Here is a 72,089-nt window from a genome sequence, read left to right as displayed (position 1 = left end):
AATGTGCACTTGAGAAGAACGTGTATTCTGCTGCTTTTGGATGGAATATTCTCTATATATCTAGTAAGTCCATCTGGTCTAGTGTTTCATTTAAGGTCCATGTTTTCTTGTTGACTCTCTGTCTGGATGATCTATCCATTGATGTTAGTGGGTCATTAAAGTCCCCTACTATTATTGTATTGCTGTCAATTTATCCCTTTAGGTCTGTTAACAATTGCTTTATATATTTGGGTGTTCCTATTTTAGGTGCATATATATTAAGAAATGTTTTGTCTTCTTAGTGGAATGTCCCCTTTATCATTATATAATGCCTATCTTTGTCTCTTGTTACTTTTTTTCGCTTGAAGTCTATTTTGTCTGATATAAATATGGCTATACCTGCTTTATTTTTTGGTGCCATTTGCTTGGAGTATCATCTTTCATCCCTTCACTCTGAGCCTATGTTTTTCTTTAGAGCTGAGATGTATCTCCTAGAGGCAGCATATTGTTAGGTCTTGTTTTTTAATCCATCCAGCCACTCTATGTCTTTTGATTGGTGGATTCAATCCATTTACGTTTGGGGTTATTATTGATATATGAGGGCTTAATACTGCCATTTTGTATTTTCTTCCTGGCTGTTCGATATTTCCATTGTTGTTTTTCCTTGTGGTTCTGTCTGCCATTTCAGTTTGGTAGTTTTCTATGATGTGTTTTTTAGTTTCTTTTTTAAAAATATTTTGTGACTCTGTTCTGAGTTGGGGTTTTTTTTGTGTGTGTGGTTATCATCAGATTTGTGTAAAAGTTCTCATAGATGAGATAGTCCTTTTTCTACTGATAGCATCTTATCTCCATTTGCCTTTGCAGATTCTGTCCTTTTCCTCTTCCTCTTCTATGTTTTTGTTGTCACAAATTATCGCTTTTTATATTATGAATTTGCCACCAAATTGAAGTGGTTATAGTTATTTTGATGCTCTCCTCCCTTTAGCCTTTATATTATAATTAAGTGTTTACTTACCTGTTCTGACATGGAGTTCAATTTTCTGATTCTGTCTGTCTTTTTATCACTTTGCGCAAAGCTTTGTATACCTTTGCCTTTTCGTTTCAGGTAGGAGGGCTCCTTTTAACATTTCTTGTAAGGCAGGTCTAGTGGCAGTGAACTCCCTCAGCTTTTGTTTGTCTTGGAAAGACTTTATTTCTCCATTTATAAAGGATAACTTTGCTGGATAGAGTATTCTTGGCTGACAGTTTTTATCTTTCAATATTTTGAATATATTGTTCCACGCTCTCCTAGACTGTAGAGTTTCTGCTGAGAAATCTGCTGCTAGCTTAATGGGGGTTCCTTTGTAAGTTACTTTCTTCTCTCTACCTCCCCTTAATATTCTTTCTTTGTCATTGACTTTTGACAGTTTTTTTTTAAGAATGAAGACTTTTTTTTTTTAAGATTGGTCCTGAGCAAACACCTGTTGCAAATCTTCCTTTTTTTTTTTTTTCTCCCCAAAACCCCAGTACATAGTTGTATATCCTAATTGTAAGTCATTCTAGTTCTTCTATGTGGGATGGTGTCACAGCATGGCTTGATGAGTGGTATGTAGGTCTGCACCCAGGATGCAAACCGATGGGCCCTAGGCTGCTGAAGTGGAGCACATGAACTTAACCATTTAGCCCTGACAGTTTTAATATAATGTGCCTTGGAGAAGGTCTTTTTGCTTTGAGATAAGTAGGTGCTTTATTAGCTTCATGCACTTGTATATCCAGTTCCTTCCCCTGGTTTGGAAAGTTCTCAGCTATTATTTCTTTGAATAAGCTCTCTGCTCCTTTTGCCATCTCTTCTCCTCTGGGATACTCATTATCCTTGTTTCTTTTCCTAGTTGAGTCAGATATTTATTGTAGAAGTTCTCCATTAAAAAAACCTTAATTCTCTCTTTTCTTCTACCTGAATCATTTCTAGATTTCTATCTTCGATCTCGCTAATTCTCTCTTCCATATGGTCTGCTCTATATCTAGTGCTTTCTACTTTATCTCCATCTAATTTATTGTGTATTCTTCATCTCCAGAACTTCTAGGGTTTTTTTTTTTTTTTTTTTTTTTTTTTTTAGAATTTCAATCTCTTTGGTGAAGTACTCCTTCTGTTCATTAATTTTATTCCTAAGCTCATTGAACTGTCTTTCTAGATTTCTTGTGACTCGTTGAGTTTCTTCATGTTGGCCATTTTGAATTCTCTATCAGTTAGATCACAATCTTCCATGACTTCAAGTTTGGTTTCTGGAGAGTCATAATTTTCTTTTTGTGCTACATGTTACTGTAGTTCTTCCTGGTGCTTGATGAGTTGTTCCTCTGCTGGAGCATTTGTGGTAGCAAACACTTTTCTTATTTGGGTAAGGCTTTGTTTACTTTGATTCTGAGCTGCTTCTGGTTGTATTTGAGAGCTTGCACTTTCCATCCTCCATTGCCTCTGCCAGAGGCCTTGTCAGTGCCCTCTTTGTCCTGCTTATTCCTCCAAGGTTTCTGGTGCTTTGCTGATTGTGATATTCTTGCACTTGCAGGTGCTGCTGCCTGGGTCACCTCTGCTGCTTCTGGGGTCACCTGGGTCAATTGTTCCCCTCTGTGGCAGGAGGAGGGGGAGGATGGGGTGGGAACCAGGGCCATGGATACTTCCACCACATCCAGGTTTGTTGGGTCTGCAGATGCTACAGGTGGGGGGGCTGAAGTTGTGGGTGCCTCTGCTGCTGAGGGGGACTGGTGTTGTGGTATACCTGGCTCTTTGCAGGCTCTCCATAGGCTCTTGTGTTGCTATTGTGTGCACCACCTGCACTGCTGCTCCCAGGTTATCTGGGAGTGCTGGCAACACCACTGCTGGGAGCAGTGGGTTCAAAGGTGTTGCCACCACTGCAAGGGGCCCAGGATCTTGTACATAGCTCCCACTGTTGGTAGGGCTGGTGTTGGGGGTGCCACCACTAGGGGCTGGATTGTGGGCACTGCTGTGACTCCTGAAGCTTCAGGTCACAGGTGCCACATGCCACCTGCCACTGCTGAGAGTTGGGTAGGGGCTAAGTTGTGAATGCTACTGTGCCTCCTGTAGCCTCTGGTCTTGGGTGCTGGCCCTATTCTTGGAATCTCAGGTCACAGGCACTGCTGCTGCTGCTGCTGCTGGAGGTATCAGGGTCTTGAATGCAGCCCCTGGTACTGGAAGGGCCAGTGTTTGAGGCACTGCCATTGGGAGAAGGGGAGGGGGCTGGGTCACAGGCGCTGCTGCATTTCCTGAAGCCTCAGGTGGTAGGAGCCACATGCCATTGCTGTGGGAGGGGTAGGGACTGAGGTGTAAATGCCACTGCAGCTACTGCAGCCTCTGGTCTCCAGTGCCTGTGCACTTTTTGGAACTTCAGGTCACAGGTACCGCTGCTGCCACTGGGTGTATCTGCATCTTGAAGGCAGCCCCCATTTTGAGAAGGGCTGGCATCAGAGGTGCCATCACCAGAGGAGAGAGAGGAGGCTGGGTCACAGGCATCTCATGGTTCCTGGGGTCTCCGGCTGTGGGCCTGCAGTGATTTCTTGTGCCTCTGGGAGTGTGGGTTGCCTGGATTCCTGGGGCCTTTGTTCATGCACATTTACCTCAATTCTTAGGGCCTCTGGTCTCAGGTATGGCTGCAGGTCCTGGAACCTCCAGTCTCAGGAGCTGCTGCTACTGCTCTGCTGATTCCACTGCCTGTAGGAGGTCCAGTCTACCCATCTTCAGATATATAGTTGTATGGATCTCTCAGGCCTTCTGGTGTACTGTGCAGAGAGTCCTTTGTTGGTCTATGGATATCCTACTGGTTGTAACTTAGACAGGAGAGACAAAGGGAACAACTCACTCTGCCGTGATGCCGACATCATCTCTTGTCTTTCTGATGATAGCCATTCTAACAGGTATGAGGTGACATCTCATTTTAGTTTTGATTTGAATTTTCCTGATGATTAGTGATGTTGAGCATCTTTTCATGTACGTGTTGGCCATTTGGATGCCTTCTCTGGGAAAATGTCTATTCAATTCCTCTGCCCATTTTTTAATTGGATCGTATGTTGTTTCATTATTGAGTTGTATGAGTTCTTTATACATTTTTGATATAACCCCTTATCACATATGATTGGAGAGTATTTTCTCCCATTCCATAGGTTGCCTTTACATTTTGTTGACTATTTCTTTTGCTGTGCAGAAGCTTTAAGTTTGTTGTAGTCTCACTTATTTATTTTACCCTTTGTTGCTTGGGCTTTTGGTGTCATATCAAAAAAAATTTTTGCCAAGGCCAATGTCAAGGAGCTCTTTCCCCTATGTTTTCTTCTAGTAGTTTTATGGTTTCAATTCGTATGTTGAAGTCTTTAATCCATTTCAAGTTAGTTTTTGTGAGTCGTGTAAGATAAGTGTCCAATTGCATTCTCCTACATGTGGCTATACAGTTTTCCCAACACCATTTATTGAAGAGACTGTCCATTCCTCATTGAATATTCTTGGCTCCTTTGTTAAATATTAGTTGATCTTATACACAGGGGCTTATTTCTGGGCTCTCCATTCTGTTCCATTGGTCCCTGTGCCTATTTTTAAGCCAATATCATACTTTTGATTACTATAGCTTTCTAGTGTAGTTTGAAACCAGGAAACATGATGCTTCCGTCTTTATCCTTCTTTCTCAAGATTGCTTTGGCTATTCAAGGTCTTTTTGTGGTTCCATACAAATTTTAGGATTTTTTTTCTATTTCTGTAAAACGCCATTGGAATTTTAACAGAGATTGCATTAAAGCTATAAGTGACTTTGTGTAGTTTGGACATTTTAATAATATTCATTCTTCTGATCCATGAACATGAGATATCTTTCCATTGTGTTTTCTTCAATTTCTTTGATCAAAGTCTTATAGTTTTCAGCATACAGATCTTTCTGCTTCTTGGTTAAGTTTATTCTTAAGTATTTTATTGTTTTTGATGCTATTGTGAATAGGAATATTTTCTTTATTTATTTTTCAGATATTTCATTGTTAGCTTATAGAAATGCAACTGATTTCTGTATGTTGATTTTGTATCCTGCAACTTTAGTGAATTTGTTGATTAGTTCTAAGAATTTTTTGGTTGAGTCTTTAGGATTTTCAACAAATAAGATCACATCATCTGCAAATAAGACAATTTTACTTCCTTCTTTCCATTTTTGATGTCTTTTATTTCTTTTTGTTGCCTGATGTCTCTAGCTAGGACTTTTAGTATCATGTTGAATAAGAGTGGTGAACGTGGGCATCCTTGTCTTATTTCTGATCTTAGAGAGAGAACTTTCAACCTTTCACCATTGAGTATGACGTTTACTGTGAGCTTGTTGTATAAGGCCTTTTTCTGTGTTGAGTATGTTCCTTTTTTCTTATTTTTTTTCTTTTTTTGAGGAAGATTAGCCCTGAGCTAACTACTGCCAATCCTCCTCCTTTTGCTGAGGAAGCCTGGCCCTGAGCTAACATCCATGCCCATCTTCCTCTATTTTATATGTGGGACACCTACCACAGCATAGCTTTTGCCAAGTGGTGCCATGTCCGCACCCAGGATCCGAACTGGCGAACCCCAGGCCACCGAAAACTGGAACGTGCAAACTTAACTGCTGTGCCACTGGGCCGGCCCCAAGTGTGCTCCTTCTATACCCAATTTTTTGAGAGTTTTTATCATGAAAGCCTGTTGTATATTGTCAAATGTTTTTTTCAGCATGTATTGAGACAATAATATAATTTTTATTTTTCATTCTATTAAGGTGGACTATCACGTTTATTGATTTGTGTCAACTACTTTTCCACTTTTCGTTTGTATGAATTTGACTACAGTAGATATGATTTGTTTTAGTAATTGACTATGATGTTGCTTCCAATGTGCTCTCCTCTTCTAGAAATTCTTCTCAGAGGGACTAATAGTCTTAAATAAGTTTATTTCCTTTTATTTTTACTTCAGTCAAACACAATTTAATTAACTCACTGCTGGTAAATGCTTTCTTTGCTCAGCTAACAAATGAGCCATTCAGAAACTTACCTTGGTTTCAGCCTCATTTTCAGTTTTTATTTTTGTGAAGAAATTCCACTGTGATGAGCTATTCCGTTTTACATTTTCTAATTTTTCTGAGCATTTTTTTCAAGTGGGTTGGGAATATTACATTGAGTGCTTAGTCTGGTAATTTCAATGTATTCGGTATTCTTTTAGCACAGTTATGGTGTCATTGCATAATAAACACAATGTTTTGCCATTTATTTCAATAACACAATAACCCACGCTTAAAAGCACAATGCTTGAAGCCCATTTTTCTCTTCTTTTCTTATTCTGACGTGATAGGTATGCAGTGCTAGCAAAAACAAAAACAAAACAAGTTGTGATATGTTGATATGCATGGCACTTGAAACACTGTTGAGTTATAACTGCATCATTGCAATTTGTAGTGTGCCAACCAGCAGTGCAAAGTGATGAGAGCACCACTTTCTCATGCAACTACTCAACTCTGCTGTCGTGGTGTGAAGAGAGCCGTAGACAGCAAGTCAATCCATAAATGAATGAATGTGGCTGTGTTCCAATAAGACTACACATATTTAAATGTAAAATTTCATAAGTTTTGACCTATGTATACACTTGTGAAACCATGACCACAATCAAGATAAGGAACACATCCATGACTCCCAAAAGTTTCCTCATGCCTCTTTGAAATCTCTTTCTCTTACCATTTTCTGCCTCCCCCTCACCCCTACCACCCCACTGATCTGCTTTTTGTAATTATAGACTAATTTACGTTTGCTAGGATTTTACATAAATGGAATAATATAGTATATACTCGATTTTCTCTGGTTTCTTTCACTCAGCACAATTATTGTGAGATTCATCTATGTTGTGTGTATCAACAGTTTCTTTTTATTGCTGCTTAATGCTTATTCATTTGTATAGAAATCCCACAGTTTGTTTATTAATTCACCTATTGATGGACATTGGGTTGTTTCCAGATTTTGCCTGTTACAAAGAAAACTTCTATAAACGTTCATGCACGAGTTTTTGTGTGAACGTGTTTCATTTCTATGGGATAATTATCTGCTAGTGTAATTGTTGGATTCCATATTTAGTTTTATAAGTAACTGCCAAATTGTTTTCCAGACTGGATGTACCAACTTACATTGTCACCAGCAATGTATGAGAGACCAAGTTTCTCTGCATCCTTGCTAGTATTTGACGTTACCAATATTTTACAAAAATGTTAGACACTCTGATAGATTTGTAGTGATATCTCATTGTGGTTTTAATTTGTATTACGTTGATGGATAATGACTTTTAACATTTTTTAATATGTTTATTTCTATCTGTATATCTTCTGTGGTAGTTGTTCATGTTTTTGACCGTTTTATAATTATATAATATATAATTTATAATTATATGTTGGGTTTTGGTGCACTTGATATATTTTCAATATGACATTGTCAGATATATATGTTTTCAGATATTTTCTCCCATTCTACAATTTGTCTCTTTATTCTTTTAACAAGGTATTTTGTACAGCAAAATTTTTAATTTGATGAAGTGTGATTTATCAATTTTCCTTTTATGCTTGTGCTTTTGGTGTCCTAGGTACCTAAGATTTTATGCTATGTTCTTTTCTAGAAGTTTATAGTTTTATGTTTTACATTTATGTCCATGGTTGATTTTGAGTTAATTTTTGCATACAGTGTGCAGTTCAGATTGAGGTTCACTTTTCACTGATGGACGTCCAGTTGCTCCAGCACCATTTATTGAAAGGGCCAGTTCTCTTCCACTGAATTACTTTTGCTCTTTTGTCAAAAATCAATTGGGTAGGATGTTACACAAAATGGTGCAGTAGGAAGGTGTAGGGGTCAGTCTCTCAACAAAGCAAGCATTCAGTTGGAAAGAGAGATTGGAATAAACGAATTCAGAGCTCTGAAATCAGATCCAATGCTTACAACAACCAGGGGAGTGCTGGCTAAGAGAGAGACTGAGATTATTGGGTAAGAGAGCAGCCTGTGTTTCTGAAGCAGCTGGCTGGTGCCAGGGTGGGCCGTGGAGAGCTTGTACTGCAGAAATGTGAGGTTGTGCACTTTGGTGGGTCTGGCAGTATCCTGTGAGTTAGTGCAGGCTCTTACCTTGGTTTTGACCTTCTCAGCAGCTTTCCCAGTGGCATCTCTCTGAAGATTTAAAGAGCCAGTGCACTTTTACCCTCCTCTTTTTGGAGGCAGATGTTTAAGATTTTCTTTGTTAGATCATCAGCTGACCACAGAGATAACAGACCAGAAACCTCAGTGATCACACACAATAAGGAATACACACTTTGCAAATAGTTTTTGAAAAGTCACAAAAGGATAGCTCTAGACCTCAACAAGTAGAAATAATAAATACTCGAGGAGTAGGAGATTCAGACTTCCAGAGTCACCAAATAATACTCAAAAGGTCCAGTTCTCAACAAAAATTACAAAGCATATAAAGAAACAGGAAAGTATGGTTCATTTACAGGGGAAAAAAAAGAGAATGCAACAGAAATCAATCCTGAGGAAGTCCAGCCATTGGAACTGTTAGCCAAAGGCATTAAATCAACTTGTCTCCAATATGCACAATGAGCTAGAGGAAACCACGGACAGAGAACTAAAGAAAATCAGGAAAACAATGTATGAACATAATAAGAATATCAATAAAGAGAGAGAAATTACAAAAAGGAGCCAAACAGAAATTCTGGAGTTTCAAAGTATAATGACTCAAATGAAGAGTTCAGTGGCCACACAAGGCTACACAGGGACGCACCAAGCAGAGATAAGCAGTCAGAAAGAGAGAGAGGGCCTGTGGGGGGGAACCTTTATTGTGTTTTTTGCAGGAAGGAAGGGAAAAAGCAAGATAAACAAGCTAAGCAGGTTTGGGATTGGATAATTTGAATAATTTCGGTGGGCTATGGGCTATAGGGGTAGTCCATAGTTATCCAGTACCTGGCCTTGGGGTGATTAGGGAAGGGGGACAGTGTCCTGAGCTGGTGACTGTGGGGAGCCCAGTAAAAGGAAGTGGGTAGGCGTATGGACTGGGATTGGTTGGTTTGCATATCAAAAGAGTGTGCACAGGCGAGTTGTTTACTTTCTCTCTGAATTAGCTAAGGGCCCTGATGCCAGAACTTCAAGAATATAGAAAGTGAAAAAATATAATCAGTACACTATAAGATTTAACAGGCAAAGCATGAAACAATTGTTATAAATCTATGTTAAAAAGCACACGATGTGTACAAAGGTAATCTGAACGATAACATTATAAAGGGGGAAGAGATGTAGAAGGGCAGAGTGTTTGTGTACTACTGAAAGTAAGTTATTATTAAAACTGGGTTGTTATAATGTCAAGATGTTGATTGCCATTTCCAAGGCAACCACTAAGAAAAAACTAAAAAGTATACAGAGGAGGAAATAAGAGAACCAAAATGGTATACTACAAGAATCAACTAAATACAAAAAGAGGCAGTAATGGAGGAAATGACGAACAAAAAAATATATATGTATAACACACAGAGAAAACAAATAATTAAATGGCAGAAGTAAATCCTTCCTTATGAGTAATTACTTTAAACATAAATGAATTAAACTCTCTTATTAAAAGACAAATATTGTCAAATTGGATTAAAGAAAAACATGATCCATCTATATTCTGTCTAGGAGAGATTCACTTTAGACATAAAGACTCAAAGAAGTTGACACTAGGAGGATTGAAAAGATCTCTGGTGGAAATTACAACCAACAGAGAGTTGGGGTGACGCTATCATTGTCAGACAAAATAGACTTGAAGTGAAAAAAGTTGCAAGAGACAAAGAGGGACATTATATATTGAGAAAAGATTCAATTTACCAAAAAGATATAAAAATTGTAAATATATACACACATAACAACAGAGCCCCAACATATATGAAGCAAAAATTGACAGAGCTGAAGGGAGAAATAGACAGTTCTACAACAATAGTTGGAGATTTAAACACTTCACTTTCAATAATGGATAGAATAAGATCAATAAAGAAATAGAGAATTCAAACAACACCAAACCAATTAAACCTAACAGACGTATTGAACATTTCACAATACAATTCTTCAATACAATTCTTCTCAAATGCATGTGGAACGTTCTATAGTATAGACCATATGTTAGGACACAAAACAAGTCTTAATACATTTAAAAAAGAATGAAGTCATACAAAGTATCTTTCTGATCACAAGGAAATGAAGCTACAAATCACTAAGAGAAGGAAAACTAGAAAATTCACAAATATGTAGAAGTCAAACCTATGTTTTGTATAGAGACACTCTTAAGAGACAACCTATGTATTATAGAAGAAATCATAAGGGAAATTAGAAAATACCTTGAGATGAATCATAATGGAAACACAGCATAACAAAACTTATGGGATTTAGCAAAAGCAGTACTAGCAAGGAAATTTATACCTGTACCACATATGCTAAAAAAGAAGAAATATCTAAAATCAATAACCTATTGTATACTTGAAGGAATTAGAAAAAGAGAAAATGAAACCCAAAGCCCATAGAAGGAAGGAAACAAGAAAGATTAGAGAGGAGATAAAATAGAGAATGGAAAAATAAGGAATCAACACAACCAAAAGTTGGTTCTTCAAAAAGATCAACAAAAGTGGCAAACCTTTAACTATCTTGGCTAAGAAAAGGGAGAATATTCCAATTACTTAAATCAGAAATGAAAGTCTGGATATTACCACTGATTTTACAGAAACAAAAAGGGTTATAACAGAACACCATGACTAAGAGTATGCCAATGAACTGGATAACCTAGATGATATGGACAGGTTCCTAGAAACACATAGAATGCCAAAACTGAATTGAAGAAATGGGAAATTGGAAGAGAGGTATAACAAGTAAGGTGGTTGAAGCAGTAATCAAAACCTCTTAACAAAGAAAAGCCAAGGACCAGATGACTTCTACCATCTTGTAGAATCTACAAAATATTTAAAGAAGAATTAAGACCAATCCTACTTAAACTGTTCCAAAAGAAATTGAAGAGGAGAGAAAACTTCCTAACTCATTCTGTGAGGCCAGTATTACCCTGATATCAAAGCTAGACAAAATACTACTGGCATACCTTAGCGATATTGAGGATTTGGCTCCAGATCATGGCAATAAAGTGAATATTGTAATAAAGTGAGTCACATGAATTTTTTGGTTTTCCAGTGCATATAAAAGTTATGTTTACACTATACTGTAATCTATTATGTATTTGGTAGCATTATGCCTAAAAAATGTACATACCTTAATTAAAGAATACTTTATTACTAAAAAATGCCAACCATCATCTGAGCCTTCAGCGAGTTGTAATCTTTTTGCTGGTGGAGGGTCTTGTGAAAAAAAAAACACCAACATCTGTGAAGTGCATTAAAGCTAAGTGCCATAAAACAAGGTATGTCTGTACAAAAAAAAAGAAAACTATAGGCCTATCTCTCATGAATATTGATGCAAAAATCCTCAACAAAATACTAGTAAACCATGACCAAAATGTTTAATCCCAGGAATGCAAGGGTGGTTTAAAATGTGAAAATCAACCAAGGTAATAAATTCCATTAATAGAATGAAGGAAAAAAACTTACATGATTTTCTCAATCGATGCAGAAAAAGGCATTTACAAAACCCAATACCTTTTCATGATAAAAACGCTCAATAAAGTAAAAATTGAAGGGAACTTTCTCAACATGATAAAGATCACATGTGAAAAGTCCACAGCTAACATCAAATTCAATGTTGAAAAACTTATCCATTAAGTCTTGAAAGCTTATCCATTAAGATCAGAAACTTGACAAGGATGCTCACTATTACCACTTCTATTCAACATAATACTGAAAGTTCTAGCCACAGCAATTAGGCAAGAAAAAGAAATAAAAGGCACCCAACTGGAAAGGAAGAAGTGAAATTATGTCTGTTCACAGATGATTTGATCTTATATATAGAAAACCTTAAAGAATCCACGCAAAAACTGTTGAGCTAATAAATGAATTTAGCAAAGTTTCAGGATACAAAATCAACACTCAAAATTCGGTTGTATTTCTATACACTACCAATGAATGATCTGAAAAGGAAATTAAGAAAATTCCACTAAAAGTAGCATTAAAAAGAATAAACTCTTAGGAATAAATTTAGCCAAGGAGGTGAAAATTTGTACGCTTAAAACTATAAAACATTGTTGAAAGAAATGGAAGAAAACAAATACAAACGGAAAGGCATCCTGTGTCATGGATTGCAAGACTTAATACTGTTAAGATGACAATAACATACAAAGTTATCTACAGTTCCAATGCAATCCCTATCAAAATCCCAATGGGCTTTTTTTTTTTTTCAGAAGTAGAAAACCCTTACTTAAATTCATGTGGAATCTCAAGGGACCCTGAATAACCAAAACAATCTTGAAAAGGAAGAAGAAAGTTGGAAGACTAGCACTTCCTGATTTCAAAAATCATTATAAACCTACAGTTATCAAAACAGTGTGGTTCTGGCATAAAGACAGACATATGGGCCAGTGGAATAAAGTAGAGATCTCAGAAATAAACTATTGCATATATGGTCAATTGATTTCAAGAAGAGTGCTAAGATCATTCCTTGGGAAAGGGCAATCTTTTCAACATGTGGTGCTGGGAAAAGTGGATATCCACATGGAAAAGAATGAAATTGGACCCTTACCTTACACTCCATGTAAGAATTAACTCAAAATGCTCAAAGACCTAAACATAAGAATTAAAACTATAAAGTTCTTAGAATAAAAATAGGGGAAAATCTTCATGGAACTGGATTTAGCAATATTTTCTTGGATATGATACCAGAATCACAGGCAACAAGAGAAAAAAATAGATAAATTGGACTTCATCAAAATTAAAAAGTATTGTGCATCAAAGGGCAGTCAAGAAAGTGAAAAGACAACCCATAGAATGAGAGAAAATATTTGTAAGTCATATATCTGATAAGGGATTAATATCCAGAATACATAAAGAACTCCTATAAGTAACAACAACAACAACTAAAACCCCAATTAAAAAATGAGCAAAGGACTTGAATAGACCTTTCTCCAAAGAAGATATACAAATGGCCAATAAGTACATGAAAAGGTGATCAACATCATCAGTCATTAGGAAAATGCAAACTCAAACCACAATGAGATACCACTTTATACCCATTAGTATGGCTATTATAGGGGGTAAAAAAAGAGAAAACAACAAGAGTTGTTGAAGATGTGGAGAAAGTGGAACATCTGTGCATTCCTGGTAGGAACGTAAAATGGTGCAGCCACTGCTAAAAAGTTTGGCAGTTTCTGAAAAAGCTAAACATAGAAATACCATATGACACACAAATTCCACTAATAGGTTTATACCCAGAAAGGTTGAAAACAAGGACTCGTACAGATGTTCATATGCCAATGTTTATAGCAGCATTATTTATAATAGCCAAAAGGTGAAAGCAATCCAAATGTCCTTTGATAGATAAATGAACAAAATGTGCTATATACATACAATGGAATATTATTTAGCCATAAGAAGGAATGAAGTTATAATATCTGCTATGACATATATGAACCTTGAAAACATGCTAAGTGAAATAAGCCGGACACAAAAGGAAAAGTATTGTATTATTCGACTTACACGGGGTATTTAGAATGGGCGAATTCATTGAAACAGAAAATAGAATAGAGGTTGCTAGGGGCCATGGGCAAGGGGGATGGGCAGTTATTGCTTAATGGTTACAAAGTTTCTGTTTTGGGTGATGAGAAAGTTTTTGAAATAGTGGTGCTGTTTACACAATATTGTGAATGTACTTAATGTCACTGAATTGCACACCTAAAAAGTGGTTAAAATGGTAAACTTCATGTTACATATATTTTCCCACAATTTTAGTTACTTTTTCACAATTACTACTTTTTGTTCAAGCCAGAGCCTAGTCACTTAGGCCTCATCCCTTCCTTGGGTCTTCATTTTTCCTATGGAGTCTCTCATGGACATGTAAAAATCTGTATGCTTTTCTCTTGTTAATCTGTTTTATATCAGTTTAATTCTCAGGCCTAGATGGAGACCCTAAGAAGGTAGAGGTAGAGTTTCGCGCCCCCCACCCCCATGCAATTGAGGCCCCTCAGCTCACTCACTGTGTGACCTGCACCACATCTTTCTGTCTTCCCAGGCTTCATTCCTGAGTCTGTAAAAATGCAGACTACGGGCTTGGTGTGGAAACTGAAAGGATCAATACTCAGAAGGTACTAAGAACAGCAGTTAACACTTGACTCCAGAAGTTCCTGCTATTACCATCATTATGAAAAAGAAAAAGTACAAAATCTACTACCTGAAAAAGGCCTCAGGCCCAGGAAATTTTGCAGGGATGTTCACCCCAACTTTCAAGAAGCAATGAATTCCCATGTCATAGAAATGGTTCCAGAGCACACAAAAATCTAGAATGCTCTTCAACTCATTTGCCTTTGCCAGCACTGCCCCAGTGCACAGTTGATGAGATAGACCCCACAATAAGAACCAAAGGCCAGGTTGGCTTATGAGTATAGGAGCAAAATAAGATAAAAGCAAACAATATCATCACGTATTAAAAAAATAATAGATTGTGACTTGGTAAAATTTTCCTAGAAGTACAAGGATGGTTGATTGTGAATAATCTTGTCAATGTGCTGAATTAAAATCTTAATCGATGCTGAAAAGTATTTGATATAATTCAACACAAATTTTTAATTAAAAAATCTTGGCAAGCTTGGAATGAAAGAAAATATACTAAAATACATGGAATTTTTATAAGAAATCTACGTCAACTGTGTGACTAAATGGTAAAACATTAGAACCATTTCATATAAAGATAGAAACAAGATTAGGATGCCTGCTGTTATTCTTACTAAATCATATTGTACCAGGAGAGTTAGCCAAGAAACTGAAAGAAAAATATAAAATGTCCTATTAAATTATTAAGAAACAATTCAAATTTCACATAGATAATCCAAGTATGTAAAATGATGGATTATTACACCAAAAAAAGTTCAGTAAGATAGCCAAAATATCAACATTAGAAAACTCAATACCTTTCTTCTACCCCAATAATAATATCTTGGATTATGTAATAGAAATAAAAGTCCATTTATAATAAATAAGATAAACCCAAAGATGTATAAGTCCTGTATGATATACCATGTTTATGAACAGGAAGGGTTACCCTAAAGGTCTTAAATTTCCCCAACTAATAACTAAATTAATTTTAATATAATCAAATTTAGGTGCGATTTTAAAAATAGAACTTGGCAAGCGGATTCTAGAGCTCATCTAGAAAAGAAAAGGCATGAAAATTCCCAAGCAATTTTTGAAAGATGACAATAACGTAAGACTTGACCAGCCAGATAGCAAATAAAGCTATAAAACTATAGTAATTCAAAATTGATTCTGGATCAGAAATAAAGTCTGGGAATACTCACACATTTATATGGAAATTTTGTATGTGGTCAAGGTAACATTTAATGTTAATAAGAGAGGATGGACAAATATTGTTTTTTCAATTGGAAATCCAATTAGGCTATCATTGCCTACAATATAAAAATCAATAAATGGATTTGAAAATATTTTCTCCAAGTTGGTGGGTTGTCTTTTTGTTTTGATCCTAGTTTCCTTTGCCTTGCAGAAGCTCTTTAGTCTGATGAAGTTCCACTTGTTAATTTTTTCTTTTGTTTTCCTTGTCTGAGAAGACATGGTATTTGAAAAGATCCTTTTAACTGCGATGTCAAAGAGCGTACTAGCTGTATTTGCAAATCGTGTATCCGACAAGGGGTTAATCTCCATAATATATAAAGAACTCACACAACTGAACAACAAAAAGCAAACAGCCCAATCAAAAAATGGGCAGAGGATATGAGCAGACATTTTTCCAAAGAAGATATACAGATGGCCAATAAACACATGAAAAGATGTTCAACATCACTAATCATCAGGGGAATGCAAATCAAAACCACACTAAGATACCACTTTACACCTGTTAAAATGGCTATGATAACCAAGACAAAAAATAACAAATGTTGGAGAAGGTGTGGAAAAAAGGGAACCCTCATACACTGCTGGTGGGAACGCAAACCGGTGCAACCACTATGGAAAACAGTATGGAGATTCCTCAAAAAACTAAAAATAGAACTACCATATGACCCAGCTATCTCGCTACTGGGTATCTACCCAACTTGAAATCAACAATCCAAAGTAACATATGCTCCCCTATGTTCACTGCAGCACTATTCACAATGGCCAAGACATGGAAACAATCCAAGTGCCCATTGACTGATGATTGGATAAAGAACATGTGGTGTATATATACAATGGAATACTACTCAGCCATGAAAAAAGACAAAATCATTCCATTTGCAAGAACATGGATGGACCTGGAGGGTATTATGTTAAGCGAAGTAAGCCAGACTGAGAAAGACAGACACCATATGATTTCACTCATATGTAGAAGATAAACAAACACATGGACAGTGGTTACCAGGGGAAGGGAGCTGGGGGCTGGGTACAGGGGGTGAAGGGGGGCACTTATATGGTGATGGACAAGGAATAATGTACAACTGAAATTTCACAATGATGTAAACTATTATGAACTCAGTTTAAAAAAGATAGATATAGTCTTGATGGATTAAAACAACTAATCATAAGGTCACTTATAAAACATTGAAAAGAAATATGGGAAAGTGATTTTAAGTTTTCCAAAATAAAACATAAAACTTAGAATGCACAAAGGTGAATCTTGATAAATTTGACTTTGTAAGAGTTAAAAATATCTCTATGAAAATACGGCATAAACAATGTTAAAATACATTGGAAAACATTTGCAACACATTTAACAGAAAAAGGATTAATCTCCATGGCATAAAAAGAACCCTTATAAATCCATTATAAAAAGACAAACAACCATGGAAAAATGGGCAAAGGATATCACAAACCCTGTAGAAAAGAAAAAAAAAGACTAGTAAAGATTTGAAAAAGATGCCTATCTTAGTCAGCTCAGGCTGCTGTAACAAAATGCCATAGACTGGGGGCTTAAACAACAGAAATTAATTTTCTCACAGTCTGGAGTCTGGAAGCCTGAGATCAGAGTGCCAGCTTAGTTGGGTTCTTCTGAGGGCTCTCTTCTTGGCTTGCAGATGCCATCTTCTTACTATGTCCTCACATGCTAAAGAGAAAAGGAGCAAGCCCTCAAGTGTCTCTTCTAATAAGGGCACTAATCCCAATATGAGGACCCTACCCTCATGACCTCATCCAACTCTAATTACCTCCTAACAGCCCTATCTCCAAATACAGTCACACTGTGGGTTAGGGTTTCAACACAGAAATTTTGGAGAACACAATTCAGTCCACAGCAATGCTCAAACTTGCTACTGATCAGAGAAATGCAAATTAATGCAACAAGGAGCTCTCATTTCTCACCCATCAAATTGGCAAAAATTCAAAGGGTTGATGATATCATGTGCTGACAAGAAGACAGAATGATGCTTTCAAATACTGGGGTTGGAGTGGGACTCGGTGAAACCTTTACAGAAGTTATCATGGTATTAGCCATCAAAGTTACAGAGCCATTAATGCTTCAACACTGAAATTCTACTTCTTGGCTCCATTCTAGCATAATACCTACTCACGTGCACGGGGAAGCATGCTCATGGATGCCTTTTGTAGGATGGCTTGGAGCAGCCAAAAGTTAGGAATAACCTAAATATCCATCTACAGGAGGATCTTGATAGTAAATTTTGCAAGCCCTGACACAGCCCACCAGGCAATTATTAAAAAGAGGGAGAGAAAGTAAGGATAGAAGTTATCTTTTGTGGGAAAGTGACTGGGAGAGGGCACAGGAGTCTTCTGGCCTTGCCTTATTTCAGGTACAGTTTACATGAGTGTGCTATTGGTGAAAATTCATTGACATACACATATGATTTGTGCATTTTTATGCACTTCAATAAAAATATTTTTAAATAAGAGACCCAGTGTACTCTTGATTTAAATGAGACTCAGATTCTCAAACTCTTCATTTAAATAAGAAATCTTGCTCTATTATGGGTTCTTGGGGAGTATTTCTTGGGTGGGGGGAGTATTGTTTTCTCTCTTTTTAATCCACATACCTGTGGGAAAAGAGAAAAATGCTAATAATATGCTTCTGATTTAACAAAGAAAATTCAAAAGCAAGTCTTTCTTCCAGAAAAGAATGTCAGTTCAAGTATTGTTACGACAGTAACACGAGTAAGATGATTCATCAGAATTGAAGACTGTAAGAGGTTAAGAATGACAATCACAGGACATGGCAATAACGTCAAAGTCTGAGTGTCTTAAAGCTTGTTAAGTTTGCTGGAGTTAGAAATACAATTTGCAAGACCAATTCATAGTGTGAAACAGAATCTGCTCTCCTGCAGCCGCTTGTTCTGTTGAGATTCTCTCTGTTATGATACTCAGATCTCTTTCACCAGGAGAAAGACAGGCTCGCAGGTTCATGCCAAGTGCTGGAATTCCATGAGCTATCATTGAGGGAGAAAAGGCAGGAATGAGAACCTAGGAATTTACCCTATGGACCAGAAGAGGACACAGGCAGATAATTCACAAGTGGGATACAGGGCATTTGGTGTTGAAGATCTTCAGCACTAACAGGAAAATATCTTCAAGACCTAGTGGTAAGCAGAAAAGTGTGATATCAATGTGTGTGGATGTATATGCACAGGGAAATGCACATAAAGGTAACTAGAAAGACTTACCACAAAATATTGACAGCAATTACCTTTGAGAGGGGAAAATGGTACTAGGACCAACTGTAAAGTGAGCTCCTCTTCTCCCACATACTCTTTGTATTACTTGATTCTTTATGAGAATGTATTTGTGTGAAAGTGGTGCAAATAAAGAAACCCAAGTAAATAAATAAACAGGTTTAAAATCCAAGGGAAAAAGAGAATTAAAAAATTACCTGGCCTATTTGACTGTGGGGAAATTCTGTGGAGAGCAGTTACAGAGTTCTTTTGGATAACAATTAATGAAGGGACACATAGATAACTGAGAAAATAAAACAAACAAAAGAGGAAGAAGGAAGAGGAAGATGAGGAGGAGCAGGAGGAGGAGGGAGAGGAGGGGTGAAGAATGGAGGAGCAGGAGGAGGAGAAGAAGGGAGAGTAAAAAGAAAAGGGAGGAAAAAAATTTGAAGGAGTGCAGGAAGAAGGGTTGCTTGGCTGTTGAGTTCAAAAATCAGTTCAGAAAGAGTATGTAATCATCATAAATTCCTGGGCGCAGTAATGGAGCATGCTTACCCAGGCATAATGAATTGTAGATCCTGGACATTGAGTGAAAAATTGCCATCTCATTCTGTGGGAGGTAGTGGGGAGAGAGAAGAGTGTTAAATCTGTGTTTCATTATAGTAATTCAACTGATGATGTTTCAAAACACAAGAATATAGTTTTTTTGTTTTATTTTATATTAACATAATGGTAAATGCCAGATGAATGCCTGAGAGTGTGATACAGGGTGGGGGGAGTCTGGGAGTGGAGGTAGAGAAGACTGGTTGGCTTTGCAAGTCTTGTAGCACAATGTGACTTTTTTGAATCTTTGTGCTGATGTGGACCATCCTGACTCCACATGGCTTTGCAGCTGAATGGGACAAGCCCAGCTTGGTCTGGCCTGAGGAGGGACAGGGATGGCTGACCCTCTAGACCTGCTAACACAGCAAACAACAAGGCATAATCTTCTCTCCAGACACACCCATAATATGAAACGTTGTCCCACAAACACATGTACTCTGTGAAGATACCTGGGACCATGGAGGAGACAGACACAGTAAGACAACAGCTAAGATTAAGGTTAATCATGGACTAGTGCCTTCGTCCTATAAACCTCCCAACAAGGTGAGTCTTTCTGTTGGGTATGAATTTCAAGCTGTAACCCCAGATGTCTAACAAATGCAACTCTGTTTTCCTCCATCTTCACTGGTTAGGGTGGATTGAGTTGTGGAAATAGATAGGCTAGACATGTCATGGCACAACACAATAGTTTAGTTTCTGCTCAACCATGGGAGGCAGTTGGGGAAAGGGTGACTGTTCCTAGAATGACTCAGGGACCACAGCTGATGGGAACTCTTTCATCTCTATACCATGTGGCCCTCCAATCACCATGGGTATCACTTGCCAGTGAGCTAGGGGAGGAAGGGTATAGTGGACTGCTCGTGGGAGGTGCTTAAGGTCCAGGGTTGTTTGCGGCACTCATCACTTCTGATCACGTTCCACAGAGCCAAAGACAGTCTCATGGCCACACAGGGGAACCTAGGAAATGTGGTTGAGTAGTGCTCCCAGGAAGAAAAGGAGATGAGCTTTGGTAAAGTGTTAGCAGTCTTTTCCACACCTACTCAGTTTAATTCCTACTGATAATCTCCTCAGTTGTGGAAACTTAATTCTGCTAAGTCTAGAGTTTCTGAGTCTGAATTTGGAGTTGTCCATGAAGCTAGGGCACCAGAAGGAACCCCTGGGTGTTTGTCGTCCATGGTGTCAGCCTAGATCTCTGTTTTCATTCATCCTGGGTGGCTCTGGTGTTACCCCCGGCTCCCCTCTGATAGTTGCTCTGACCCTGACACTTGGCATTCCTATAGCCCCCACCTTCTCTTCATCACGCTGGGACATGGGATACCCTACTTGGCTGTCTGAGGCCATTTCTTTCTAGACCTCCACACCATGCAGCATATTTTTGTTGAGATCTTGGAGCCTCTCTAGGATTTCTCTGTGGAGAGGGAATACAAGTAATCTCTGGGGTCTTTGACACCCCGCTCCATCCTGAGATGTAGGCTATAGGGACCTCCTTACAGATATTCTGACATCTAACCTCTCTGCACTACCCCTATTCCATGAATAGGGGAGCATTTACCTTTCAGGATTGGGGGAGAGGTGGTCTTCATCAGCTCTTCTGCCAAATCTATTGTTCATTTCTTGAGATTTTTCCATTCTTCCCTTGAGAATTTAACTTTTGGATCTCAAAAGCTGGAAGAGATTTCTGTTTCCTATCCCTGCTCTCAGACATTACAAGCCTAGAATTCTAGCTTGAATGAGGAAACACCTAGAGAATATCGATTCAAATTTCTAAGTATGACCCCACATTGGCGATCATTATGCTAATTTTACAGACAAAGGAACTAGGCTCAAGAAAATTATCTTGTTCAAGGATGTACAGTTTTTAAGTGTCAGGGGTGAGAGGAAAACCCACATCTGCCTGATTTCCATGTCCCTGGGCTTCACCATTAGGACATTCTGATTTTCGTATGGTTTGGGAAACACGTAGCCCCAGCGAAACACAGACACCGACTCAGAAACACACATGAACACTTATGAAAAGCCAGGACATTCCCTTCAATTTTATTGGTTTAAATAAATATTTTTCTGAAAAAGCAGCCCAGTATCAAGGAGTTAAGGGCATCTATGGTGTGAAAGTGAGGACCTCCAAGGTGGATGAAGACAGCTCTTCATGGAGGCTGAAAGGATGGAGTAGTATGGTGTTCCTGGGCTATTCGGTTGTTGGATGTTGAGTTCCTTGGCTGGTGGGTTTCCTGGATAGCAGATGTCTCAGCTCTTGGATTCTTGCATGGTGGCTGATTTGGCTGGTTAGTGTCTTGGTGAGTGGGTCCTGTTGAGGGGTGGACCTGTAGACTACTGGGCCTGGCCTTCATACCATTAGGGCGTAGTAATAAATGATGCCTAAACCAATGAGTATGGCGAATACATCCAGCCAACCAGTTCTGCCTGAGTTGACGTAAGCCTCTTCCCACTCGCTGTTCTTGTTGGCCTGCGCGGTCTGTAGGGATGGGAATTTTAGATTTCTGAGTCCAGCCATGTGACATCCTTGGGGAATGGCTGGAGACCAGCTGTCACTGAGGGAAAACCCCCACCCAGTCCCAGGACAGGAGCAGATGCAAGGGGCAGGTAGAGGACAGGATGGGCCATGGCTTAGGCATTCTTTTACCTTGTAAGAGAAGAAGATAGCTGGTAATCCGAGGGGAGGGAAAAGAATTACAGCCAGGACGGTCATACACACGTAACTCGGGGCATAAAACGCCAGTTCTTCTTCTGTCTGTTTAGGCTCTTGCTCCTCTGGCTGCGCGGGTGGCGCGCCTGGAGCAGGTGGGGCGCCTGGGGCAGGTGGCGCGCCTGGGGCTTGTGGGGCGTCTGCGGCAGGTGGGGCGCCTGCGGCAGGTGGGGCGCCTGCGGCAGGTGGGGCGTCTGTGGCAGGTGGGGCGTCTGCGGCAGGTGGGGCATCTGCAGCAGGTTTCGGGGGCATGATCTTTCCACCCAAGGACAGACCCGAGTATCTTGGAAACAGCCAAACTCACTATGCCTTCTGTCGTTCGAACCAGAATCCCAAGACCCAAACTGTCAAAGACCAGTTCTTCACAATGGAGATACCAGAACCTCAAGTCCTGATTGGCTGCCCACGTAAGAGGGCGTGGTCCCGCGGTTCTCTGCTCCTTGCCGACTCAGAGCATGGAACCAGGCTCCACCCCCTAAGAGGACATCGACTCCCCCAACCCTGATAGGGATTGGGCGGAAGTCATTAGGTTGGACCCTGGCTGGTCCTCCTTCCTGAAGACCCCTATCTGCAGACAGGGCAGGAGGGCAATATCAGGGATGCCTCCCAAGAGCAGAAGAGAGGAAGTAGACAAGCCAGGAAGAGAACTAGGAAATCTACCATGAGAAAGGAAGGAAAATGAATAATGTCCCATGAGTTACGATGCTTCCGGGTCTGGCTGGTGGGAACAGGCGCTATGCCTGGCTTTGTGTGATTGGCAGCACCTGGTCCATCTGACTCTCTCAGGTAGTTTTTTCTCCAGTCTTGGGTGCTTTCCTCACATGCATGCCTTGATCAGTACTCTGTCAAATATTCACAGAGGACCTTGAGAAGATCTCTGGAGTTCTGTCTCTGTGAAATTCTCTCCTCTCTGGCATCTTTCCTGCAAATTCTACCCACGTTGGTTCCCCACCCATGGCCCCTGGACTGTTATTCTTGTCTCTTCAACTGAAGGAACATGCCTGGCTCCATCTTGGTTCTCCCTCCCGGCACTGCAGCCTGGAAACTCTCAAAGCAACAGGACGGCTCACCTAGTTTGTTTCTTGTCTTCACAGTGTCTTGAAAGTTGTTGTTTCATATATTTTGTCCAGGTTTTTTGTTGTTTCAGAGAGTGTATCCAATCTCTATTTATCCCCAATATTCTTGGGGCCAGAAGTGTCTTATAATTTAGATTTTTATTTGTATTTTAGAAAGCTGAGAGAATGCATACACAATTTGTTACATATATAATTCCTCTGGCAGCACTCAATAATTCAACTCAATACTTCTTCAACAAAATGAGTGGATAGTCACACTAAGTACATAAGTAAAAACAAACATTATAAATAGCCTCATGTAAGTTCAGGTCAGGTTTTGCCACCAAATGAATTATCCAAGGGCAAAAAAGTCTGTTTTCAGGTCTTTGGGATTTTGGGATTGTGGAAAAAGACTCACTGACTTTTAATAACAGCTGATCCTTGCAGCAAGCAGACTCTTTGCCAGACATTATTCTCAGGGCTTATATAGACGAAAATCACTTAATTCCACACACAACTCTGTGACATAGTTGCTATTGTTTTCTCTATTTCCCTATGCTTATGAGGAAACTGGTGCATAGTGTTTTTCATTAATAATAATAGTAACAACGATAATAATAGCTAACACTTAGAGAGTCTATCATGTGCCAGGCACTGTTGTAAGTGTGCTGTATGCGTTGATCTCATTTAACCCTGACACCAATCCCATAAGGTAGGTTCAGTTGTTATCCCTGTTTTAGAGCTGAAGAAACTGAGGGGCAAAGAAGTTTAGTAAGTTGCCCAAGGTACTCTCCTCCTTATGCTCAGTCCATCCCCTTCCCCTCTGCCTCACTCTAGTGGTGGCATGTGACCCAGGCTTGTAATCAGAGCATTCCATTCCCCAGGCTCTTTACAGGTTCAGGGTTGGGCATGTGACCCAAGCTGGTCAAATGAGAGCCAATCTTAGGATTTTGTTGAAACTTTTGGGGTAACAGGTTTGCTTGGGATGGCTGGTGGTCACTGTGCCATTACATGCAGAAAGCCATCTGAGAGTGAAACAATAAAGAGAAATTAATACAAATCCCTGATAGGTTTTGAGTCCTTGGTTTTGGCTGCACCTAAATGCCAGCATCATTCCATTACCTTTGTGATATTCAATCACATGAATCAATAAATCCCTTGTTGGAGTAAGCCGGTTTCAGCCAGTCTCTGACTCTAGCAGCTGAAATGATACTTCAAATAATGGGGATAGAATATTGGCCAAAGAAGAGATGTTGATCTGGGGGCCCCTAACCTCCAGGACCTGGGGTTAGAAGCCCAAGAAGAGAAGAACCTGGATCCATGTGGGGAGTGGGCCAAGGAGACAGAGTCTCTGGGGCAGCTCGGGTGGCAGTAGGTGAACTCCTCAACCCAAGGGATTAAGGGAACAGAAACTCGGATCTGAAGAAATGACCCAAGAGGCTGATGAGACTATGCCTAAACCATTTATGACCTCTGTAAACCACTCCTGTCCCCCAAGTCCCTCCCTGTCTCCACATGTTTCCATTATCTGTTGCTGCATAACAAATTCTCCCAGACTTAGAGTTTTTAAACAATGTAAGTATTTGTCATGATTCTCTGGGTTGGCTGGGCAGTTCTGTTGGTCTCAACTGGGCTTATCTGGGCAGCTGCATTCAGCTTGAAGGTTAGCTAGGCTGGGAAGTCCAAGATGGCCTTGCTCACATGTCTGCCAATTGGTGCTGGCCATTGGCCTAACCTCAGTTGTCTTCTAGGTGTCTTCTCATTCTCCAGTAGGTTGGTCTAAAGTTGTTCACAGTGTGATTGTGTCAGGATCCCGAGTGGGTAAAGGCCGATGCCGCAAGCCTCTTTGCATATGAGGAACCTAATGCACAGAGTTTTCCATTAACAGCAACAGAAACAGCAGCAACAGCTAACATTTATAGAGCCTATACATGCCGGGCACTGTTGTAAGTACCTCACATGACTTACATGATGTCATTGTCACCACATTTTCTTGATCAAACAAGTCACAAGGCTAACCCAGATTCAAAGAGATGGAAAATGGACTCCATATCTTGATGGAAGGAGCAGTGATGTCATATTACAGAGGGGCTCAGACCCAGGGAGGTGAGATTTATTGGAGGCCATCATTAGAAGGATCTACCACAGCACTGAACTCTTACTGAACTCCTGTCCTCCATAACCCTTGCCTGTCATATATAAACTCCTTGTTGGCTGTCTGTAAACCCTACCAGATCCTTATAATTCCCTCACTATCTCTCCATAACTTTTCTCTGTCCCCATAAACACCTTCCTGTACTCTGATAATCCCCTCCTTGTCCTGCTTCTTCCCTGGTTACGGCTTCCTTTTGGAGAGGGAAGTCAGCAAAAAGGCAGACTAGGAATCTCTAAGCTCTCGTTCCCCAAAAGAAACATTGGAAAAACAAGCAGAATCTGTTTGAACCAACCTTGTAGGAGCTCTGGAAAATAGTCAAAGCTTTACAACAACCAAGCAAATGCCCAGTGAAGAAAATCCAGCTTCAAAACAGTAGGAAAATTTTGTGGCATTTTTATTTGCCTTTGCCCCACCCCCTCCCTGGGGCAACTGTCTTGGTCTTGAGTTGGCAGTAACCTGGTTCCTGTTCCCCCACCCCATCCCCGACCTCTCAAGGCAGGGGGAACAGAGCAAACCATATTTCAAATTATTGCCTATGTCTGTTCTAACATGTCTGAGAGAATATTTGAAGGACTTGTGCAAGATGGTCATCTCTGTTTCACGTAACTTGGACTGCAGGCAGGAAAAGTGGTGGGCATGCTCATAAAAGCTACAAGGTAATGACAAACCCATGGATGCCTGGGTTGAGAGATTATGGGTGGAGGCATAAAATAGACCATCTAAGGCCCAGAGGAGAAGCTGGGCTGAGACTCTGAGAACTTAGGGTATTCAAAGCAGCCCAATATACAGGGGAACGTAGAAAGCCATATGCATGCCCAGGCGAGGTGCATGCTTATTAAAAACCTGAGAAGACCTTAAGCCTTTACCTTGGGCTGATACCCAGGCTCAGAGCAAGCCTGTGTAAGTGCTGAAGGAATGCCCCAGCACAGAGCCGACCTACAAAGACTGGGAGAGGCTGCTGTGCTCTCTTTTTTGGGTGTTTTGTTTGTTTCAGCTCCTGGCAATTTAAGGAAATCTCTATCCAAGCTGAACATGAGCTAAAGGAATAGAGATTTCAATGATCACACACAGGAATAGTCTTTGAAAAAAGAGTTTGGAAAAGTCTCAAAGCAGTGGACCACTACAGCCTTCAACAAGAAAAAACAAATGAACAAACTGACAAACTCTGAGGAAGGGGGAGAATCTGATATCCAGAGTTGGCACGTTATAATAGTCAAATCTCCAATTTTCAACAAAAAAAAATCCCGACATACAAAGAAACAGGAAGTGTCTCTCCCTGTGCACCATAACCTTCTCTGTCTCCCCCAGAAACCCTTCTCTGTTTCCCATAACCTCCTTCCTGTCCCTTGTAAAGCCCTGGCCACTCATAACTCCCTCCTTGTCCTCTGTAATACCAACCTTGACCCTATGGCCACTTCTCTGACTTCCCTAATATCCTCCCTGTTCTATAACTCCCTTCTTCTCTCATCATAATCTACTCCCAGACCTAGCATAACCTCTTCCTCATCTTCCATAAGCACCTGTCACATAAATCTTTCCCTGTAACCCCATAATCTATGCTTTTTCTTACATGAACTCCCTACATCTGATAAAATTTCTCCATCTCCCATAACCCTTCCCTATCCCCAAGTCCTCTCACTATATCATAACCCCTCTCTCCCCCATAACACTCTCCATGACCCATAATCTCTTCTCCAGCCCTTGCTTTCTAGGCTAGCCCTCACTTTAACAATTTTTATCCTTACTCCTTCTGTTTCAGACCTTAGTCACACTATCAGAAAACTTGAAATTGAAGGGACTGTACTTAATATAATGCTCAGTATTTACAAAAATTTACAAAAAATTGATACTGTTTAAATGTTAAAAACTTTCCATCTGTGATCAGGAATGAGACAAAGATGTCCTTATCACTTCTAGCTGGCATTGTATTGGAGGTCTTTTCCAGTGCAATGAGGCAAGAAAAAGAAAGAAAATTTATAAGAATTGGAGGAGAAGAAATAAAACTATCATTCTTTGTACATTAAAAAACTGTGTATGTAGGGGGCTGGCCCCGTGGCCGAGTGGTTAAGTTCACGCGCTCCGCTGCAGGCGGCCCAGTGTTTCGTCAGTTCAAATCCTGGGCACGGACATGGCACTGCTCATCAAACCACGCTGAGGCAGCGTCCCACATGCCACAACTAGAAGGACCCACAACAAAGAATATACAACTGTGTACTTGGGGGCTTTGGGGAGAAAAAATAAAATAAAATCTTTAAAAAAAAAAAACTGTGTATGTAGAAAATCTAAAATATCATACAGAAAAACTACTAGAACTAATAAGTGAATTCAGCAAGGTCATGAGCACAAAGTCAATAAATAAAATCAAATGTATTTCTATATACATGTAATAAAAATTAGAAAATGAAATTTACAAGACAACACCACTTACAATGGTGTCAAAATAGAAGCAAATACCTAGGAATAAATGATATGAAGACTTCTACACATAAAACTATAAAACATTAGTAAAATATATTAAAGAAGACCTAAATACAAGGAGGATTATACCATGTTCATGGATTAGAGACAATATTGTACACATGTCAGCTCTCACCCAAATGATCTATAGAACCATTTTTTTTTGGTGGGAATTGTTAAGCTAATTCTAAAATGTATATGGAAATTCAAAGGTCTAATCTGGAGGAAAAGAAACAAAGTTGGAAGACTTACAGTAACAAATGGCAAAACTTACTAGAACTCTATGGTAATTAAGACACTGCAGTGTTGATATAAGGATAGACGTGTTGGTTAATAGAACAGAGTCTAGAAATAGATCCATATATATATATATATATATATATATATATATATATATATGGTCATTTAATTTATGGCAATGGTGACAATTCAGTTTAGTGGGTAAATGATGTTATTTTCAACAAATGGTGCAGGATGAATTGCATATCCATATGGAAATACTTTAATTTGGACCCTACCTCACACCATATACAGACATAAATTCCAGAATGATTATAGATCTAAATTTGCAATGTGAAAGAGTTGACCTTCTACAAGATAACATAGAAGACAATTTTCATGGTTTTAGACAAAGCAAAGATTTCCTAAATAGAACACAAATCTGACCATAAGAAAAAGTTTGACAAATTGGACTGCATTAAAATTAGTAACTTCTGTTCTTCTCAAATTGCCTTTAAGAGAGTCAAAAGGGAAAGTCACAGCATAGGAAAATGTACTTACAATGTATATATAAATGATAAATGACATACCTAGAAAATACATAAAATTTCTATACCTTAAAAACAAAAAGACATTCAACAATAAGACAAATAACCCAGCTTTTTAAATGAGAAAATGGATTCTATAGACATTTTTCCAAAGAAGATATACAAATGGCCAAGAAGCACATGAAAAGATGTTCAACATCATTAGTCATTGCGGAAATGCAAATCAAAACCACAAGTGAGATACCACTTCACACCCACTAAGATGGCTATAATGATAATTTTTAAGAAAGGAAAATAACAAGTGTTGGTGAAGATGTGGAGAAATTAGAACCCTTATACACTGCTGGTGGGAATGCAAAATGGTGCGGCTGCTTGTTTTAAAATGTACGTTTTACTATTACTCAGGTATGGTGAGGCCAAGAGATCAGGAGATGGCTGCCACTGAAAAGACAGTGGGTACTCACAGTTCCCAAGAGCAGGGGGCACGCCATATCATGCAGGGCCACACAGGGAGTACGAGGGTCATCCAGGAGACAGAGGGAGTGAAGGGAAAACATGGGCAAGAGCCTTTCTTGTGGTTTTGGCTGGAAAGGCATGGCAAGACAGGGAAAGCAGGCTTAAGATTGAGTAGTTTGAATAATGTCAGTGAGCTCTGGGGTATAGGGGCATTTTCTATTCTCTGGTACCTGGCCCTGGGGTGACTAGGGTAGGGAGATAGTAGCCTGGAGTGTAAGAGCCTGTGACAGCCTGATAAAGGAAGTGGTTTGGAAGTAGCCTCTGGGCTGGGTGGTTTGCATGTGAAAGGCCAGCTCAAAGGGGAGTTGTTTGCTATCTCTAGGAATTAGCCAGCTCTGGGAGAGGCAGTCTCTCCTGAGTCAGCAAGGCCCCAAGATGTCAAAGCATTAAAATTAAAAGACATGCTTAATACACTGCTGTGGAGAACATTTTGACAGTTCCTTAAAAAGTTAAATATAGAGTTCCCATATGAACCAGCAATTCCAGTCCTAGGTATATACCCAGGAGAAATGAAAGCAAATGTTCATAACAGTATTATTCATAATAGCCGAAAAGTGAAAACAACCCAAATGTCTACGAACAGATGAATGGATAAACAAAATGTGGTGTTATCCATGTGATGGAATATTATTCAGCCATAAAAAGGAATGAAGTCCTGCTACACCCTATAATATGAATGAACCTTGAAAATAATGCTAAGTGAAAGGAGCCAGACACAAAAGACTACTTATTGCATGATTCCATTTATATGAAATGTCCAGAATAGGGAAATCCATAGAGAAAGTAGATCAGTGGTTGCCAGAGCTTGAAGGGAGGGGGCTATGGGGAGTGACTATTAATGGATATAGGTTTTCTTTTTGGAGTGATGAAAATGTCTGGAATTAAATAGTGATGATGGTTGCACAACCTTGTGAATATATTAGAAACCACTGAATTATTCACTTTAAAATTGTAAATTTTATGGTATGTGAATTATATCTTTAAGTAAATAACCCCCAAAATAGACAACATAATTACAAAATGGGAAAAAGACTCAAACAGCCAATATAGAAAAAAGAACATAGAAACTTCCAGTTCCACTAAGATGGAGAATCCCCGTTCTTCCCAGATCCTCCCTCTTACGACTAAAAGTCCTTGGATATAACATGACAAATATGGACAGGATGGCTCTGAAAGGTGTAATGGAGGATAAGCACAGCCCAGGGACCTCAGAACTTGAGGACCCAGACCGGGTTGAGTCTTCTGGTTTATTTCTCCCCACATATCTTGCCCAGGGTGCCTCTAACCCAGAACTGCCAATAGACAGAGACAAAAAGAACTCCAGAGAAAAGCTTTTCCCCCTGGTGAAAGGACTGGGAAAGGGGTGGCCCAACAACAGAAAGTCTTTTTGGCAGCAACTGCCCTACTCTAGAAAAACACCAATGAAAAAGCCATACTACCCACCCCTCAGACCTCCCCCCGCCATGGTCTCACTGGGGCTGAGTGGGAGCTCATCTTCCATCCCTCACCTGGCAGAAACAGATGACAGCGCTCTGATTCCCAGCAGGGGCAGCATACGCGGGGCCGAGTGAGGAGATGCTGCTCCTTCCCCACCCAGCAGAACTAGGCAATGTTCTGACTCTCCTATCAGGGCATTGCTGGCAGGCCTGAGTAGGCACCTGTGCGGTGGAAGCAAGAAGCACTCCAACCAGGGTAGGTCAACTGGGTCCAGCAGCAAGTTGTGCTGTGACCTCCAGCCACAACAATGAAGCTTAATGAGGCAATGAGAGGTGGGCTGGCACCACAAGCCTCCACACACCTCTTCCCTCCTCTATCAGCACGTTTATATCCTCTTTGGAGTGAGGAGCCGAGCCTTCAAAGGGGACGAACTTCCACTTATAAGGTGAATAAGTACTGGGCTCTAATGTACAGAATGATGATTATATATTGTATTTATATTATATTATATATTATAGTATGTTATTGTAATATGTTATATATCTATTATATACTTGAAAATTGCTAAGAAAGTGGATCTTAAATGTTCTCAAAAAAGAAATAGTAATTATGCGATGTGATGGAGGTGTTAGGTAACGCTATGGTGGTCATCATTTTGCAATACGTAAGTGCATCAAATCAACACGTTGTGCACCTTAAACTTACACAATGTTATATGTCAATTAAATCTCAATAATGCCTGGGAAAAACGGGCAAAAATTCAGCAGACAGTTCGCTAAAGAGGAGGTAGGGAAGGAAGGCAAATAAACACATGAAACAATATTCAACATCATTTGCTATCAGGGAAATGCAAATTAAAACCACTATGAGATACCACACGCTTTAGTAAGTGTGGCTAAATAAAATGGCTAAAATAAAAAAAAGTAGTGACATCACAAGCGTTAGTTGGGATGTAGAGTAACCTGAACTCTCGCACATTGCTGGATGGATTACAAAATTGTACAGCCACTCTGGAAAACCGTTTGACAGTTTACGAAGTTAAATAGACATTTACCATGTGACCCACCAGTCCCGCTCCTGGGTATTTACTCTAGAGAAATTAAAACTTAAGTTCACATAAAAACCTGTACACGAATATTTATGGTAGCTCTATACAGTGACTGGATAAACAAACTTGGACGTTCATACAGTGAAATACTACGTCGCAATAAAAAGGAATGAACAATTCATAAATGCATCAATGTGGATGAATCTCAAAGGCATTCGGCCAAGTGAAGACAGTCAATCTCAAAAAGTTACACACTGTATGATTCCATTGATATGGCACTTTCACAGAGACAAAACAATAGCGACAGAGCAGTGGTGGCCAGGGGGTGGGGTGGGAGGTGTGACCATAAAGAGATGGCACGGGGGAGATATTTTGGGATGATGAAACTGTTCTGTATCCTGATAGTGATGGTGGTTACACAAATCTACCTATACATGCATAAAATTCATTGAATTGTACATTCATAAAAGTCCATTTTCCTGCACGTTAATTTTAAAATGCAATAAAAACCCGCCATATCATTACATACTCACTAGAATGGCTAAAATAAAAAAGACGGACAAAGTCAAGTTTTAGCAATGATGTGGAACAACTCTAAATCTCATTCACTGCTGGTGAAAGTGTAAATTGGAAAAATCACTTTGGAAAATTGGCAGCGTCTATTAACATTGAACATACCTATACCATATGATTCAGTAATTCCCTTGTTACATTACTAAATAGCAACGCTTATCGTGAAGTTACGGTAGCAGGACAGTGTGGCACTGGTATGTGGCTAGAGAAGTTGACTAATGGAACAGGATAGAGTTCAGTAACTAACATACACATCCGTGTGTATATGTAATAGAGTGTCTGTATGGGTGCACCAAAGCCCAAGTACAGGAAAATTCATAACAGCATCCTCCATAATAGTTTCAAGTGGAAACAACACAAATATCCATCAACAGTGTAAAGAATAAATAGATTGTGATATAGTTATATAAGGAAATACTATACAGTAAAGAGGAGGAACAAGCTTAAAAAATACATTCTTTATGATTCCTTTTATATGAATTCTGAAAGAGCCAAATCTAGTCTATGGTGATATAAATGTAAGTATCTTTTGGGAGATAGTGACAAGACAAGAACAGGACTTCTAAGATGTTGGAAATTTCTATTTCTGTGAGTGGTGGTTTCAAGAGTATGTTACTAGGGAAAAGTCATATTAGTAGTATACTTAGGATTTGTACACTGTTATGCATGTATGTTATACATCAACATCGCGTACCTACAAATAAAAAATTGTGGGCAGAGCTAAAGCCATGTTTGGAGTTAAGTATACAGCTGTAAATGCATGTCTTAGAAAAAAAGAAAGGCTGAAAATCAAAAAGTAGTTTTTCAAACATTCAAGAAGTTAAAAAAAAGCCCCAGCTAATTAACCCAAAGAGTGGTAGGGAGGAAAAATCGAAGGTAAGAGTTGAAAGAAATGAAGTAGAAAATACATGTACAATAGAGAGATTCAAGAAATCCAACAATTGCTTTTTTGAAATAATTAACAGAATTAAGACCTTGGCAAGACTGATCTTAAAAATGAAAGAAGGTGCAAAAGCCAATATCAAGAGTAAAAAAGAGAACATCACTACAGATCCTTACAAACCTTAAAATGATATCTGTTTAATATTTAATACTATTAATATTTAATATTTAATTTGATTTAATAGTTAATATTATTAACAATGTTATGCCAATAAGTATAAAAACTTAGATAAAATTGACCAATTCCTAGAAATTCAAAATTTAACAACCAGAAGAAAAAAATCTGAGTGGTCATATCTTTAAAGAAATGTATTCCATAGCTAAAAACCTTCCCACACTCCCAGAGTTTAGCTTGTTTCTAAATACCACTCTCAAAAAAAAGGAACCAGGGGTCTTTGGAGAAATGGCTAATTTTAGAGTTGGGTCAGGGAAAATACAGGGGGCTAGAGTATCTTGTAGTGCCAGAAAGTAAGGAAGTGCTTAATAAACAAAAGGATGGGGGCTATTTGAAGGGACACAAAGTCAGCCTGAAGCAGTTCCCAATGGCCAAAACAACAAAATAAATAACGTAGTATTGGACTATAACCCAAAGTATATAATAAATACCCCCGAGTCCACATTTACATAAATATACGATTGAGTAAATAAAGAAATGTCAGACATGAGACAAATCTTCCTTAAAGAAGAATTCCAAATAATTTATGTCACCACTCCCCTCTCCAGGAGGTGGAGCTTCATATCTCCCTGACCCACTAGTGTGTAGGCTGCGTATGGTGATTTGCTTCCAAAGAACTGAATATGGAGAGGAAGAAACATACAGAAGCTCCACAGTGGCAAATGCCACCTTGGCCAGGTGATCCAGGTTAACATCGTCAGTGACAAGCCACGCAGATACCACGTGCTCCCTGATAAGAGGAGATGGAAAGAGCACTTCACTATGGATGCTCCTCCCCCAAACCCGTATTCTCAGTCTGACTACGAGAAAAATGTTAAATAAACCCAAATCGAAGGACGTTATCCAAATACCTGACACAACACTGAGATCATTAAAAACAAGGAAAGACTGAGGAACTTTCACAGACTAGAGGAGGCTAAGAAAACATGGCAATTAAATACAAAGGAGAGTTTGATAATGGGGCAAATACGGCAGATGGATACGCGGGTGTACAAATCATTATCTCCCCAAAACGTGATTCTGCTACATTTGTAGCTTGCTTAGCTCATATTCTTAATTTAATACACAAAAAATGCTGCTTCAGTGAATTTAAATATGTGACTTTTTTTAGAATTGTACAAAAGGATATATTCTTATGTCTATTCTAAAAACTGCATTACAGTCAGCCCTGATGGCCTGGTGGTTAAAGTTCTGCACACTCTGCCCGAAATCATTTAGTTATGTTTTGTTTGTGTTTTAAATTTTATTAAATGGAATCATACAATGTGTCCCTTTTTTGTGTGCCTGCTTCTTTTTCTCAACATTATAGTTTTAAGATATCTGTATTATTTTGTGTAGATATGATTCATTTTCATTCTTGTAAAGTATCCCATTGTATACCTATACTGGAGGCTATTTATCCTTTCTGTTGGTGACAGACATTTGAATTTTTCCAGTTTGGGGACATTATCTACACTCCTGCTATGAAAATTTGAGTATGTGTATCCTGGTGCCCCGGAGCAGGCATTTGTGAGGCTAGTTACCCAGAGTTACGGTGTCATAGGATATGTGTAGCTTCAGCTTCACTGGGCCAAACTCTTCAAAAGGGCTGCACCAGTTTATACTCCCACCAGCTCTTTATGGTTCCACGTATTCCTCCATCTAGCAAGTGCTTGATTTTGACTGGCTCTTGTGGTTTATATTTTGTATTTTCTGATTATTGAGGTGGAGTGCTTTTTGAAAGATTTATTGGCCCTTTATAGTATCCTCCTTCATTTAGTGACTGGTTCAGATATTTTGCCCATTTTCCCACTAGGTTGCTTGTAATTTCCATATTGACTTAGAAATTCCGTGTGCGTGTGTGTGTGTGGTTGTGTTTTAAATATCTTCTGCCACAAATTTGGCAGTCTAGAACAACACAAAGTTACTAGCTTACAGTTGTTCTGTTGTTTAGAAGTCTTAGGTCTCCTCAGGCTACAATCAAGGCATCGGCAGGGCTGTATTCCTTTTTGTAGGCTCTGGGTATGACCTGTTTCCTTGTCAGTTCCAGCTTTTAGAGGCCACCTGCATACCTTGGCTTGTGGTCCCTTCTTCCGTCTTCAAAGTTAGCAGAGGTGATTTGAGTCCTTCTCAGATCGCATCTCTCCGACCTCCTCTTCTGCTTCCCTTTCACTTTTAAGGACCCTTGTGATGACTTTGGGCTCGCCTGGATAATCCAGGAAAATCTCCTCTTCTAAGGGCCGCTGATTAGCAACCTTAACTCCACCTGCAGCGTTAATTTCCCTTTCCAGGTAAGGCAGCGTATTCACATGTTCCCAGGGGTAGGATGTGGACATCTTTACAGAGGCATTAATCTGCCCACCATGGCCTGGTTCTGGATTCTTCATTACTATCAGTTATCCTATTTGTCCCTCCGTACATACCATAGCACATTGTCTTTACTGTTATAGCTTTAAAATACAGCTTTATATATGAGAGAGAGCAAATTCTCCCACACTGTTCTTCTCCAGAAGTGTTTTAGCTTCTCTGGGCTCTTTGCATTTTCAATCAGATTTTCAGGTTACACACACACACACACACACACACACACACACACACACACACAAACTTGGGGTTTTGATTGGGATGACATTGGATCTATTGACAAATTTGTAGATAATTGTCATCTTCACAATATTGAGCCTTTTATGAATATCATATATCACTCCATTCACTTAGGTCTTCTTTAATGTCTCTCAGCAATGTTTTGAAGTGTTCCATGTAATGGTTATACACATCTTTCGTTAGTTATAGTTCTAGGTATTTGATGTTTTTGATGCCATTTATTATAAATGGCATTTTAAAAACTCTGTTGTTGGTATACAGAAATGTGATTGTTTTTAATATCAATCGTGTATCCAACCATCTTACCAAATTATTTTAATTCTAGTAATTTTTTCCTTGTTTTTTTGGATTTCCATATCATATCTGAAATTACATTGCTTTTGTTTCTTCTTCTCTAATCTAATAAATAGCATCGTTTCATTTCCTAACTGCACTGGCTGGGATCTAGTATTGATGGAAGCTGACCTTGTCTAGTGTCTGATCTCAGAAAGATTATTCTGAATTTTCAACCATTTAGTATAGTGTTTTCTCTGCACTTGATGGTGATACTTCTAAATTCAGATGAAAGATTACTTCTATAGTGTCTGGTGGGTGTTTTTTAGTCATCTGTAGAGGTTAAATTTCATTAGATGAATTTTATGCATCTAATAAAACAACTACTTTTCTCTTTTAATTGGTTAATCTGGGGGAAATTCCTTAGTGGATTTTCAAACGTAAAACCAACCTTACATTCCCAGAATAAACCCCAATTTTGTCATAATGTGTTATCCTGTTAAGATATCACTGGATTCAGTTTCCTAATATTTTAAAGAATTTCTCACCTTTGTTCCTGAGATTGGACTATACGTTTCTTTTGTTGTAATGTTCTTGTGGGCATTTGTTTTCAAATTTGTGACTGCTTAAACTGAGAGATGTTCCCCCTTTTTCTAGTCTCAGGAAAAGTTTGTATAAATTGGTGATATTTCTTTCTTAAATATCTGGAAGAAACTATAGGTGAAACAATCTAGCCCTGGAGTGTTCTTTGGGGGGAAGTTTTACATTATAAATTACGTTTGTTTGATTGATTTAGGCATATCCAAGCTCTGTTTCCTTTTTGGTAAATTTTGTTTTTCAAGGACTTTGTTACTTTTCCTAAAGCTTAAAATTGATTGTCATAAACGTGTTATCAATATCTCATATCTGTTTAATGTTTGCATGATCTTTAACAATATCATTGTTTTCACTCCTGCTACAGGTGTTGTTTGGGGTGCCTTTTCTCTTTTTACCTTGATAAGCCATGCCAGAGTAGTTTTAAAAATCAATGCATTAGTCTTTTCAAAGTAGCAACTTTTGGGTTTGCAGATTCCATTGAAGGATTATTTTCTAAGTCATTTCTTTCAGCTATTTTTCCTCTCTTGCCTTCTTTAGTTTTAATGGGCTGTTTTTCTCTAACTTCTTGAGCTGAATACATAGACGATTCTTTTCAAACTTTTAAGACTATACATCAACCTTGAAATATGGCCTTAACTGTATCCTGAAACTTTGGGGGAAGTCTTTTTACTGAAATATAGCTTTCATACTAAAAAATGCACAAACCTTACATGAATTTTCACCAAGTGAACAGACATTTGGAACTACTACCCATATCAAGAAATAGGAATTTCCAGCACCTTAAAAACTTCCTATTGTTTCTTTCTGAGCGGTTCCGTGCCAAAGGTGATCCATATGTAGTCTTATAAATTAGCTCTTCCTGATTTCAAAATTTACATAAATGAAGCATACAGAATGTTTTGCTTTTTACAATGGCTTCTTTTGCTTAACATTATGTTTGTTGTTGCAACAAAGTAGGTGTATGTTATTTTTATTCCCCGTGTAATATTCTAGTATTGTGTGAATGTACCAACATATTTCCCCATTCCACCACTGCTTCACGTTGGGTGGTTTTGAGTTTGGAATTATTATAAATAATGCTCCTATACTATTCTTTTAGATTTTGTTAGTGTGTTTTTGTGCATTTTGTTGGGTATATACATAAAAATGAAATTACTGAGTCATGGATATGAGTGTGTTCAGCTTTAATACAAACTGCCCGTTTTCCAAACTGCATGTTTTAATTATTTCTCCTACCAGCACTGTATGAGAGTTCTAGCTACTCAGTTTTATCACTTGTTTTTTTCAATTTTTAAAATTTTAGCCATTCCAGTGGATTTGTTGTGGTATCTTATTGGGAGTTTTTAAAAATCTAGTTAAAAATTTACATAACATAAATTCACCATTTTAACCATTTTTTGGAGTGGATTATTTTATTTTGTTTTTCAGGTGTACATCATTATATATTTTGATTTCTGTGTAGATTACACCATGTTCACCACCCAAAGACTAATTACAATCCATCCCCACACACATGTGCCGACTCCTTTTTCACACTCCTTCCTCCCTGCTTCCCCTCTGGTAACCACCAATCCAATCTTTGTTGCTACGTGTTTGTCATTTTTATATTCTACTTATGAGTGAGATCATACAGTACTTTACTTTCTCCCTCTGACTTACATCACTTAGCATAATGCCCTCAGGCTCTGTCCGTATTATCAAAAATGGCTGGATTTCATCATTTGTTATGGCTGAGTAGTATTCCATTATGTATATATACCACATCTTCTTTATCAATTCATCCCTTGATGGGCACCTAGGTTGCTTCCAAGTCTTGGCTATTGTGAATAATGCTGCAATGAACATAGGGGTGCATGTATCTTTCTGCCTTTGTGTTTTCAAGTTCTTTGGATAAATACTGAGCAGTAGAATAACTGGATCATATGGTAGTTCGATTCTTAATTTTCTGAGGAATCTCCATACTGTTTTCCATAGTGGGTGCACCAGTTTGCATTTCCACCAGCAGTGTATGAGGGTTCCCTTCTCTCCACATCCTCTCCAACACTTGTTTCCTGTGTTGTTAATTATAGCCATTTTGACAGGAGTGAGGTGGTATATCATTGTAGTTTTGATTTGCATTTCCATGATAGTTAATGATGTTGAACATTTTTTCATGTGCCTGTTGGCCATCTGTATGTCTTCTTTGGAGAAACGTCTGTTCAGATCTTTTGCTCGTTTTTTAATTGGGTTGTTAGTATTTTTGTTGTTGAGATGTATGAGTTCTTTGTATATTTTGAATGTTAATCCCTTATCAAATATATGGTTTCCAACTATCTTCTCCCAATTGTTAAGTTGTCTTTTCATCTTGTTGATGGTTTGCTTTGCTGTGCAGAAGCTTTTTAGTTTGATGTAGTCCCACTTGTTTATTTTTTCTATTGTTTCCCTTGCCTGGTCAGACATGGTGCTTGAAAATATACTGTCAAGACTGACATCAAAGAGCATACTGCCTTTGTTTTCTTTTAGAAGTTTCATGGTTCCAGGTCTTACATTCAAGTCTTTAATCCAATTTGAGTTAATTTTTGTGTATGGTATGACTAGTCCCTATGGCCAGCTGCCTGCCCTGGCTGAGCCAGATTAAATCAGTGCTCTAGGAGGTGGGGCAGACCTCTGCACTAACAGGCCAGGGGGAGATCTCCAATGGCATCTGCCAGCATCTGTCAGCATGCCTGTCCTAGGTCACAATCATGGCTGCTGCCAACCTCTCAGTCCCTGGAGAGGTCTCGCCTCTCACCAAGATGCACCCAGAGCCTATCAGGTGAGTCTCTTTTCACTAAAGGACTGTGCAGCTGTCTTTCTGGTGATTTTAGGTTGCTTTCCAAAATGGGTAAATTTGTGCATGGGCCCATTAAGAGCTGGCTTTTTCCCACTTATGTCAGACAACTTTTCTGGGGGTATTCCCTGTTGTAGTTAATAGCCAGAAAAGCCAGATATTAGGACACTGTTCTCAGTTGTGCTGAGTCCAAAGGATGCTTATAGCAGCAACACTTGCCTGCTCAGGTCTCCCACTCCTCCAGGGAAGGCCGTGTACATTAGGATTGCTCCTGGCTGGCTGTGAAGCACTGTGGCTCACAAAGGTGGTGTTTTTCTTTCCAGAAAGGAAGTTCTGCCTCTTCCACCTCATTCAGGACTGTCCCTTGTTGCAGGGGTTCTTTTTATACAGTTTTCAGGTCTCTCTCAGAGGTAATTGTTCCAAGAATAGTTGTAACCTGGTTGTGATCACGGGACGAGGTGAGTTCAGAGTCCGCCTATGCCTCCATCTTCCATTTTAACCATTTTAAAGTCTACAGCTCACAGGATTTTAGTACATTCACAATGTTGTGCGACCATCACCAGTAGTTCCAAAAAACTTTCACCACCCCAAATAGAAACCTGGGACCTATTAAGCAGTCATTTCCCATTCTCTTCTTCCTCCATCCCCGCAAAATCTCTAATCTGCTTTCTCTCTATATGGATTTTTTCTATTATGGGCATTTCATATAAATGGAATCAGACAAGCCTTTTTTGTTTGATTTCTTCCACTTAGTATAACGTTTTTGAGATTCTTCAGTGTTGTGTCATGTATCAGTAAGTGCTGATTCCTCTTCATGACTGAATAATGTTCCATTGTATGGATATACCCCATTTTGTTTATCCATTCATCTGTTGATGGACATTTGAGTTGTTTCCACTTTTTGCCTATGATGAATAATGCTGCATATATACACATATACATATAATTATATATATATAATGTATATCTAGATATGCACACATATATTACTTATATGTGTATAAGTTTTTGTTTGAACACTTGTTTTCAGTTCTCTTGGATTATATACCTAGGAGTAGGATTGCTGGATTGCGTACTAGCTGCATGTTTAACTTTTGAGAAACTGCCGGGCTGTTTTGCATGGCGGCTGCACCATTTTTTGTCCTACCAGCAATGTATGGGGGTTTCAGTTTCTCCACAGCCTTGCCAACACTTGCTATTTTCCCTTTTTAAAATTATAACCATTTTATTCACACCCATTAGGTAGGTGTGAAGTGGTATCTCACTGTGGATTTGGTTTGCATTTCCCTAATGGCTAATAACGTTGCACATCTTTTTGTGTGCTTATTGGCCATTTGTATGTCTTCCCTGAAGAAATGAATGACTTGAATATCTGTTCATGTTGTTTGCCCATATTTTAATTGGGCTTTTTGTCTTTTTGTTGTTGAATTGTAAGAGTTGTCTACATATTCTGTATACTAGTCCTTTATCAGATATATTAGTTGTAAATATTTTTCCCATGCTGTGTGTTGTCTTTTGACTTTCTTGATAATGTCCTTTGATGCACAAAAGTTTTTAATTTTGATGAAGTCCAATTTACCTATTTTTTCTTTTGTTTTCTGTGCTTTTGATGTCATATCCAAGAATCCATTGCCAAATCCAAAGTCATGAAGATTTACCACTATGCCTTCTTCTGAGAGTTTTATACATTTGGATTTTTTACAGTTTTACAATTCTTACATTTGGATTTTTATCTATTTTGAGTTAATTTTTATATAGGATGGGAGGCAAGGTTCCCAATTCATTCTTTTGCATGTGGTTATCCAGTTTTCCCTGCACCACTTGTTGATAAGACTGTTCTTTCCCTGTTGAATGGACTTGGCACCCTATTAAAGATCAATTGACTATAAATGTATGGGTTTATTTCTATCTCAGTTCTTTTGCAATGATTTATATGTCTATCCTTATGCCAGTGCCACACTCTTTATGATTACTTCAGTTTTAATCAAAGTTTTGAAATTGGAAAATGGAAATCCCCCAGCTTGGTTTTTCTTTTTCAAGGTCTTTTTGGTTATTTGGGGTCCCTTGCAACTCTCTATGAATTTTAGAATCAGCTTGTCTGGGGCCAGCCCCATGGCTGAGTGGTTAAGTTCATGCACTCCGCTGCGGTGGCCCAGGGTTCGGATCCTCGGTGTGGACATGGCACCGCTCATCAGGTCACGTTGAGGCAGCATCCCACATGCCACAACTAGAAGGACCAACAGCTAAGATATACAACTATGTACGGGGCAGGGGGTTGGGGAGATGAAGCAGAAAGGAAAAAAAGAGATTGGCAACAGTTGTTAGCTCAGGTGCCAGTCTTTTTTTAAAAAAAAGAATCAGCTTGACCATTTCTGCAAAAAAGGCAATTGAAATTTTGGTAGAGATTGTGTTGAATCTGTAGATAAATTTGGAGTGTATTACCATCTGATCAATATTAAGCCTTCCAATCGATGAACACAAAATATCTCAATTTATTTAGGTCTCCTTTAAGAGATGTTTTCTAGTTTTTATGTACAAGTCTTGCACCTCCTTGGTTAAATTTATTTCTAAGTATTTTATTCTTTTCGATGCTCTTGTAGATGGAATTATTTTCTTTAGTTCATTTTCAGATTGTTCATTGCTAGTGTATTGAAATACAATTGATATTTACATTTATCTTGTATCATGTAGCTTTGCTGAAATCATTTATTGCTGTTATAATTTTCTGTGGATTTTTAAGGATTCTCTATGCATAAGATCATGTCATTTATGAACAGAGATCGTTTTAATTCCTCCCTTCCAATTTGGATGCTTTTCGTTTCTTTCCCTTACTGAATCACCTCACTAGAACTTTCAGCACAGTGTTGAAAGATGTGGTGAGAGCAGGCCTCCTTGTCTGGTTCCTGATCTTAGGGGGAAAGCATCAAATCTTTTACCATTAAGTGTGGTGGTAGCTGTGGTTTTCATAGATGTCCTTTATCAGGTTGAGCTAGTTTCCTTCTATTTCTAGTTTTTAAATTTTTTTTTAATCATGAACGGGTGTTGGATTTGTCAAATACTTTTTCTGAATCAGTTGAGATAATCATATGTTTCCCCCTTCATTCTATTAATGTGGTGTATTACATCAATTGATTTTTGTATGTTAAACCAGCTTGAATTCATGGGATAAATTCCACTTGCTCAAGGTGTATAATCCTTTAACATGCTGCTGGATTTGGTTGGCTAGTATTTTGTTGAGGATTTTTGTATTTATATTCATTAGGGACATTGGTCTGTTTTTCTTTTCTTGCGATGTCTTTGTCTGGCTTTGGTATCAGGGTAACATTGACCTCATAGAATAAGTTAGGAAGTATTCTCTCCTCTTCTGTTTTTTGGAAGTGTTAATAAAGTATTAGTTTTAATTCTTCTTTAAACATTTGGTAGAATTCTCTGGTAAGGTCTTCTGGGTCTGGGATTTTCTTTGTTGGAAGTTTTCTTTTTTTTCAACTGATTCAGTCTCTTTACTTGTTATTGGTCTGTTCAGAATGTCTGTTTCTTCTTGAGTCAGTTTGGTAGTTTGTGGCTTTCCAGGAATTTCTGCATTTCATTTAGGTTAGCTAATTTGTTGGCATATAATTTTTCACAGTATTCTCTTATAATCCTTTTTATTTCTGTAAGGTTGGTAATGATGTCTCCACTTTTGAAAGTATTCCTGATTTTAGTAATTTGAGTCTTCTCTTCTTTTTTCTTGGTCAGTCTAGCTAAACTTTTGCCAATTTTTTTGATCTTTTGAAAGACTCACATTTGGTTTCATTGATTTTCTCTATTGTTTGTCTATTCTCTATTTTATTTATCACAACTGAGTTTTGGTACTTCTTTCTACTTGCATTGGGTTTGGTTTTTTATTCATTTTCTAGTTACTTAAGATGGAAGGTTAGATTGTTGACTTGAGGTTTTTTTTTTTTTTTTTTTTTTTTGCTGAGGAAGGTTATTTTTTCCTTTGAGGAAGATTAGCCCTGAGCTACCATCTGTGCCAATCTTCTTCTATTTTGTATGTGGGGCACCACCACAGCATGGCTGATGAATGATGTAGGTCCGTGCCCAGGATCTGAACTGGCAAACCTGGGCTGCCAAAGTGGAGTGCGCCAAACTTAACCACTAAGCCATGGGAATGGCCCCGAGGTCTTTCTTCATTTGTAATGTAGATATTTACAACTATAAATTTCACTGTGAGCACTGCTTTTGCTGCATCCCATAAATTTTGGTATATTGAGTTTCTGTTTTCATTCATCTCAAAGCATTTTATAATTTCCCTTTGATTTCTTCTTTGACCTGTTGGTTGTTTAGGAGCATGTTGCTTAATTTCCACACCTGTGAATTTTTCAGATTTCCTTCTCGTTGATTTATAATTTCATTCCACTGTGGTCAGAGAGCATACTTTGTATTATTTCAACGTTTTTTATATTTACTTAGACTTGTTTTGTTCTATCTTGGAGAATGTTCCATGTGCACTTGTGAAGAATGTGTATTCTTCACGTTGGGTGGAATGTTATATGGATGCCTGTTCAGTCTAATTGACTTAAAGTATTGTTTAGGTCTTCTGTTTCCTTGTTTACCTTTTGTCTAGCTGTATCCATTATTGAGAGTGGGATGTTAAAATATGCAACTTCTGTTTTTGCCTCATATTTGAACTCTTTGGTTAGGTGAATATGTGTCTATAACTGTTATATCTTCTTGATGGAGTGTCCCTTTTATCATTATATAATATCCTTCTTTATCTCATAATAATTTTTGTCTTAAGATCTATCTTTCTGATATTAGCATAGTGACTCAGCTCTCTTTTGGTTACTGTTTGCATGGAATATATTTTTCCATCCTTTCACTTGCAACCTATTTGTCTTTGGCTCTAAAATGAGTCTCTTGTAGACAGTGTACAGTTGAAACATGTTTTCTTGAACCCATTCTGTCAACCTCTGCCTTTTAATTGAACAGTTTAATTCATTTACATTTAACATAATTTCTGATAATGAAAGATAATATTTTGCTATTTGTTTTTTATACATCTTACATAATTTTTGTTCTTCATTTCTTCCATTACTGTCTTCTCTGTGTTAGGTTGATATTTTCTAGTGTACCATTTTGATCCCCTTCTCATTTCTTTTATAAAATATTTTTTAGTTATTTTCTTAATAGTTTCCTTAGGGATTACAATTAATGTCATAATTTATGATAATCTAGTTGAATTAATACCAACTTAGTTTCAATACTGTACAAAATCTCTTTGCTCCTACATAGCTGCATTTCCCCTCACTTATATTGTTATTGTCACAAATTACATCTTTATACATTGTGTATGTGTCATCATAGATTATAAATATTGCTTTTCGTAATTGTCTTTACTTCATATAGAAAAAAGGAGGGAACCAAAAATACATGAACATTGAATTTTATATTAAGGTATTAGTTACTTTTACCTGTGTTCTTTATTTCTTTCTGTGGATTTAAGTCACTGTCCAGTGTCCTTTCATTTCAGCCTGAAGGACTGCCTTTAGCATTTCTTATAGGACAGGTTTACTGGTAACCAAGTCTCTGTTTTTTTATTTACTTATTGAGGTAATGTTGGTTTATAACATTGTATGGATTTCAGGTGTACACAATATATTTTGACTTCTGTATACACTACATCATGTTTACCACCAAAAATCTAATTTCCATCTGTCACCATGCAAATGTTCCCCTTTACTCCTTTCATCCTTCCCCCACCCTCTTCCCCTCTGGTAACTACCAATCTGTTCCCTGTATCTATTTGTTTGTTTGTTTGTTTGTTGTTTTGTTTTCTACATATGAGCAAAATCATCTGGTATCTGTCTTTCTCCATCTGACTTATTTCGCTTAGAATAATACCCTCAAGATCCATCCATGTTGTCACAAATGGCAAGATTTCATTCTTTTTTGTGGCTGAGTAGTATTCCATCGCGTGTGTGTGCATATATATGTATATATATATATATATACATATATATATACTCATTACCCTTATGTTGCCCTTTCTAATGGAGTCAGATAATTCTCGTAGAATTTCTGCATTTAAAAAAAACTTAGTTCTCTCTCCTTTTCTACCTGCGTTATTTCTAGGTTTCTATCTTCAAGCTTGCTAATTCTCTCTTCCATATGGTCTGTTCTATTTCCAATCCTTTCTAATTCATCCTTCATCTCATTTACTGCATTCTTCAGCTCCAGAATTTGTTTGGTTCTTTTTTAGAGTTTTTCAGTAGGTGGTGCTATAGCGCTAGTCTTTTATTTCTCTTACCCCAGCTGTCTCTGGCTATATTTGAGGATAGCACCTTCCACCCTCCACAGTCTCTACTACAGGTGTCTTTGGTGCTTTCTTCATTGCCACCTGTAGCTCCAGGGGTCACTGATGCCTTGCTGACACAGGTGTTGCTGCAGTCACTAGCTACACTGCCAGAGATACAAGGATGGCTGATACCTCTGCTTCAGGATCACCTGGGTTGGAACCTCTGCTGTCCTGGAGGGGAGGGTGAGGGTGGAGAAGGAATTGCATTCTTAGGGCAATGCCTCCACTGTTGTCTGTTTCCTTGTGGCTTCAGGCACCATGTTGGTCAGGAGGCCAGAGTTGTATGCACACCTCTGCTGCTGCTGCTATTGGTGCTAAGTGTAGGTGCGTGGCCAGGATCATGGGTCTCTCCATCTGCTGTTGCCCATTTTCTCTTGGCTGCAAGTACCACTGTGGTTGGGATGCTGGAGCTGTGCACCCATCTCTGCTGCTATCACATGCTGAGCTGCTGCTGGGTATCCATGGAACTCCACCTCCTCTGCTGCTTTGTTCCTCGTGGCCACAGGTGCCATCACAGATGGGAGGCCAGAGTTGCACACATGCTTCCACTGCTGCCCAGTGGGTTCTCTCAGGCTGGGGATGGCTGGCTTGGCTGCCATTGCCAGGGGGCCAGGATCCTGGGCACGGCCTTCATTATTCCCCCTGTTCACCTCCTCTATGTACTCTAGTCCACCCACCTTCATGTGTACCACTGTGTGGATCCTTCTGGCATCCTGGTGTGTTGGGCAGTGTAGCCTTTGTTGAGTTATGGAAGTTTTTCTCACTGTAGATTGATGAGGAGAGACAAAAGGATCCTCTCATGATGCCATGATGATGATGTCACTCCAACTCTATGTTTTTGTTTACTTAAGAGTGTCTTAATTTCTCCTTCATTTTTGAAAGATGTAGAATGTAGACTTTGCATATATTTATGTAGAATATACATTGCCATATATATAGAATTCTTTTTTTTGGTAAAGATTGGCACCTGACCTAACATCTGTTACCAATCTTTTTTTTTTCCTTCTTCTTCTTCTCCCCAAAGCCCCCCAGTACATAGTTGTATATTCTAGTTGTGAGTGCCTCTGGTTGTGCTATCTGGGACACTGCCTCAGCAAGGCTTGATGAGTCGTGCCATGTCCGTGGCCAGGATCCAAACTGGCGAAACCCCAGGCTGCTGAAGCGAAGTGCGCAAACTTAACCATTCAGCCATGGGGCTGGGCCCTATGTAGACTTCTTTATTGACAGTTCTTTTCTTTCAGCACTTTGAATATGTCATCCACTGCTTCCAGCATCTGTGGTTTCTAAAGAGAAATCCACTGTTAATCTTATTGAGGGTTCTTGTAAATGGTGAGTCACAGCACTTGCTACTTTCACGATTCTCTCTTGTCTTTGTCTTTTGACTGTTTGATTATAATTTCTATCAGTATAGATCTCTATGAGTTTTTTCTACATGAAGTTTACTGAGCTTCTTGGATGTGTAGATTTATGTATTTCATCAAATTAGGGATTTGGCCTTTATTTCTTCAAATATTCTTTGTTCACTTTTCTCTCTCTTCCCTCCTTCCAAGACTCCTATTATGTATATGTTGGTGCATTGGATGGTTTCCCACAAGTGTCTTAGGCTGTGTTCATTTTTCTTCATTCTTTTCTCTTTCTGCTCCTCAGCTGGGTAATCTCAATGGAGCTATCTTCCAGTTCACTGATTCTTCTGTTTGCTCAATTCTGCTGTTGAATCCTTCTGGGGAATTTTTTATTTCAGGTACTGTATTTTTTTTTTAAAGATTGTCCCTGAGCTAACATCTGTTGCCAATCTTCTTTTTTGTTGTTCTTCTTCTCCCCAAAGCCCCCCAGTACATAGTGTATATTCTAGTTGTAGATCCTTCTGGCTGTGCTATGTGGGACACCACCTGAGCATGGCTTGATGAGCAGTGCTAGGTCTGCACCCAGGATCCAAACTGGCAAAACCCTGGGCCACTGAAGAGGAGTGTGTGAACTTAATCTCTCAGCCATGGGGCCGGCTCCATCTGGTGCTGTATTCTTCAACTCCCAAATTTCCATTTGGTTCCTTTTTATGATTTCTGTCTCTTTATTGATATTCTCAATTTGGTGGCACATCATTCTCATGGTTTCCTTTAGTTCTTTGTATGTGATTTCCTTTAGCTTTTTGAGTATATTTGAAATGGTTGATTTAAAATCTCTTTCTGATAAGTCCAATGTCTGAATCTCCTCAGAGAAAGTTTCTGTAAATTTCTTTTTTATATGTATATGGAGCATACTTTCTTTGTATGCCTCATAATTTTTTCTTGAAAACGGAACATTTTGAATATCATGTTGTGACAAATCTTGAAATCGAATTCTCCTTTCTCCCATGGTTTGTTGTTGTTGCTTGTTGTAATTGTTGTTTTTGTTTAGTGGCTTTCTATATTAATGTTTTTTTTAAGGAATATTAGCCCTGAGCTAACATTTGCCATCAATCCTCCTCTTTTTGCTGAGGAAGACTGGCCCTGAGCTCACATCCATGCCCTATTTCCTCTACTTTATATATGGGACACCTGCCACAACATGGCCTGATAAGCAGTGCATAGATCCACATCTGGGATCCAAACTGGTGAACCCCAGGCCACCGAAGTGGAGCATGCGAACTTAACTGCTGAGCCACTGGGCCAACTCCTCTGTACTAACTTTTTAAAGTTGAACTTTTTGTTGTGTGTGGCCACTGCAGTCTCTTTTCCATTAGCGTGGTGGTCAGCTGGTGGTTTGACAAAGATTTCTTAAATACTTGGAGCCAAAGAAGTCAGACATCTCCCAGCCTTTGCAGATGAGCTCCGGGTTAGTGCATGCCTTCCACACTCAGCCAGACAGTTTACAGCTCTGCCTTTGCCATCATTACTGCTTGCCCAGAGCCTGAGGATCAGCCAGGAGTGAGAGCTTAGGATATTCTCAGGTCTTTTCTGGGCCTGCACCCAGCCCTGGGCAAACATGTGGATTTCTAGATTCCCAGGAATATGTGGGAGCTTTTCTAAGCCTTTATTCCCCAAGCATCTCATTCCCCAGCTTTTCCACTAAAGCTTTTTGGTTTTTCTATTGTTTGCCCCAACCGATATCCCTTTCCTCTGGGTGGCAACAGCTAATTCATTCGCCTGTGACATCTCCTCCACCTCTGGTAGCTGCCTTATCCCCAGAATAGTTCTGAGTTGGAGGACATGAAAGCAAGCCTCTTGAGCTGCTCCTTCAGGGAGTCACCAGACAGTTCAAAACAACAACGACAATTCTCCGAGAATGAGTTATTTACCTAGTACCTAGTACCTAGTACCTAGTATACTATACTATACCTGTACTGGGAATGTGGGCTGTTGTCTTCCAGGCTGCCACAGAACTGGGGAGTGGGAGATGCTGCCAGAATAACTTAAAACACCACAAAGCGCTCTCTCTGAGACTCAGCTGTTTTTGTCTTTTTCTTGATTAAGCATTTGCCTGGTTGCTGTAAGCCCTTGATTCTGATAAAGTTGACTTTGACAGTTTTTGTCAGTTTATTCAGTGCTTTCGTGGAGGAGGGAGTTTTGGAGTTCCCTACTCTGTCATTTTCACTGACGTCACCCTCAGCGTATAACCTTTTGAGTCTGGCTTCTTTCACTCAGCCTAACGGCTTTGAGACTTATCCAAGTTGTTGAGTGCATCGACAATTTGTTCCTTTTGATTTCTGAGTAGTATTCCGACGTGTTGGTCCATACAGTTTGTTTATCCATTCCCTCACTGAGACACATTCGGATTGTTTCCTTTTTGGCAATTATGAAGAGCGAATTTATAAATATTTTCATAAAATTTTGTGTGAACATGTTTTCATTTTCCTAGCGTAAATACCCAGAAGTGGGGTTGCTGAGTCATAGGGTAAATGTCTGTTTAACTGTATAAGAAACTGCCAAACTGTTTTTACAGAATGTTGTATCATTTTCCATTCCAGAAATGTATGAGAGTTCCAGTTCTCCCCATCTTCATGAGGACTTGATATTGTTAGTCTCTCTTACTTTAACCGTTTTAATAGGTATGTAATGGTATGTAATCAAAGTTTTAATATGCATTTCCCCAGTGGCTAATATGCTGAATATCTTTCCTGTGCTTAGTTGACATGCTTATAGCCTCTTTGGTGAAAAGTCTATTTGAGTCTTTTATCAATTTTTAAAATTGGATTGTTTGCTTCCTTCTTATTAATTCTGGATGTAAGTCTTTTTTTCAGATACATGATTTGCAAACTTTTTTTTTCCGGTCTGTTACTTGTCTTTTCACTCTGATATCAGGTTTTTTTTTTCCCCAGAGAAAATATGTTTAATTTTGACAACAGCCAGTTTATCAATTTGTCTTTTTATGATTATGTTTTTGGTGTCATGTCTGAGAACTCTCTGTCTAATTCCAGGTCATGAAGATTTCCTTCCGTGTTTTAAGAAGTTTGCTTAGGATGTGTGTGGGCATGGATTTCTTTAGGTTTATTCTGTTTTGGATTCATTGAGTTTCTTAAATCTGTAAGTTTATGTCTTTCACCAAACTTGGGAAGTTTACAGCCATTATTTCTTAATATGTTTTTGTCTGCAGCACTCTTTCTCCTCTCATTCTGGGACTGTGATGACATGAATGTTAGACTTTTTGATATTTCATTTGGCATAATATCTTCAATGTTCATCCATGTTGTAGCATATGTCAGAGTTTTCTTCTTTTTTAAGGCTGAATAATATTCCATTGTATGTGTATATGACATTTTACTTATCCATTCATCCATCTGTGGACACATGGGTTGCTTCCACATTTTAGCTATTGTGAATAATGCTGCTAGGAAGATGAGTATACAAATGTGTCTTTGAGGTCCCTGAGGCTCTGCTAATTTCTCTCAGTCTTTTTCTCTCTATTGTCCACACTGGATAATTTCTTTTGAACTATCTTCGGGTTCACCGATTCTTCTCTGTTATCTCCATCTGCTATTGAGTTTACCTAGTGAGGTTTTTTGAGTTCATAATAGTTTACATCAATGTGAGATTTCAGTTGTACATTATTTCTTGGCTGTCACCACATAAGTGCTCCCCTTCACCCTCTGTGTCCACCTCCCACCCCCTTCCCCTGGTAACCACTGAACTGTTTTCTTTGTCCATGTATTTGCTTATATTCCACATATGAGTGAAATCATCTGGTGGTTGTCTTTCTCAGACTGGCTTATTTTGCTAAGCATAATTCCCTCTAGGTCCTTCCACCATTTGGTTCTTTTTTGATCTTTCCTTTTATTTCCATATTGTTCATCCTTATTTCTTGGAGCATGGTTATACAGCTGTTATAAAATCTGTCTGATAGTTCCAACATCTGGGTCATCTTGGGATTGTCTGTTGATTGTCTTTTTCCTTGAAAATTTATCAGACTTTCCTAGTTTTTTGTGTTTAGAGTAATTTTGGATTGTATTCTGGACCTTTTGAAGATTATGGTACAAGGCATTGGGTCTTCTTTAAATCCTGTGAAGAATGTTTGTGTTTTTGTTTGAGCAGACAATTGACCCAGTTAGGGTCATTCTTCAAGTTCAGACCTTCCTTTTATGGGCTGTGGTTCCAATTTAAGTTCAACCACTAGAGGTTTAGCAATGCTATTCAAATATTCCACATGAATTCACCACCTAGGGGCTAGTCTGAGACCTGGGTAATGGTTTGCCCACAGCTCAGTTCTTAAAGCCTTTGGTGCACCATCTAAGATCAGATGTGGTGGTGATGGATACACAACTCTGTGACTGTAATAAAAGCCACTGGATGTATACTTTAAAAGGGTAAACTCTATTGTGGGTGAATTATATCTCAATACAGCTGTTATTTAAAAAAATTACATTTATGAATGTGTAGCTCAGGGGTCAATCCAGGAGTTCATGCACAACTTTGTGGAATTTCTTTCTTGAGTGCCTTCCTTCCCACAGTGTCTTTGATACTTCCTAGCTTCCTGAGCCACTCCTTCTAGTTGCTTGACTAAAAAGCTAGGACATTAGTCTCATCATTCTGCCACACATATGAGTAGGTCTGTGTGCAGGGCCAAGCAACATGAATATAGAGAGAGGGAAAAAGCAGTGAGGGTTCTCCCTAGGCCCTTTGACTCATAGTTCCTCTGGTCAGAGAGAAGGATCCTCCTTGCTCAGAGTGCCCAGTGGCCACTATTGTTGCCACAGAGCTTCAGCTTTAGAAGTGAGACTTTTTTTTTTAAAGATTTTATTTTTTCCTTTCTCTCCCCAAAGCCCCCCGGTACATAGTTGTATATTCTTCGATGTGGGTCCTTCTAGTTGTGGCATGTGGGACGCTGCCTCAGCGTGGTTTGATGAGCAGTGTCATGTCCGCGCCCAGGATTCGAACCAACGAAACACTGGGCGGCCTGCAGCGGAGCGCGCGAACTTAACCGCTCGGCCACGGGGCCAGCCCCTAGAAGTGAGACTTTTATGGAGGAAGAACCAGGAGAGAATAAAAGAGATTTTCCCTGCTTTCTCCTCCCCAGAGGCACTGCTTCTCACTTCTCAGACCAGAAGAGAGGGCTTCACTTGGAGCCCTTGCTGTCAGTGCCTGGTGTGGAGTACTATAATTCATGCTGCCTTGGAGGCTAGGCCAGGAAAGACAAGGAAAAAACCGGAAAACTCACCACTGGATTGTTTGTAGATTTACTTTTCAGAATCCTAAGGTAGCTACTCCTATGTTCTTTCTAGAGTTTTTAGTTACACTTAGTGGAAGAAACAGGGTAGTGTTTCCACTTCATTTTAACTGGGCCAAACCAATCCCTAACTTTACCAATGTTGATGTCTGCAGATGTATTATGACTTTCCCAAATGTTATAATTATATGAGGAAACTGATATATCTCTACGTGGAAAGACTACCTGTAACCTTGACAATCCTGTGAGTGTTTAAAAAAATGTGTTGGTTGAACTTTTCACTTGGCAATCTAGTCCTTCTAAGTCTGCCCTTCTTTGCACACTTTTCTTGCAAATAAACTACTTTTCTTTTCTTGGTATATTGAACTCTGACACTTCCCACATAACAGAGATTTTATTTCTAGAAGTGAAATTCTAGGGCAAGGTGTCTGAACGATTTTGAGGAAGTTGATGCATATTGAAAAATGGCTTTTTAGAAAGATTGTGCCAATTTGCATGGCCAACAGCCGGTATGAAAGAAAGAAAGCATTATTAGTCATACTTAACATGAAAACCAAGGCTTGAAAAGGGCAAGTAGGGAAGTGGGACTTCATTCTTTGATTCTATTACCATTTATTGATTACTCACCTTATACCAGAAACTGTAACACACACTTGATAGGAAGAATTCTGTTCTTCCCATCAGCTAATTGTCTTATATTATGTGTAATTTCCTTCTGACTCATTTCCCCAATCTTTATGGAATTCTCAATATTTAGATTTTTACTTTCTAGATAGCTCTTCTACTGTTTTTCTCTTTCTTTTCTTTGCCTTTTGCTCTGCTTTCTGCAAGATGTCTTCAATTTCTTTTTTTTTCAATATAAAAAGGTTTATTTCGGTGAATAACCTGCTGGTGTAAACAGATACACTTTTCAGTTTGATTATTGCTTGATCTTTTTTCCCTAATATTTTGGTGGTAAAATACACATAACAAAATTTACCATCTTAACTGTTGTAAGTGTGCAGCTCAGTGGTATTAAATACATTCATAATGTTGTGCAACCATCACCATCATCCATCTCCATAACTCTTTTTTTTTTTTAAAGATTTTATTTTTTCCTTTTTCTCCCCAAAGCCCCCTGGTACATAGTTGTATATGCTTCGTTGTGGGTCCTTCTAGTTGTGGCATGTGGGACACTGCCTCAGCGTAGCTTGATGAGCAGTGCCATGTCCGCACCCAGGATTCGAACCAACGAGACACTGGGCCGCCTGCAGCGGATCGCGAGAACTTAACCACTTGGCCATGGGGCCAGCCCCTCCATAACTCTTTTGATCTTGTAAAACTGAAACTTGATACCCATTAAACAAACTCACCATTCCCCACTTCTCCCCAGCTCTTGGCAACTACCATTCTACTTTCTGTCTCTATGATGTTGACTACTCTAACTACCTTATAAAGTGGAATCATACAATATTTGTCTTTTTGTGACTGGATTATTTTACTTGGCATAATATCTTCAATGTTCATCCATGTTGTAGCATATGTCATAATTTTCTTCTTTTTTAAGGCTGAATAATATTCCATTTATGTATATATGACATTTTACTTATCCATTCATCCATCTGTGGACACATGGGTTGCTTCCACATTTTAGCTATTGTGAATAATGCTGCTAGGAACATGAGTATACAAACCTGTCTTTGAGACTCTGCTTTTAATTCTTTTAGGTATATACCCAGAAGCAGAATTGCTGGATCATATGGTAATTCTATTTTTAATTTTTTGAGGAACTGCCATACTGTTTTCCACAGTGGCTGCACCATATTACATTCCCACTAACAGTGCCCAAGGATTCCACCTTCTCTGCATCATCATCAACATCTGCTATTTATTATTTATCTTTATAGTAGCCATCCTAATGGCTGGGAGGTGGTATCTCATTGCAGAGACACTATTCCCTAGTGGTCAGTGACGTTGATCATTTCTTCATGTGCATATTGCCCATTTGTATATCTTCTTTGGAGAAATGTCTATTCAAGTTCTTTGTCCATTTTTGAATTAGGTTGTTTGGGGTTTTTTTGTTGTTGAGTTTTAGTTCTCTATTTGTTGTGGATCTTAATCTCTTATCAGATATATGATTTGCAAATACTCTCTCCCATTCTGTGGGTTACCTTTTCACTCTAATGATAGTATCTTTTTATACACAAAAGTTTTTAATTTTCATGAAATCCAATTTGTTTGATTTTCCTTTTGTGGCCTTTGGTGTCACATCCAAGAGATCATTGCCAAAGCCAATGTTGTAAAGCTTTTATTCCATATTTTCTTCTAAGAGTTTTATAATTTTAGGTCTTGAATTTAGGCCTTTGATCCATTTTGAGTTTATTTTTGTACATGGTGTTAGATAAGGGTTCAACTTCTTTCTTTTGCACGTGGATATTCAGTTTTCCCAGCATCATTTGTTGGTAAGGTGTTTCCAACACCTTCCCCCATTGAATTGTCCTGGCATACTTATAAAAAAATCATTTGACCATATATGTAAGGGTTTTTTTTTTCCTGGATCCTCTATTCTAATTCATTGTCTATGTCTGTCTTTATGCCAGTACCACACTGTAAGATTTGAAATCAGGTAGTATGAGTCCTCCAGTTTGTTTACGTTTTTCAAGATTATTTTGGCTATTTGGGGTCCTTTGAGACTCCATATGAATTTTAGGATGGGTTTTTCTGTTTCTGTAAGAAACGTCATTGGGATTTTGATAGGGATCACAATGATTGGTAGAGCATTTTAGGTGATATTGACATCTTAACAATATTAAGTCTTCCAATCCATGAATAGGGGATATTTCTATTTATTTATGTCTTCCTTAATTTCTTTCAGCAATGTCTTGCAGTTTTCACTGTACAAGTCTTTCACCTTCTTGGTTAAGTTAATTCCTAAGTATTTTGTTCTTATAAATATTTTTGTAAATGAAATTGTTTTTTAACTCTCCTCTTGGGATTGGTCATTGTTAGTGTGTGAAAATGCAACTGATTTTTGCTTGTTGATTTTGTATCCTGCTGCTCTGCTGAATTCACTTATTAGTTCTAACATTCTTGTGTGTGTGTGTGTAATCTTTAGGATTTTCTACAGATAAGATCATCTCATCTGAGACCAGAGATAGTTTTATTTCTTCCTTCCTTTCCAATTTGGATGCCTTTTATTTCTTTTTCTTCCCTAATTGCTCTGGCTAGAACTTCCAGTAATATGTTGAATAAAAGTCATGAAAGTGGGCATCCTTGCTTTCTTCTTGATCTTGAAGGAGAAGCTTTCAGTCTTTCACCATTGAGTATGTTGTTCACTGTCAAATTCTTTCACTTTTTATTTGTCTGAGAAAGTTGTTATTTCTCCTTAATTTTTGAAGGATAATTTTCTGGGGTACAGAATTTTACCCCATGGTGGGTTTTTTTTCTCTCAGTGCTAGATATTCCACTCCACTCTTCTTCCTTACTTGGTTTCTCAGGAAAAGATGGATGTAATTCTACTCTTGGTTCCTCTGCAGATAAGGTGTTTTTTTCCTCTAGCTTCTTTCAGGATTTTTTCTTTATCTTTGATTTTTTAGTAGTTTTAATATCAATGTGTGGTTGTAGTATTTTTGTTTGTTTTGGCATTTATCCTGCTTGGTGTTTTCTGAGCTTCCTGGATCTGTGGTTTGGTGTCTAACACCAGTTTTGGGAAAATTCTCAGTTGTTACTGTTTCAAAGATTTATTCTGTTCCTTTCTTTTTCTTTTCCTTTTTGTATTCCCATTATAATAATGTTATACTTTTTGTAGTTGCCCCGCAGTTCTTGGATATTCTGTTTTGGTTATTTTTTTCAGTCTTTGTTCTCTTTGCTTTTTAGTTTTGGAGGTTTCTATTGATATATACTCAAGCTCAGAGATTTTTGCTTCAGCCATGTCCAGTCTACTAATAAACCCATCGAAGACATTCTGCATTTCTGTTACAGTGTTTTTATCTCTAGCATTTCTTTTTGGTTATTTCTTAGGATTACCGTCTCTCTGTTCACACTGCCTATCTGTTCTTGCTTGCTGTCTTCTTTATCCATTAGATCCCTTAACATATTAATCATAGTTGTTCTAAATTCCCAGTCTGCTTATTCCAACAGCGCTGCCAGTGTCTGGTTCTGATGCTTGCTCTGTCTCGTCAAACTGTGTTTTTTGCATTTTAGTATGTCATAATTTTTTCTTGACGGCTGAACATGATGTACTAGGTAAAACTAACTGCTGTAAATCGGCCTTTAGTACTGTGGCAAGAAGATGTGGAGGGATGGGAAGCATTCTATAATCCTATGATTAGGTCTCAGTCTTTTCATGAGCCTATGTGCCTGAACTGTGAACTTCACAAATGCTCCTCAGTGCTTTTCCCCACCTTAGGTAGAATAGGATGGCTAGAGTGGGCTTGGGTTGAGTATTTCCCTTCTCCTGTGTGGAAGGGTGGAGCCAGCTGGAGCTCGGCATTTCCCTCCCCCAAGGTCAGTTAATCTCTGATAGAGCCCCAGTAGGTTAGGCTCTGGTTGTGTGGTTTCTCCTGATGGCAGACCTTGTGAAGAACAGAATGCTCTGGCATATTTCAATGGCATATTTCAAAATGGTTCCTTTTCCTCTCCCCCTACTGGAAGCTTGAGGAGATTTTTCTCTGGTATTTGCTGTGAGAACCTAATCAAGCTCCTGGAGGTAAAACTCACAAAAATGGGGCGGGGGGGGGGGGGCCGCTATGAGTGCAGTTTTTAACTCTCAGATTTGTTCACTCTGAGCCCCCACATTTCATCAGTGACAATTCTAGTTCTCCTACCCCAGAATTGGTCCCCTCAGAGGTTTCAGCTTGTGAGTTTCTGCTCCAGTAAGTTGTGATTCTCTGTATTCACCTGTTGGTAGGGGGCAGTAGTTTGCCCCGAGACCTTGTTACTCTTAACAGATCTAAGAAGAGTTGGTGACTTTTCAGGTGGTTCAGCCTTTTACTTGTTGTTAAGATGGAGTGGTGACTTCCAGGCTCCTTACGTGCAGAACCAGAAACCAGAAACTCTTTTTACTATGTGTATTTGAATCAGCACGAGATAGAATAGAATAAATATAATATAATAATATATAATGTATAATATATTATACATTACACGTATGGAGGAATTATGCTGTATATATTATGTATCTATATATGTATATACATATATGTATATATGTATGTATGTATATATGTTGTAATACATTATATATTATATTATCTATTATATAAGTATAATATATTGAATAAATACATTATGAAATATAGTTATAGTATATGAATATATGTAGTCTTTTAATCTATAAAAGTTTTCCCTCCACTTTTAGACCATTTATTTGTTGAAGAATCTGGATCATTTGTCCTATAAACCCTACACTTTCTGGATTTGGTGTTGATTGTGTCCTCAAGGTTGGATTAACATGTCTCCATTCCTCTGTCTCCCACATTTCCTATTAGCTAATGGTTAGATCTAGAGCTTTAATTAGACTAAGTTTTGGTTTGGGAGGAGAATGATAATTCATATGGTGCTTTGTAACTTCGCTGCACCGCAATGGAAGGAACACAATCTCCAGCTGCCCTATTTTTAGGGATGGTATGATTGAGTCAGTGAGTTCAGATGATGTCAGCATCATTCCTCCGGTGAGAACATGGATATCAGCTATCTGGTTCTGGCCAGAGAAGCGAGAAAAGGACAGGGGGAGGAGTCTCAGTTTTTGTTTGACTAAGAATGCCTTCATTTTACTTTCATTCTTTTTTTTGTCACCTCACATCCCAAACTTCCAGGTGTTTTTGTGCATATACACATACAGATAGAGATTTTTTCCCAGCTTTATTGAGACATAATTGATATATGACATTGTGTAAGTTTAAGGTGTACAATGTGATGATTTGATACACATATATATTACAAAATGTTTACCACAATGAGTTTATTTACCATACCCTTCAGTTCACATTACCATTTTGTGGTTGTTTTTGTTATGGTGAGAACATTTGAGATGTACTCTCATAGCAACTTTCAAGTATACAACGCAGAATTGTTAACTATAGTCACCATGCTGTACGTTAGATTCCTGGTACTTATTCACCTTATAACTGAAAGTTTTGTACACTTCGACTAACAGCTCCCTATTTACCTCATTCCCCAGCCCCTGGAAACCAGCATCTCTGTTTCTATGAGTTCGACTTTTTAGATTCCACATTTAAGTGAGATCATACCCTATTTGTCATTCTTTGTCTGAGTTAGTTCACTTAGCATAATGCTTTCAAGGTCCATCCATGTTGTTACAAATGGCAGGATTTCCTTTTTTATGGCTGGATAATATTCCATTTTTTATATATACACCACATCTTCTTTATCCATTCCTCTGTTGATGGACACTTAGGTTGTTTCCATGTCTTGGCTATTGTGAATAATGCTGCAATAAACATGAGAATGCAGATATCTCTTCGATATCCTGCTTTAATTTCCTTTGGATATATACCAGAAGTGGAATTGCCGGATAATATGGAGGTCCTACTTTTAATTTTGGGGGGAACCGCCATGCTGTTTTCCGTGGTGGCTGTACCACTTTACATTTCACCATCAGTGCGCCAGGCTTCCCTTTTCTCCACATCCTTGTCAGCATTTGTTATCTCTTGTCTTTTTTACAGTTGATGTCATATTTCCCTGATTTTTTGTGACCCCTCTAGCCTTTCATAGGTGCCTGCTCACTTGAAGAAGTAGTCACCTCTTCAAGACTTTAGGGCCTGACTTTGGTGAGGAAAGACCTTTACCTACAGTTGCAGGGCACGCTGGAGCATGCTATGATCCCAGGTGTAGTGGTGCAAAGTGCCAAGTGCAGGGGTATGTGGTAGCTCTGTGTCTGGGGACGTGATGTCTCAATGGCTCAGGCCACTGGGTCCACAACACCGACAACTGTATTGTCCTTGGGAGTGCTATGTGTGTGTGTGTGGGGGGGGGGGGCTGGTCTGCAGTGGCTGGAAAGGCTGTTGGGCCTCAGAAGCACCCATATGTCTAGTGGTTAGGGATGAGGGCAGGGAGCTGTGTTGGCCAGACCCAGTAATGTGGCTTGAGCCTTGGCTGTGGGGGCCAGCTGTGGATGCCTGTGTAGTGGCAGGGACCAGTTGCAGACACACACATAGTGATGAGAGCCAGGACCAGCAGCAAGTGCCAGGGCCAACTGTGGACACGCTATCAGTTGCAGGGGTCTTGGCTCTTGGCATGCACTCCTGTGGCTGCAGAATCTCACCACAGGTGCATGGCAGTGGAGGCTGGTGAGGAGAGTGGGGCTGGTGGCGTGCAGGTGCACAGCTGGAGGCGATAGCTGCAGGTGAGCCCAGCAGTGCCGGCCAGTGATCTGGGCTGACAAGCAGCTACAGGAGCCCTCACTATCCGTGTGCTCTCCTGTGGCTCCAGGGTCTCACCACAGGCACATGGTTTCTTCATTCTTGAAGAATATTTTTGCTGCTCATGTAATGTTTCATTGGCCGTTAATTTCTTTCAGACATTAAAGATATCATTCTATCATCTTCTAAGCTTCATTTTGTTGCCGTTTAGAAGTCAGCCATCAATCTGTCACTCCATTGAGGGAACTGTTTTTAATATTTCCTCTTTGCCAGAAATAGTTTTCTGCAGTTTTCCCAAAATAGAATTAGATTTGAACTGTAATTATCTTGTTTGGGGTTCATTGTACTTCTTCTATTGGTCCAAGGACTGATATTAGTCATTAGTTTTGGAAAACTTTTTGTCATTGTTTCTTCAAATGTTTCCTCTTCACCATTCTCTTCTCTTCTTTCTGGGATTCTAGTCACATATATGCTATAACTTCCTCTTTTTTCCTCTATGCTGTGGTTTATTTTTTCTGACCTATCTTCTGGTTACTATTTGTCTTTTCATCTGTGTCTAATCTCCTGTTAATCACACTGATGGCATTCTTAATATCAATTACTGATATTTTTCAGTTCTAGAATTTGTTTGGTTTTCTTTCAAATCTCTGTCACCTCAAGTAGTTTCCAATTTCTCCACTAAAATTTTCAAACATATTTATTTCTCTGCACATAGTTAGCCTACTTGTATCTAATAATGCCAATATCTGACGTGTGCATGATTCTGTTTCTATTTTCTCTTGTTTCTGCTTTTTGTCCCTCATGGATTCTTGTCTGCATATGGGCCAGGTTATCTTTATGAATTTGGTACTGTATTTGAAAAATATTTCTAAGAATAATTTGAGGCCTAGAATCATGCCATTTTCCTGCAGAGTGGATTTCCTTTTGTTTCTGCGAGGCACAGGAGTGCTGTCAGTCTGGGATCTCTAAGTACAACACCTGAGGTTGATGGGTGAAGCCTGTACATCAGATGATGGGTGAAGCCAGGCTACAAGTCTGTGTTTGAGCTGATTTCCTTACGTTTGACCTTTAAGCTGAGGTTTTAGCTCTTTGATGTATCAGCTAAAAGTGGGGGATGGTTTGTCACAGTCCCCATCTTTGGCAGTTGCTGGATTTTGTGTTTTATTTCCTTGCCTGTGAGAATGCCAAAATCACAATCTGAGGACTAGAGTAGGTCATTGTTTCTAAGTCTTTTCAGGGTCAGAACTAGAAAACATTTTTAGGATAAACTATAACAAGAGTCTATATCATTTTTTGCAATTCAAACTCAAGGCTACAGTTTTTACCTAAGCTGTCTCATTTTACATGCATCTCTTTTCTTGTGCCAAAAATCCGAGTTCACAGTGACACCAGGAATAATAGAATTAGAATATCATCTAATTGTTTACTTTATCCAATTTATTTCAGCAATCTCAGAATAACAATATTAATACTACCGCCAAAATTATGACCTCTGAAAGCAGCCCGAGATTCTCTTATTGGTCTTTTTGTTCTTAGAGCATGTCCACTAGGGCTGTAAAGTCAAAGCACTGTGTTTAAAGTCACTTGGAATAATTCCTTTCTGTCTGGTTCTCATTTACGTTCTTTTGTTTAATTTTATGTTCATGTTTAAGGATTGCCTTTTAGTTATCAATTTAAAAAAATAACTATATAAAATATTTACACAGTTCCAAAGTCAAACCAACAAGCTTAAATCAAATCAACAAAACTTGACAACAAGTCCTAGCTCCAGGTTTTTCTTTTTCTACTCTATTGGCACATTTTGGAGAATTCTCCTGATGTTTTTGTTAAAGGTCTCCTCCTCCTCTTCCGTTAGTCCTACCACAATGGGAGCTACGACTCTGGAGCGCTGGCCCGTCACCAGGCATTGGAAGGCACGATAGTTTTTCTCCTCTAGGTTTGTGGTAAATATAGGGGTTCAAACTCTTCCTCCTCTTCTGGACGCAGTGCTCAGTCTGGGAACTTTCCAAGGCCTAGAAAGGTTTTAGCTCTGCAAACAATTTGTTACCTTCAAAGCACTACAAAATAAGAATCCAAAGAAGTTTAGTTCCATCAAAAATAATATAGATTTTGGGGGGCTGGCCCCTTGACCGAGTGGTAAGTTCACGCGCTCTGCTGCAGGCGGCCCAGTGTTTCGTTGGTTCGAATCCCGGGCGCGGACATGGCACTGCTCATCAAACCATGCTGAGGCAGCGTCCCACATGCCACAACCAGAAGGACCCACAATGAAGAATACATAACTATGTACTGAGGGGCTTTGGGGAGAAAAAGGGAAAAAAATAAAATCTTAAAAAAAAATAATATCGATTTTTAAATCGTTCAGCTTGGTCCTTGTAAACGTTTGAGAACACTTTGTAGGTCAGATTCCTTTGTGTTACGTGAATTCCCTCATTCGACACTCAGTAAATTCAGTGTTAATCATACAGGAATGTTCAAATTCAAAGTCATAAAAGTTTATTTCAAATGCTTGGCAGCAAAAACAAAACTAATAAACACATATGTTTAAGGTGGAATGTGGGTGCATTTCACACAGTCGCCGTGTTGGTGGGGGATGGAGACTTGCACAGTTCCTGGTTCTCTTCGGGTCCACGGTCCATCTTCTCGAGGGGATGGGTTGGCACCCTGCTCTTTTCGCCCCCCCTCAGACACCCTGTGGACAGAGGCATCTATTCTCTGTGTCCGAAGCACCCGGAGTCTGGTGTCGTCAGACTGCTCTTCTACAACTGCCGAGAGCAAGGCCACAGAGAACCTCCTAAGAGCTCCATGAGAAAGGTTTTCCAGTCCAACAGGCACTGTTAATGGGGTTCCTTTTCTTGAAAATATCCTCCTTTGACTCTCAGGTTTCGGGCTTCCATTGCTGACCTCTCCCCTTTCCACTTGCTCTTCACTTCACTCTGAATGGCCTCCTTCTCCCACCCCAGTGGCTTCTCCTGACCTTGAGACCACCCTGCAAGTCTCAACTCGGGGATGCTTCAGGAGGGGCACTTGAAAGGCCTGCCCCCCAGGAGACACAGCCAATCACCCATGAGTAATGGGGACAGACAGCTCCGGGAGACTATAATATGCCAATCTGGAGTTAAAATTCAAGGGCGGGGCAGGAGTCCTCAAGATTGGAGGGCTGTTGACATGGAACCAACCAGGAATCCATGAGGGAAGGGCTTTGAGATTCCAAGGTCCTGCTGCCCCACTCGCTTCTGGGTTGACTTTCCCTGAGACCTTCCCTATGCCAGACACCCCTGCCCCATGCCTGGACCCTGAAGTTTTCTCTTTGAACCCACAGGAAGAGTAGGAACATACTGCTCCTCTATCCCCCGCCCACTGTGCATTCATCAAACCTCAGCCCAAAGCCTCTAAAGTCTAAATCATAAATCGTATCGCACTCTTCCTGGCTTAAACCCTTCAAAACAATCCCACAACTCAGAATCGAACCCCAAGTCCTCACTTAGGTGTGCAGGCCCCAGCCCTCCTCTTCTTCCTCACCTCCTGCCTCTTGCCCCTCCCTTACCATACTCCAGCCGTACTGGCATTGTTTCTGTCCCTCAACCACACCAGGCTCCTTCCTATCTCAGGACCTTTGCACTTACTGTTCCCCCATCTGGAACTCTTTCCACCAAATCTTTTCAGGGCTGGCTCCTTCTCAGCTTTCAGGTCTCAGCTCAGATGTCCCCTCCTCAGGGAAACCTGCCGACCTCCCTCACCCCTCTCCCCTCTCCCCGTAAGTTTCCTTCCTACATCCCTCTCTATCACATCCTTCTATTTCTTTCCTTCCAGAGTACTTTGCGCCACCTGAAAAATTCTCTTATTTAGTTGTTCATATGAATGTTTATCTTCTGTCTTCCCCCATGGACTGTGAATTCCATGAGAGCCCTAGATTTGTTTGTCTTGGTCACTTTTTGGTTCCCAGAGCCCAGCACAGGCCAAGCACAAGTAAGTCTATATGGAATGAATTAGTCAATCCCACCCTTCACACTCATGGAACCCATCTCTAGGTCAGACTTGGAAAAAGCAGGTTACAGAGGCCCGCCCATTTTATACAGATGCAAACAATCTGTGGTTCAGTTTGAGAAAGGAAAAGCAAGTATCTGAATTTCTACTTCCTTTACTCATCAGGCCACTCAGGAGATGAGGAGGGCCCTCTATATTCACTGAACCAATCAGAAGCTCAGACTAAAAAAAACAGCTTTGAAACTCTGCCCCCCTATATGAGAGGCGCCAATCACAATGCCCAAGGGAAAGCAGAGTCAAGGCAGAGTGGGTGAGAGAGGTCACTTCCCTGGCCACCTAGAGGGATGGTTGGGACCTTAAATTAATTGGGTGACTGACCAGAGACTGTGGGGATGTTAAAGGCGGGGGGGGGGGGGGGGGCGGGGGCAGGAAAGGAGGATGGCCAGGGGGTTGTGGGGAGACTGGGAGGGCTAGGTGGATATGGAATTATGGGGATGAGGAGGAAGTTACCAGGAAAGGGAGGGGGTTGTGGGAACAGGGAGTTAAGGGGCACAGGGAATGTTAGGATGAGATGGGGAGGAGGTTATGGTGGATAGGGAAGGGATTTGAGGCACAGGGAGGGGGTGATGTGTGGACAGAGGGAGGGTTATAGTGTGGGGATCATGGGGCCATGCAAGGGCATTATGGGAGGTGGAAAGAGATATGTAGATCATCGCAGCAGCGAGGGGCCTACAGCCTGCAGTGGGACACCCCAGATGATTAGGGAGAGAGTTAAATGATACAGGAGGGAAGTGACGGGGATGGGACAGCAAGTGTTTTATGAATACTGGAGTCATCATCACTAGGGTCTGTGTGACCCTTGCTGGTTGGCCAGGGTCAGCTTCCAGGTCTCTCCCAACTGGTGCGGTCACTTCAGCCCATCCCCGTTCCTCAGTGTCTCAGCTGTCCCCTCTCCCCACTTGCTGTCTGCAGATGCCGTCTCTGCTGGTCTCTCCGCTGCAGGCCTGAAGTGTATAGCTGCAGCTCCCCAGCCTCTGCAGGCCTCATGAGGTCACCTGGTGATGTCTGTGGAGACCCCATGAACCCTCCTGTGGAGGACCTCCTGTTTCTGTCCATCATGTCCCTCCTCTCTGTTTCCCTCTGGGAATCACAGCCCCTGTTTCTCTATCAGGATGAGGCACAACCCCTTGTCCCTCATCCCAGGCGTATCCCTCTATTTCCTAACCCAGTCCTTTCCCCGCTTCCTCCCAGGGCCCCAGCCTTCTCCCCATGGTTATCCCAGTCTCCCCGAGGGACATCTCCACATTTGTTTCCCCTTCTCTCCAGGAACCTACCCTGCCCCTCTTACAGTCCACCACTCTGCTTCTTCCCAGAACCCTGTTTTTATTTCACCGTGGCTTTTGTCTTCTTCCCCGCTCCCTGCTCCCCCTTCTCCCTGGGTCCTATCCCAACTTTCATCCCCATGCTAGCTCCAGGTTTCTCCCTAAGGAAGGCCCCTCTGACTTCCCTTCAGCCCAACCTCAGCCAAGGACTCCTCTCTTCCCTGGCTCAGCTCCTCCATCTACACTCCCCCCAACCCACCTCCCCCATCCTTGCAGACCCAGGATGCCAACGGCTGTGGAGACAGAGTCAGGGCAGAGAGGAATTCCAACATGACCTTGGCCACGGGCATCATGAGTGTCACCCTGGGACTGCTGTTCATGTTCCTCACTCCCTCCATCCACTGTGCCTGGTGACAGATGCCTCCACAATCCAGGAGACCCCGAGGCTGACCTGGTCCCCTCTCCCTCAGAATGCCAGGGATGGAGGGCCCTCCTTGCCCCTTGAAGACACTTTGCCCTGACTCTGTCCCTAGACAAAGTTTCCCCTCCGCTGGCACTTTTGAGGATAATAAATCATATGAGATTTACGCCTTCTGGATGATCCTTCTTTTTCTCCGTGTGTGTGTTCCCTCAGGCTTCATTCATTCATTCAGTAAACATCTACTGAGCACTTACTGTGTGCCAGGTACTGTTCTAGGCCCAAGATTGCTGCATTGAACAAGACAGAACAAATTCCTGCTTTATAGAGCTTACATTATCCCACAGAAGAGAAGAAAATAAACAAGGAATAAGTAAATAAGATAATTTCAGATGGGAGTAAGCACTACAGAGGAAATAGAGTGATGAGATAGTAATAGGTGGGTGCTACTGAAGATGGGGATACTCTAAGATTTGTAGGATGGAAAGATGCCTCTGCATTGAAGATGTAGAGAAGGGAGTCCCTGCAGAAGGAACAGCAAGTGCAAAGGCTCTGAGGAGTTTAGCAATGAGAGAGGGTTAAGAGACGAGTTTGGAGACAGGGCAGTGGCCAGATGTTCCAACATCTTGTAGGCCATAGGAAGATGTTTGGATTTTAAGTGTGAAGGAAAGGCATTGGAGGATTTAAACAAGGGAGACATATCCTGTGGTCTGTATTTTTTTTCTTTTCTTTTCTCTTTTTTTTTTGCTGGGAAAGATTAGCCCTGAGCTACATCTGTTGCCAACCTTCCTCTCTCCTCCCCCACCCCCAATGCCACAGTACATAGTTGTATATTCTAGTTGTAAGTCCTTCTGGTGTGTCTATGTGAGCCACCTCCACAGCTGGCTACTGACAGAAGAGTGGTGTGGTTCCGTGCCTGGGAACCGAACCCGAACCACTGAAGTGGACCACACCAAACTTTAGCCACTAGGCTATCAGGACTGGCTCATGGTCTATATTTTTTAAAAGTCCACTCTGGCTTCTGGGTGGAGGGTGGATGTGGGGTGGGGCAGACTTGAAGCAAAGAGACAGTTGGGCAGCTGTCACCATTGTTCAGGGCTGGCACTAACCTGGAGTGGCTGTTAGCAGCAGGGAAAGGCTTGGAATAGGTCTTGAGGTTGGAAGTTCAGTAGTGACTTCTAGTTCAACAGTGCAGAATCAAAACTTGCAATCTTTTCCCGCTTCCGCTAAATCTCCCTGAAATGGAAGCAAACTTAGGTTGACTCTTCTATGTCCATCCTCCATATTACTTGGTTATTGGGGGTTTTTACTGCCTTTTAATATCCCCTTTCTGCCTTTTTAATCTTCTGGAAGAGTTCCTCTGTCTGACTTTCCAACACAGCTGTATCCATCCTACTCTTTATCCCATCTCTTTGGTTCTTTATTCCAATTCTATTTTTCATAGTTATTTATTAACACTTGGTTTTCTGAAGACTTATTATTCTTGATTCATGTTGTTAGGATATTCTTTTATCCCCTTAAGTGTACTGACCATGATTATTTCAAATTCCTAGTCCATCTTGTTCCAATAATTTATGTTCAGAGGATACATGTGTTAAGTTCTAAACTTGGGGAAGATTAGCTGGGTTTTCTAGTTGTACTGGAGAAGGATCAAGGCCAGGCTGCAGTCCATGCCAGTCCAGGTGAATGTCAGGAGCTGGGGGATGGCTGAGCCCCACATGGGCGTCCCAGGCAGCACAGAGCCCTGGTTGTTTGCCCCTGCTTGTTGTCCCTCCACACAGCAAGAAAAGCAACATCTAGAGTAAGCAGTCTCTCTAAATTATAGTTATGTAATTCTGGAAGTTTGAAGGCAGAAGGCTGGAGGAGTGAGTGAATGTTCAAAGGCAGCTGCTTGCTCCCTGACTCTTGGACACCAGCAGCCCGGATTGTGGCTGCTGATTTCTGTGGACAGGTGATGATTTTCTCATGGCAACTATGGAAAAGTCAAGAGCAGAATCTGAAAAGCATTTTTCCAATAACCCAGCAATTCCATCTGTAGATTTATACCCACAGAAATGCATACATAAATTCACCAAAAGATGTGCTAGAATGTTTATAGCAGCTTTATTCATAATCACCCCAGCCTGGAAACTACCCAAATGCCCATCAACAGTAGAATGCCAAAATAGATTGAGGTGTGTGTACACAATGGAATACCACACAGCAATGGGAATGAATGACCCACAACTACCTACAGCTACGTGGATGAATTTCACAGACTTAAAGGTGAGCAAAAGGAGCTTTCTACAGACACATATTGTAGAAAGTACAACAGCAGGCTAAACTAGTCTCTGATGATTACCCTTGGGGAGCAGAGAATAGAAGAGGCACATGGATGGGGGAGGGAGGGGTGAATGCTGGTTACATGTGTGTATTCAGTTCAAGAAGATTTGAGCTGTACATTTATGATGTGCACTTTTCTGTATGCATGTCATACTTCAATAAATTGTTTTTAAAAATCAAAGATTACCTTTTGGAAACAAAAGCCACAAACACACACAACTTGGCCCCACAATTATTGACTGAATATTTAGAATTAATAAAAGTTTGAATAAATGTCATAATAACCTGATTTATTGAATGTAATAATAACCAATTTCATCATTAGGTCAATTGTTAAATTTAGTATGTATAAAAATGCAGACTCCCTTGGAAAACATCTTGGAGGTCAGATTTCTCCATTCCAAGAATTCTCTAGCATGCAAAATGGTTACCAAGAAATCACAGCCAATAGTAAGTTGAAAGTTATTCATAGTCAAACAGTTGTAGTTCTTTTTTTTCCATTAAAAAGGCAGCTTTAAGGTGGGATCTGGGTGGATTTAAGACCTTGCTCTGCTGGTGGGGGTGTGGAATAGCTTCGCTGCCCCTGGTTCTCCCCAGGCCCATGGGTCTTCTCCAATCTCAGAGACTGGAGCCCTGCTTCTTTTCTCTCTTCCCCAGGCAGCCTGCCGAAAGAGGGGGCTTCCTCCAGGGGATCTCAAACTGTGGTCTCCGGACCAGCAGCGTGACATCTAGGAGTTTGTTAGAAACGCAAATTCACTGGCCTCACCTCAGACCCACTAAATCAATCTCTGCGGTTGTAGCTCAGAAAACTGTTGTAAGAAGCCCTCCAGGAGACTCTGACGGAGCTCCCTCATCTCACTGCCCCAGCAGCTGTCAGTCTGGCCTTTCTCCTGCTCTCCCTCACCTCCCCAGCCTCTTAGAGCAAAGCCTGGGAGGCTCTCTAACGGCTAGTGGCCACGCCCTCTTCCCTGAAGCCCCGCCCCTTTCCTCAAGGACGCTGGCCCCTCCCTCTCGAAGTGCGCCTTCAGGCTTCCTCTGTTGCCTCCTGAAGCCATGCCTTCGCCACCCCGGCCCTGATCCTTCCCACTCCCCCATGGCTTCACTTAACAGCCCCCAGCCACGTGATCTAGCCCGCGTGGAGGGGGCACATTTAAGGCCCATCCCCTAGCGTCGACAGCTAATCACCAATGGGAAATATGCTGAGAGCCCTGCCAAGGATAATCAATGAGCAGATTAGGAATTAAAATTCAAGAAAAAGGCTGGATGTCGGCCCGTATTTAAAAGGAGAGAATTTGAGATCCCTTGTGACATTTAGTCAATCAAGACCCCTTGAAGGAGGTCTGGGGAGTCCAAACCCTCTGCATCTCTCTCAAGGTTGGTCATTACCTGAGCCCTTTGCGCGCGCGCACACACACACACACACACACACCCCCAAAGCCCCTTCCTAAAGTCCCCACTCCCTGCATTGTCTTCTGTCCTAATCTTAGGGACTTGGGGTTGGGGGTTGTGGCCTTCAGCCCTGGCGCTGTCCCTACTGCGGTCGTCAATGATTCCCCTCTCTCACCACGTTCCTTCATTAAATCACATCTCCGTCACATCACCACTGACCGGATAAATAAGAGGAAGAATAACTGGGCTAGAACTGAACATTTTTCTGTTTGAGCCAATTGGCTGAGAATATGCAGAATCTGGAGAGCTTTCCTCAGGCATACTTTCATCTTTCTCTGCTGACGTGGCAAAGCCAAGGGGAACATCAGACACAGACCCTCCCGCTAAGAAACTCTGTGGACAAGGGACACATCAGCAATGGACCCACCAGGCAAAGGACTCTCTAGTGACGAGACCCTCCAGGCAGGATTCCCACCAGCCAAGAGGTTGTTGAGCCAGTCATAGTCACCGCTCGCTCACCCAAAGGGGTCACCATAAAGTAGTGGGTTTAACTGCTTTTATTCCCTCTAGCTCTTTACAATGGGGATTTTATTGGAGAGGAAATCTTGAAAACTTTAGAACCAAGAAATTCGAAGAGGGATCTGCTGGTTTGTGGAGTGTGTGTATGTGTAAGAGAGACAGACAGAGAGAGAGAAATACATGTGCTTTTCATGTAGATAAGTTCATGACTGTGTTTGGTTGTGATTGTGTATTTGCAAGACTGCATATGGGCTCTGTTTTGATGGCCCGTGACATTGTTTGGAGCTGTAGAGGCAAGGACACCCTGGTGCTGTCCTACTCAGCCCCCACCTCCAGTGCCCATCCTACTGGGCAAAGAGGGTCAATGACTTCCTAGGAGGCAAAGGGCACGGGTGAGTCCATCAACATATCACACACACACACACACACACAGAAGGACACACACAATTTCATAGTCTCACATGACTTGTTCTCACCTGACATTCCCTGGGGATCTTCTCTGTTCCAAACACAACCCTGCCATGCCCAGAGCCCACACAATCTGGGCCTTGTCCCTTTCTTCCTAGGCATGAGGTCTCCAGACTCTGTACCTATAAAAAGAGTGGGAACCTGCTGCATCCCCTCTCCATTCTGCTCAGGGCGGCCAAAGAACCTCGAAAATGTGTATCAGATCACATCCCTCCTCAGTTTATGTCCTCTGACAGGTTCCCACAGAGCTTGGAATAAAATCAAATCCCCACCAAGATGTTCATGCCCTGCCTGGTCTCCTCCTACCTTCTGATCTCCTGCCTGCCTGCCTCACCACACTCCAGCCACACTGTCCTGGAACACACCACTTCCTTCCCACCTCAGGGCCTTTGCACTTGCTGTTCCTCCTGCTTGGAACTTTCCCCCTAGATCTTCTCACACTGGATTTATCCTTAGCTCAAATGTGCTCTCCTCGAAGAGGGCTTCCCTGACCCTCCACCTCATGTCACCCTCCCTCTCCTCTGCTGTTCTAGTTACTCCCTTGGTCAGCTCTGAAACCACCTCATTTATTTATTTCAGTGTTTATCCTCTGCCTCTGCCATGGACTGTAACCTCAAGAGAGCCATGGCCTTGTCTGTCTGGGTCACCACTTGACCCAGTCCAGCACAGACAGGGCCTGGTGTGCAGTGGGCTCCTGATATGTTTACGTAAAAGGAATAAATAAATCCCACCCTCTCCACTCCTGGAACCAATCAGGAGTCAGTCCAGAATATGCTGGCTGTACTTGAGCCCCATCCACAGATGCATAGCCCAATTTATCATATAAAAGATTTTATTGCTTGTACTTGCGATATCTAAGAAATCATTGCCTAACCCAACGTCATGAATATTTGCTCCTTTGTTTTCTTTTAAGAGTCTTAGAGTTTTACCTCTGATGTCTATGATCCATTTTGAGTTAATTTTTGTATAGCTTAATTTTTAAGGTAAGGGTCCATATTCATTCTTTTCATGTAGATATCCAGTTGTCTCAGCACCATCTGTTGAAAGGAATCTCCTTCCCCCACTGAATTGTCTTGCCAACTTTGTCAAAAGTCAGTTAACCAGAAGTATGAGTTTATTTCTCGACTGTGAGTTCTGTCCCGTTGACATCTCTATCCTTATGTCAGTACCCCGCTGTCTGGATTTCTGCAGCTTTCTAATCAGAAGCAGGTTTTGAAATTGGGAATTGTAAATCCTCCAATTTTGTTCTACATTTTCAAGATTTTCTTGTCTATTCTAAGTCCTTTTAATTTCCACAGGAATTTTAGGATCAGCTTGCCAATTTCTGCAAAAAAGTAAGCCAGCTGGGGTTTTGATAGAGATTGAAGCAAATATTTAGATCAATTTGGAGAGTATCAACATCTTAATAATATTGAGTTTTCTAATCTACAAACATGGGATGTCACTCCATTTGGTCACTCCATTTGTTTAGATCTTCTTTAAATTCTTTCAGGAATCATTCCTAGTTTTCAATGTACAGTCTTGTAATTTATTACTTTTGTTTATTTTATATTCTTTTTAATCCTCTTATGAATTGAGTCATTTTCTTAATTTCATTTTTGGCTTATTCATTGCTAGCATGTAGAAATACAGTTGATTTTTGTGTACTGATCTTGCATTCTGCATTATCGCTGGACTCAGTTCTAGTAGTTATTTGTGGATTCCTTAGAATTTTCTTGGAGGTCGATTCCTAGAAAATTATTGTATTCTTTTAGTAGTGTCATGTGTCCTTGATTTTTGTGTTTCTTGTAGCCTTGCACTGATATCTGCACATCTGAGAGAGCAGTCATCTCCAGACTTTATGGGCTGGCTTCGCTGGGGAAAGACTTTTACCTGTGGGTGGATGCTGGGGCCCTGGCTGGTGGGGTCG

General features: G+C 40.0%; 1 protein-coding gene across 1 annotated transcript; it reads right to left on the bottom strand.

Annotated features, from left to right (window-relative positions):
• Positions 1 to 21,343: 21,343 nt before the first annotated feature.
• PMIS2 (PMIS2 transmembrane protein) lies at positions 21,344 to 68,773 on the bottom strand. The gene is made up of 4 exons (XM_070224078.1): positions 68,571 to 68,773; positions 66,592 to 66,718; positions 21,975 to 24,953; positions 21,344 to 21,806 (listed from the first exon to the last, which is right to left on the bottom strand). The coding sequence occupies exons 3-4, from the start codon at positions 22,287 to 22,289 to the stop codon at positions 21,678 to 21,680; spliced, it is 444 nt and encodes a 147-aa protein (XP_070080179.1). The 5' UTR covers positions 22,290 to 24,953; positions 66,592 to 66,718; positions 68,571 to 68,773; the 3' UTR covers positions 21,344 to 21,677.
• Between the last annotated feature and the right edge of the window lie 3,316 nt (positions 68,774 to 72,089).

Source organism: Equus caballus, chromosome 10 (assembly GCF_041296265.1).
Source record: "Equus caballus isolate H_3958 breed thoroughbred chromosome 10, TB-T2T, whole genome shotgun sequence".
Lineage (NCBI taxonomy): Eukaryota > Metazoa > Chordata > Mammalia > Perissodactyla > Equidae > Equus > Equus caballus.
The sequence above is the reverse complement of the archived record's forward strand: the minus strand, read 5'-3'. Positions and strand labels throughout refer to the sequence as shown.

Bases quoted from the DNA above. Each gene is read 5' to 3' on its own strand.
- PMIS2 (XM_070224078.1), bottom strand. From the start codon at position 22,289: ATGCCCCCGAAACCTGCTGCAGATGCCCCACCTGCCGCAGACGCCCCA. The intron at 21,807-21,974 runs GTAAAAGAATGC...CCATCCCTACAG, and splicing joins CTATCTTCTTCTCTTACAAG to ACCGCGCAGGCCAACAAGAA.